Source organism: Coenobita brevimanus, chromosome 85 (genome assembly GCF_032717465.1).
Source record: "Coenobita brevimanus isolate Jiangsu-jjx chromosome 85, ASM3271746v2, whole genome shotgun sequence".
Lineage (NCBI taxonomy): Eukaryota > Metazoa > Arthropoda > Malacostraca > Decapoda > Coenobitidae > Coenobita > Coenobita brevimanus.
The window spans coordinates 4142927-4215015 of record NC_137038.1 but is presented as its reverse complement, the minus strand read 5'-3'; the positions used below and the strand labels follow the sequence as shown (position 1 = coordinate 4215015).

At 40.6% G+C, this 72089-nt stretch overlaps 3 protein-coding genes across 4 annotated transcripts; 1 reads left to right on the top strand and 2 right to left on the bottom strand.

The window, feature by feature from the left end:
* Positions 1–3953: 3953 nt before the first annotated feature.
* On the bottom strand, positions 3954–13405 carry LOC145410332 (uncharacterized). 2 transcript variants are annotated; one of them, XM_080280466.1, is made up of 6 exons: positions 13243–13405; positions 10813–10968; positions 8892–9127; positions 8049–8218; positions 6650–6789; positions 3954–6095 (listed from the first exon to the last, which is right to left on the bottom strand). In XM_080280466.1, exons 1-6 carry the CDS (start codon positions 13351–13353, stop codon positions 4857–4859), a joined length of 2052 nt encoding a protein of 683 aa, XP_080136592.1. In that variant the 5' UTR covers positions 13354–13405; the 3' UTR covers positions 3954–4856. The 2 variants fall into 2 exon arrangements, with proteins under 2 accessions (XP_080136592.1, XP_080136593.1); XM_080280467.1 differs by having other exon boundaries at positions 8058–8218.
* A 945-nt stretch (positions 13406–14350) lies between these two features.
* On the top strand, positions 14351–23382 carry Chchd2 (Coiled-coil-helix-coiled-coil-helix domain containing 2). Its single transcript, XM_080280504.1, has 5 exons — positions 14351–14556; positions 16345–16501; positions 20133–20264; positions 21474–21612; positions 22094–23382. The coding sequence occupies exons 1-5, from the start codon at positions 14519–14521 to the stop codon at positions 22105–22107; spliced, it is 480 nt and encodes a 159-aa protein (XP_080136630.1). The 5' UTR covers positions 14351–14518; the 3' UTR covers positions 22108–23382.
* Positions 23383–35754: 12372 nt separating this feature from the next.
* On the bottom strand, positions 35755–45499 carry LOC145410399 (putative cytochrome P450 6a14). Its single transcript, XM_080280552.1, has 9 exons — positions 45162–45499; positions 44162–44347; positions 41078–41177; positions 39681–39830; positions 39252–39405; positions 37659–37880; positions 37093–37213; positions 36363–36493; positions 35755–35921 (listed from the first exon to the last, which is right to left on the bottom strand). Exons 1-9 carry the CDS (start codon positions 45497–45499, stop codon positions 35755–35757), a joined length of 1569 nt encoding a protein of 522 aa, XP_080136678.1.
* Between the last annotated feature and the right edge of the window lie 26590 nt (positions 45500–72089).

Below are 72089 nucleotides of genomic sequence, written 5' to 3'. Positions count from 1 at the left end.
CTTAATAAGACAGAATTACTGAGTTGGCACTGTTGTCAAACCTGTGATAAGATCTTTCCCTCCCCTGACAATATGATGCATCCACAATCCAGTTTTTCATTTCTGTTTCACCATTAGATTAGCCTGAAGCAATATCCTTATTGTTCTGCATAATTTCTGGTGCATGTACTACATTCTTCTAGTTATTCATATCATTTCCTGCATACTTTAATAATCAGGCCCCTACAACACAGTCCATTTGCTTTAGCAGAAAATTAACTTTACAGTGTCACCAATCCACTCAGACATATACAGTACTGCTTGTGTATGGCTGTCCCATGCATATGTTAAAGTAAATAGTCATATCCATAGAATAGCAAGGTTCACACCAAACCATTCTGTGCTGTCTTTATCCAGAGATACTTACAACATAAAATTGGTTACAAACACAGTGCAAAATCAACACATCAACTGAAATACAGTAGTTAATACATAAACAGTGTATAATTGGCCTATGCTTTTGCAATCACAGGGGAGCGCGGTAGCTCAGTGGTAGGGTGTTGGGCTCGTAATCGTGAGGTTGCGAGTTCGCGCCCCGCCTGGTGGCTGCTGTGCTGGGATGGGTAGCGCTCTCCTGTAACCCTAGCAGCGCTATATGATCTGATGAGGTCTAGCTCAGGGATTAATCCCCTTTTGCAATCACAGTGTCAGGAGGAAGTTTGAACATCCCCCCACCCCTCCCCCAGGTCAAGCACTGTGCAGTAAACCTTCTGTTACGAATCAGTGGGGAGAACAGTGGCATTTGAGTCATTTTAATTTACAAACGCAGATTTGATGTATATACCTACCCTAGCTCATTAGGTATATTTTGGTATTTCAAGTGTCCATGTACAGTGCTGTGCTTTAGTTTTCTGTGGGCACATTGACTCAATATGGTGCAGATACAACTGGAGTCACACTGTCATGTGGTCAGTTGTTTGGTCTGCTGCACCCATCATATACTGTATAGTCTCTTTTCTGTACATTGAACGTATTTCAATATATAAGGAGACTGGCTTGAGGAATTTGCTGAAGGCTGAAATTTGGTAAACCAAGAGTTGTTAAAAAAAAAAAAAAAAATACTGTACATCATCCAGGTGGCTTGAATGTAGAGAACTTCAACATTCTCTAATACACCCTTTATAACAAAGCAGAATGAGTCCTAATGTTTTGACTGCTGTTCAGTTGTAGGCTGGGCTATGAAAAACAGAAAACATAAGTTACTGAGTGACAATTATGCCAATTGAGCCTTTATTGTATACAGTAAAGACCATCATATTTTGACATCCCTAGAATCAAGTACACGTACAATATTAAACTCTATTATTGTTTCTAGCTCTTCTACAATCATATAAATCTGGTATATAGTGCATCCAACTTCTGTAATTAAAAATTCTTCTCTGTATAAACATAACCTTAAATTTTTCCTACCAATGGTCACAAATAGGTAAATTACAGAAGACAACACTTGTACAGCTGTCTCTGGTAATTAAAATATTGTTTTACATTACTTCATCGTTCCACTTAATTTGGCCATACCATTATTTCACTGGTTACAAGAGGTATTACTGTATCACTGACATACTGCAATACAAGAGTTCACTTAAAATCCTAAATATTTTCAAGGATGAAAGAGTCCAGATACATGTTCATGGAATCTCTGTCTTGTTAAAGTATCTTTGGAGCAATACTGTATATGTCCGCAGATTAAATTTAGATGAACTCTTTTGCGATTATGTTTTAACTAGGTGTGTCCGTGAAGTCAGACTGAGTGTGAAAAGTTATGTAAATAACTAAACTGTGATGTGTGGTTGGATAGTCTGTCACTCTGATTACAGTACATTAAACTTACCTTTTTTAATCCCAACCTGTTTCACAGCTTTCCACCTTTAATTCTGTGTGGAAGATATTCACAGTTTACTATATTAGGATTTCTTCTGGGTTAATCAAAACTGCTTAAGAAAAAGTAGAAGAAAAAGTAAAGGATGACACCACCACTGTGATCTTATCTTTTACCAACTTTTTCAAATTTTATACTACTGCATTCTAGTTCTTTCTCCCCATTTTGTGACAACAAAACTGCTACATTCGGAACATTTGAAAAACCAGTGTTAGTCAATTTTGAACCTCTGGCTGGCATCAGGCACAAATCAAAACTATCATGTTCAGAATTATTCAGCCTCTTTCAGTCTGACTAAATTCAAGGTTAGAAAGTTTCAAATTCATATCTCCTGTTCAATATTGGTTGTAAACTTGTATACAAAAAGAAGCACAAACAGATACAGTCCATTCATTACAAGTGATGGATATGCTATAATGACATCACATAAAGAACATGCTGGTACAGTAACTGTTGTGCAGCAGTTATAACCTCCCAGTTAGGGTGATGGTCCTGTCAGTGCATGCAATAAAACTTGGAGGTTTGTCGATAATGTGAGTCAAGTTGGTCATTACTCTTAAAAGCAGCCTACCCTCGGATCCCTGCACCTCTTAGGTTTTATTAGATTGGCTGTATGTAATGATTTTTCTTTCTGTAGTTTTCGTTATAATCACAGTAAAGTATATAAAAATTTAATAAAAATGAACATATCACTGATCTTTGCTGCAGAACAAGAATGAACTAATGAAATCAGACATTCATAAAATTATTTCACAATTTTTTTTCTTCCCAAATGAATGTTAAGTATACTGTAGGCTGAAATTCAACTAGCTTGAATAAAGTACTGAGCCAAAATCTATAGGGCTGGTGTCACACACATGAAGCATTCTGCTACTGGTGCAAACTATGTACATTTCCATACTATTATATTCTTTTTATTAACCCCTCCAACCTGGCACTGTACTTTTTTATTTCATTCTTGCCACTACCACGTTATTAAATTTAGCTTAGCAGAGCCCCAAGTAGTAAATGAGTTAATGGTGGCTACAATCTAATCCCTCATTTTCAAAAACTCTTATCTAAGCTAAATGCCTCTGAAAGTAGCAAGAATAAAATAAGACCCATGTCGTCAGAGAGAAGGGATTAAACATTTTGCCGAGTTTTCCCAGTTATGGCCTACTTCGCTGTATCTTCCTGCAGTCTCGTCGCTGCCCATGATAAACTTCCTGGGTGTTGTGCAATCTTAAGTACTTAGTTTGTCCATGGTGTTGTTAGCCTTCCACTGTCAGAGCTACTGTTAACTTAAAACATTTTGCAGAAACTTGTTAAATAAATACATAAAAGTAGACAGATTTTCCTATACCACCTCTTAAACTAACTGTAATGTACTCCCATTTCTTGATAAAGTGAAGAGGGAAGTATGAATGGCTGACAAGAAAGAGACTATGTATGCAGTGACAGAAGGCTGAGAGAAAGCTAGGATAGATAAATAATTTGATACGAGGTCAAACACGAACAAAGCAGTGTGAAAATTAAATGTGGAAGATGCATGGATATAAAAGAACTGGGTGTCTTGTGGAAGGACAAAAAATGATGATGGTGATGAAGAAGAGGTATGTGGTTGGAGAAAGTATTACAAATATGGTTAATGAATCACTAGAGCAAGGAATACATTTTATTGCAAAAGCAAACGTCCATATCCCTCTTAACAGTAATATACAACTTCTTATTCAATGTTAAGGGAAGAGTCCCCCTGAGGCTCTAGAACTTTTTTATCAATCTGTCTGGTATATTAATGCATTATATAAACTATATATATCAAGAGACTTCTGCAAATCTGAAATGAAATTATTCCAATAATTTTTGTGACACTACATGCACAATTCTGTTCATTTTTCTTACATTTCTGTTTACTACAAGCATGGTTATTTTTATAGCAATAAAAACTGGTAAGGTTTCTGTCATAAAAGGAAGACACTATTTTTCAAATGGTTCACAGGTTTTTATGTAGAGCAACCTGTTGCGGAGAATGGAATTGGAATGATTGGTACTTTGAAACTTCACACACCAATTCTTTTTAGACAACTTTCTTCCTTGCTCAGATCTCTATTCAAACATACCTCTATAATTGAAATCTGATACAAAGGAGACAAAGGCTGAATAATTACATTTTAACAATATAAGCCGTGTGCAATTTACGATGTCAAGATTCCCCAGAAATATAACTACCGGTCTTCACTTTAGTCATGTTACACACAAAAATTAGCAGAAAACCTAACTTCTGCAGTGGGTGGGGGAAGTAAATCTATATACTGCACACTTCACTGAAAATGGGTCTCAGAGGGAGTCCACTCAAAACCCATACAGTATCAAAATGATGATCACCAACTAAACATACGTCATCTGAACTTCCCCGAGACACTGTCCGAACCTAGGATGCAACTATGGCTTCATTAACACAGAATATTAGATACAACTCCATTTACTTAGTTTCAGGGGCACAATTCCCTTAATACAACCATACAGAGTAAGTTCAAAGCAAGAACGGACTACATACAACGGCAAAATCGTTAACTAAAGGTCAGTCTACTGTCCAATGCATAATGAAAATAGTATAGTTATGTTACATCTACTTAATTGACTAGTATCTTACAAAGTCCAACTACATAAGCCTAGGCATGGATCTCCCTGAACAAGTAATGGTGGAGGGAATCTGTAATAAGCTTACATTACCTCTTACTGATTAAGCCTGAGAGGAGTTATATATTCAACAACTGTAACCTACATTCAACTACCATGCATGATTCAGTTCTTAATCATCCTGGTCCAGAGTACTGCTGGGAAATATGTTAATTCACTAAAGCTGATGGTCTAGAGGACAGGAGAGGAGACAGGAAGAAAGGAGAAAGAAGATATGAGGTGAGGAGAGAGAAGAAAAGGACATGGTAACTCTGACTAATCAACCTGAATGTCCACCTTTCTTTGGCTTTTCGGATAGGTGGTCTTTTTGACTATCATCTCTACCCTCATCCTCACTCTCCTCCTCCTCCTCTTCCTGATCAGATTCCTCCTCCTCCTCCTCCTCTTCTTCCTCAGAATCCCCTCTTCCTTCATCACTAGCCTGTCTTTCAGGTTCCTGTTTTGCTCCACTCCTCCCTAACTTACTTGTTTGTTCTACCTCCTCTTCCTCATCTTCATACTCATCCTCTTCATAGTCCATTTCTTCCTCAGAACTTTCTTCTCTCATACTTTTTACATCCATCAACTTCTGTGCACCTCCTACCGCTGCACCCTTAATGTAATCTACCTTCTCCTCTGCCTTCTTAATCAAATTCTTTGCTTCCTCCTGTACCTTGAAACCCACATTTGGTTCAACTTTTGCTAACACATCCTCCCTCTCTACATTTCCTGTTGGCAACCCTTTCTTTTCCTCTTTCTCTGCTGGCCCACGTGCACCTCCTACTGCTGCACCCTTAAAGTAATCTACCTTCTCCTCTGCCTTCTTAATCAAATTCTTTGCTTCCTCCTGTACCTTTAAACTTGGATTTGGTTCAACTTTTGCCAAAACATCTTCCCTCTTTACATTTCCTGTTGGCAACCCTTTTTTTTCCTCTTTTTCTGCTGGCCCATCCTCCTTTCTACCAACTGCCCCCTTAATTTCCTCCACCCTTGCCAACCCCTTATCCTTACTGCTTACCCCTTCTACCAATACCCTTCCAACTTCGGGTGCCAACTTCGTCTCCGCCTGAGTCATTCGTTCTTTTGCCAACATGGGTTCTATCTCCTTAGTTACCTCCTGTTGTCCTATTTCCTGCTTTGCTACATCCCTGGGTGTCACTTCCTTCCTCGCCTCTTCCTTGGGTGCCATTTCCTGTCGTGCTACCTCCCGATGCCTAACTACTTGGTCTGCTAATTCTTTGGGTGCTGTTTCCTGTTCCCCAACAGCATCACTTGCCACCTCCTTGGGTATTACTTTCTGGCACACTGCCTCCTGATGTCCTATTTCCTGGCTTTGTACACCTGTGCTGGTTTCCTCAGACTCACCCACCATCCTGAGTGACACCTGCCACAGTCTTGCAGCCACCTCTGGATCGCTGGCCTCTTCAGTTACCTTTGCAAGCTTGCAGTCTCGCACATAGGCCCATTCCACCCCATCCAGTTCCTCAGAGACAGCACAGTGGATGCTGGACTGGGCACCCTGGAAGGAATGGATTTCTAGATTTTTCATTTTTTTTCCCACCATCCCCTGAACTTCCCTTCCCACCCCAAGGTGGGATTGACAAATTCTTATCCCTAGTGATCATGGGAGTAGTACCTAGCACTAAAGTCAAGAGGCCTGTGTTTACACTGCATCACAAGAGATGGAGTTGCTGAGTGCTGGCAGGGAGGGCTGTCTTTTGTTTGCATTGTCATCTTTAGCAAGAGGGCCGTGGCAGTCATTGTTCCCCTTTCCCTCTGAATAATAGAGAAATACATAAAAAATCATGCCAAACTCCATTCTCACCTAAAAGATGAAGTTTTAAGTTATTATGGATAATTTTACCCTCACTGATTTAAATTAGTGCTTTCATTCTGACCCACGAGCTACAACAAAAACACAGGCTAATACATGGCAGCTCAGACACCATGCCAAATCGGATATGCTTTCCCCCAAATTAAGTCTAGTAAAAGTTTCCTATACCTTCCCACACTCGACAAAACTCTCCTTTTGAACATCAAATTTTCCCTCTGCTTCTCCCATTATCCCCTCACCTTGCGAGCACCCCTCATCATGAAGAACAGGACAGGAGCCATAAAGATGCGCTTGATCCAACCAAAACGATGGACAGAATACCGGAACAGATCAGTTGCCACAAACCCAGGACTCACAGCAAACACACCAGTGCTTGTTCCTGCAAAGTGCATCGAAATGGTAACAGCCAGTCCTATATTACTGTACACCTTTCTAGGTACAATATAAGCCCCAGGCAAGGTTACTACATTACAAGACATTCAGAGCCAGTTACTTCCACTTGGATGTACTGTACTCAAGTCTAATCTGATTGATTCATACCACTTAATGTCCAGTCTGACTCTTCCCATCCATTTTAGTTCAGCCAAATCAATTCAGAATTCACTTATAACCAATTAGGTCAATTTAGAACCATTCTAATATTTAACATCAATATCAGCCTTGTCAGACCGATTCAGTTATCCACGGCCCGTTACCATGAAGTAAATTCAGGTCCAACTGCAATAAGTTAGGCCCTTCACATCCACTTTGGCCTTGTCTAATCAATTTGTGTCAACATACAGCCATTCAAATCAGTTTAAAGATGAATTCTGAGCTTTTCTTTAGTCAAGTTCTCTTTACAGTATATTCACATCCATTTTCAACATCAATTCATATCCATCTCATGTCAGTACCTGTTTACATCCATTCATGTTACCTAATATCTTGTTTCATTTCAGTCATGGCAGACAGGTACACCCAGTGAGGATGGACATTATAGTCTGGATGGTATGGCTGTGGCATAGGTTTAATTTCGTCACTCTGAGGATATATTTTTGTAGTTTAGTCTTACTGGTATCACATAACTTTACTCAGCCTAGGAAAGCCACAAAATAGCAAGGGGTTAAGCGAAGGCTGTATCTATGCCAACAGTAGGAAGAAGTTTCTCCCCAACTAATTAAAATTGTCAAAGAAAATAATTAAATACATAAATAAACAAGATTTTCTCATTCAAATAAAACACCCATGATAAGAACAAAGTAAAAATCCATAAAACCGTCCACATTCCACCATACAGAATCAGTAATTCAGACTTACAGCCCTCCATTTCTGATGTGTATAAAACTGACAAAAACTATACACACCCACACCATCACATTAAAATCTCAGTTAGAGTGCTCCAACCAATACATTTATCTTTTTCAGTTAATTAACAAGCAATACAATAACTCATCCCAACAAAATATACAATTCACCTTCCACATATCACACATACAACCAATCATAATCCTAATCTCTTTTTCCCCACATAAGGATGGGGTGAGGCTGGGTTCAGGAAACAAGAAAAGAAAAAAATGGGAAGGAAACAAGAAAAGAGAAAGGGAAGAAAAGGAAAGGACAAGACAGGAAAAAGAATACTGTAATAATAAGTTCAACCACTTAATGAACCTTGAAGCCTTTTGGCAAGCTCCCGGGAATGAAGAATGTTGGCAAGCTTGGAAGTGCAGTAGAAGGAGTTCCTGCGTTTGGGATCCCACCCCTTCTCTCCATTCAGGTTCTCAAAATCCAGATGACCCTGTTTGTACAGTTCGGACGACACACTGACGATTCTGTGGATAAGAAAAAAGAAACGAATGGGAACAATGACACTTGGTATACATTATCTGGTCTGGTGGTGGACAGAGAAGGAATGTGGTGTTTGGGATGTTAGTGGCAGATGGCAAGAGGGCTGAGAAAGAGCTGATGGAAAGGCAGAAAGTACTGACGTGGTATGGGCAGAAATGATAAACGTGGTGGAATGTGCAATGAACACATCAGAAAGAAGAGAATTTTTGGAAACCCCTTCAATCCAATGACACTATACTTTTGTTCTTACCACCAGAATATTTTATTTACCTTTAGAAAGACTTCAGTTAGAAGGTGCTTGGTAAAACCTTTATTAACCCCATTATAAAAGGGAGTCTGTTCTTAACTGAAAAAAATAATCTGAATGTACGGTACTAAAAAGAAAATCAAGTCACCAGACACAGGAGTAATAATAAGCGACAGGAAGGAATGGGAAAAACAGGAAGACAGGAGGGCAGACACAAACGCAGAATGATAAATGTGGAGGAAGAAGTAAGCAGCACTGCATCAAGCGAGTGGATGACAGCACCACCTACCATCATACCGTATCTCATAATCACTACTTCCAGCTTATCTCTATATTATGCTCTTTAGCTTTTTCCTCCCACATGTTTTTTGGTTTTCCTCTACCAAGTTTTCTATCCACATGAAACTTACCTAGAATTTGCAGTATTCTTGATGTGAGAGAACAGCAGGTGGGTCAACAGGAAATGTCCAAGGTGATTGACACCAAAATGTATTTCAAAGCCATCTTTGGTGCGCTGACCCACATCTGGTGGAACATACAAGCCTGCGTTGTTTACTAGCACATCCAGCTTCTCAAATTTTTTGCAGAAGTTGGTAGTAAAGGTTCGGATGGAGGCAAGGTCAGCGAGGTCCAAGCTCATGATGATCTATGAGAAAGTTATGATCATAACATACAATATACTTTACCTAACATCATATAATATACTGTAACTATACTGTAAAAGCATTTACAGGACCATTACTTACCACAGTAACACAGCTACTCTAAGTATTGTACTGCAGCCAAAATCTATCTTCCCAAACGAATACTGGGCAGGTACTGAATGCACAGTTTAAAAAGCTTTGCAGCCTTCTGTGTGATCTGCCTACACCCAGATGACTTAATAAACGTAGTTAAGCAAAATCTGAATAGTCTCACAGATCTGTAATTTATACTTGCTGGATTCTCAACTTTAAGGTATATATATACTATACATTTGGCTGTTATCACACATTACAAAGTATGGGTTCACTATAGGCTGCCAAGTTTAACTACAAGTCAGAGGTGAATGGACAGTAAATAGAAGTGTTGCACCTAATGACAATGAATGAACACTCCTTACATATGAAAAGAAACTGTATATTTCATACATGAGACAGGTGATGGTTGATGGTAGTGAAAAGCAGATACTGTATCAAGGATAAAGATAAAAGCAAAGTTTAATGACAATCGTGAGATAATAAAGACTGCCAAAATGATGGACAGAACATGTGCAGATGAAAAGGATGCTTAGACACTGCAAGTGTTAGTGATGTCATGAGTACACGTAGGCTACGGTGATTTGAACATGTGAAGAATGATGGGGAGTAAAGCCATGGTCACATGAGGACACTTTTGGACAAAATCTTGCTTGTCAATGCAGGAGGACAACCCACTGAGGCATGGAATTCTTCCAAACACAGTCAAATGAACCCTTCTGCTCAGGCAAAATAAACAATTGTCACCATGCAAGTGAATGAGAGAACAACCATTTTCTTTCCTACTAAGCCCAGCTGACAAGACACATGACTACAGTACATAATTATAACCAATATAAGCAGATAGTACAAAACTGGTATTGTGTATACACTGCAAGGATACAGCTACCTAAGGTGCAGTTTGGTAATGGTCCCAAGTCTTTACCTCATCAGTAAAACCAGAATATATCAAGCGAGTTCATAAGATAACGCCTTTGCATGGGCACCTCTTGCTGGTGGATGGTCATGTATGGTGCAGAGTTTCTGTAAGTTTTCTCTTTTTCTCCAAAGTTTATGTAGAATAAAGCCTATTAAGTGATTATTAAGTTGGCCACTGCAGCACCTTGCTAAATCAACCTTTTGCTCAGCTTATGATAAAGTTTCTTCAGTAGGGTCAAGGTAGTCAATACATAACCTATCCAAAAAAAAAATAATAATAATAATAATAATAAAAAAAACTAATTAATTATATCCTAAGTAGCATCTGATCCCAAAATATTACCTAGAATCTTACCTAAGATGATGAATACGATAATTTTTATATATCATTGTAAAATTTGCCTGAAAACTTAGGAATACTTTCTTGGAGAATGGAAAAGCTATCCATAAAAGTTCCTCAAAAATGTCCTCGTGTGATCACAACTGAACACGGACGAGGAAAACACAAGTATGATTTTCTATACAAGTTACCTTAAACCCTCTTTTGAGTGGGAATTAATGTTGTGATAATGAAACAGAAGACCACAAACATGCTAAAAGAGCTACACAATTTAATATGTTCTACTACCAACTTATTTCTCCGTTTGTACACAAGAAAACAACAGGCGTGGCTCACCAAATCTCCATCTGTGGTATCAACACGGATAGCGTCGACAGCACTGCGAGCCTTGACCTGATCTCTACATGCCAGCACTACAATGGCCCCGCGCCGTGCCAGCTCACGTGCCGTCTCCCATCCTATCCCACTGTTGGCCCCAGTCACCACTACCACCTGTTAACAAAATGGTATATAAAGGTATTGTTTAAGTTCCACTGCTGAGTGTAATAAACAATGAAGTAACTAATTTTACACTTCGTACATTATTTATTAATCTTTAATTATGGTTTTCACTAGTCTACCCACCAAAATACGGACAAAATGAAGTGATATATTATCCTTTTTTACCTTCTTTACTCGGTATTTACTCCAAATCTTCACCACAGAAGAGTGAAACCCAGAAACAACCTTTCCAATAATGTAGAAGATAAATGTAACTGGAAAGTGGCACCTATAGCAAGAATGGTGTGTGTCAGAGTACAGTACTGTAAAGGCTATGTTTGTGTGCATCACTGGTACGAGCCAATACTTGCAAACATTCACTGGCAAATGAAAGGTTATATTACTGGTAGGTACTATAGCCTACCATACCTATCTATCTATAGCCAGATGCCATACTCTACTGTAGTATGATAAAATTTTCAGCTCAAGCCCAAGACAGCATGGAACACAAAGCAAATGTGATACTCTTTCAGACACTATGTCTCTTTATTGTAATAATAAACACAGCTTTGCTTAGTGATATTAAGAAGTCAATACAGTACACTACAAAACTTTAGTGTGACATCAAAATTCAAGATTTATCAAACTGCACAGACTTGGGAAGAACATATCAGCTTGTGCAAATACTCTTTCTTTTCACAGTAGACATTTCCTCTCCCTCGCAAAAACAGTTTGAACACAATAATGTAAACTCTGCTCCTAGTTTTGAGGGGAAAAAAAAAAAAAAAAAGGAGGGGGGGGACAGACAACCCATATGACTTACAGTACCAGTACATTACGAGAGGATGACTGTGTGTGTGTGTGTGTGTGTGTGTGTGTGTGTGTGTGTGTGAGAGAGAGAGAGAAACTCCCCAAGTGAATAACTATGCTTAATAGCGAAATGATCATCTCAACAAATAACCAGAGGTACTAGTAAGAGTGGATGTGGTTGAGAAGATTACGAGAAATACACTGAGGTGGTTTGGACATGTGTAGAGAATGGAGAATGAATGACTGACTAAGAGGGTGTATGTAGGTGAGGTGGAGGGAGGGAGAGGGAGGGGTAGACCGAGGATGAGGTGGAGGGATGGAGTTGAGAGGTATATGAGGGAGGGGGGGGTGAGTTGGGGGGAGGGTAGTCAAATGGTGGGTGACAGAGCGACTTGGAGGCGTTTTGTCTGCGGCCACCCTTTGTGGGATTAAGGTGTCGGGCTATAGACAGATAGATAGACAATATTTATCCACTCAAAAAACCATTCCATTATTACTTTTTTCTTTTTTTAAGTACAATATATCTTTTTTTTTTTTTCCCTCAAGCACAATCAAATGACCAAGATTTCTCTTTGCACATTCATTGTTCTGAATAATGTTTCACAGCCTAAGGTGTAATAAGAATGAAGGAGGCCACTTTATATCTGCCCAAAATAACTCTTCCTATGGCAATTGCACTTAAAATTGCTAGACCTACAACAACTTACCATGAAGTGCAAATGGCATACACTAACGTATTTCAGGTCATCCCAGCAAAAGTGGGTATTATTTTACAAGTTGCCAATATGCAGTTCAGGGATATTACCACCATAAATGCACAGTATGAACCCTAACTCTTAGGTATGCATTCCACAGCAGCAGGTTAGGTTGGGTTAGGTTAGGTAGGATAGGACAGGTCCAGAAAAATATATATACAGTATTGCACAACCCTGGGGGTGTATTGGCAACTTGTAAAAATTTACCCAAAAGAGAATAAAAAAATTAGATAATTCCATTTTCACTGCTAGGAATTTATTGGCACAGAAAATAATGAATATAAGAGTATGAAACCTTGACAAGAGGCTGACAAAGTGGAAATACAGGTAGGAAAGTGGAAATACTGGTACACACACACCTGATAAGGCTGCATCACATAAGCAATCCCCAAAATTATTTTAGTGAACAAAATGCCACACATACAGTACCCACAAATACCTGGCAACAAAAATATAGGGTGCTTAATCCATGACAACGACAAATAGTGCATAACTTGTGTGCTATAAGTAAGGGAAATCAAATCTGGCAGTCACTAGAAACCAATGACATAGTAAAGGTAGATTAACAAATACGTTGCATATAAAACAACAATAATCTTAATCACCTAATTACCAAATGCTACTCGATGACAATTCCAATTAACACAGATAAACTATTACAAACCTGAAAATGCAGACAACCAGGAAGCGAAGCCAGCCTAAACAAACAGCCTTAATTTACCTTGCCTTCCATACGCCGGGTGCTCTTGCAGTTGGGCCATCTTCTCTCCCTAAGTTTCCTCAGCATGTAGAGGCCCGCCACGACCCCTATTATAAGGCCCCAGCTCGCCATGACTCCTAAAAGGATGGGAGCCCACAGCCGTGAGTCGTGCGGTGTACCCCAGGGGAAGAGCCACTTCATCTGTGCAGACGCTTGGGTCAAGACTGGGCTTCGGCTTCATACTGTCAACACATTGCTTTCGTTTCGGCATTATTCTAAATTCCGTCTTATGTACTTGTAAATCTATTGTAACATTATTTTTTTCAAACATTTCATATATTCTTCTAATAATAACAAAGACTCATCAAGAATGCAATCTAACAATTATTTACATGGGAATCGGACGGAAGAATCTGGCAGATAACTGACCCGGTAACATCAACCATTATTAATAAGTCAGCGCACATAATTACTTCCTGCCGATATATGCATTATTATGAATTTTCTGGATAAGCGAGGTCGACTTATTAATAAGTGAGTGTAAAATACCAAGGTTGGCGCAGTTACTTGATATGAAAAAAAAAAAATAATAATAATAATTTCCAAAGCAAAGTGGCATAAAATATTGTTTTATTTCATTAATGGTGAATTTAAAAATTTCGAATGAGAAAGACGACGATTGAAATGTCTGTGCTTTTTAATGGTGTATCGGAACATTACTACTGCACAGTGTTATTCAACCCCGAGATACAAGATATGAATGTTATGTAACAGCAGTCACGTAGAGCATTATTATGCTAGTTAAAAATCATTATTAAATGTCCCAAATAGTATTTAAGGGCTCATACTTTCTATATGAACTGACATAGTGCATCAAGTCTATACAATCTGCCCCAAAAGAAATCATGGCTGGTATTTTCAAATTTCCCGGTGAACTGAAATGTTCGTCTGCTAAAGTATGACGAGCACCGAGTTAAATATATACTATTCTCATAACATGATTAAAGAAATATATGCCAAAATAATTGTATTAGTTGTAATTACATATCTGAAGCTTAAATTTAGCTCTAGTTATCTGATAAGTGATGACTTTTTATCATGCATGCGTTGCATATCTGAAAACATCTGATCGCAATAACATTGCCGGAAGATTGCTGTAGTTGGTTTTATTACTGTAAACTTAAATTTGATACTTCTACGGTGTTGTCTGTGTAACAGTTGTGAGAGTGAGAGTATATTTAGCTTTCAGACGGCCGCGGAGGACAACAGAAGCTAGCTGTAAGAAAAAACTAGAATAATGCCTCGACGTGGAGCAGCAGCACCTCGAGCACCACCGTGAGTTGCTTCAGAAGTTGTGACAGTTCTCTTATCATAGTGCGGTTTATGAAAAAATATATGTAGTAATCTTATTGACGTCTTTCTTCCTTCGTGATAGTTTTGTAGTTACTGTATATCGGTTTGGATGTTACGATTGTCTGGTTATTGTTTCCCCAATGTTTTTTTCATTAGTTCCTCAGTTTCCACTTCTGTGAGACCTGTGTGTGTGTGTGTTTAATAGACCAGCAGATAACTTTTAAACGCAGTCAAACCAAACCTAATATGATCTAACCTCTGCATACTTCAGCAGAGGTAATTGGTTTTTGGATCCCAGACCATTACCATACTTGTTTTTAAACAGCGCACAAGAGACCAAGTCAGGCAGTTAATGTTGCCCATATTAGGCTCTGGATTGGACATGTTGATCAAGCCACCCATGTCTCACCTTCAGTTAGCCTCTGATAGGTAAGGTAGCTACAGAGTGAAAGATTGAAAGTGGAGAATCTTTTAAAGAAAATGTTGGCCAATTAACATAAGGTCAGTGAATGGGAGCAGAGTACTGTACCATCTTTGATCCCTTACTCTTGCCTGGATGCTCTGAGATGGGATGACCATGATCAGTTTCATTAACCAATTTTAATCTTAACCCTTTGGGGTCAGGCATTTTTGATAAAATTGACCATCAGGAGCGGACATTTTTCACAAAAACGTGATTTTTCAAAAACTGCTTCTGTGAAAACTATTAAACCTAATTTAAAAATCTTTATTCCCAGCAAAGTACAACTCATTAGCTTCAAAATGAGTGGTGTTCCAATGTCATATGATTATTTATTGTAGAATAGTGGCTGAGAACATAAGAGTGTCTAAATGTTGTGGAATGGGGACTGACGTCCCCATGACACACATTCCAGAATGGGACCGACCTTTAGGGGTCAATAGCCTGGGACAGCAACAGTACTGGGTAGTAGTAATATTAGAAAAAAGTTACAGAAACCCTGTGGGTACGTAATACACACTGTGCATTTCACTGTGGCTGGCATGAAGACAACTAAATTCAGGTCAGAAAGAAATGCAGCAGCAAATGAGTTAACCCTTACATGTTCTCTGTGTGTCAACAAATGGGTTGGCAGAGGGTTAATGTCCCTTCCTGTAAAACAACTAACTCAAAAGTCAAATGGCCATCTCTTGCAGGATTATATCATCAGGCTATAGATAGATGATGGATAAAAGTGAGATAAGAAGTTGGAGTCACAGTAAATCTGTTACTAAGAACTTTGTTCCAATTGGTGTCAGATTGATTTATTCAACTCAGAGAAACCTAGTGCAGCCAAAGCGTCAGTAAAAACTCATCACTGTAACAGTGTATGATTATCAGTCATGTTTTTCTTAATAAAACTGTGTTACTTTACTCTTATAATTGTTTATTATTTATAAAAAAAAAAATGTAACAGAGTCACACTTTTTCAGTTGAGTCAGTGCAAGTTACTGTATCTTTTATTTTCACGTCACCCATTTCCCTGTGTACCCTACAGAAGTAAAAAGGAGTCATTGTGTGGGAGTGAGTAAGTCTGTCTGTTTGCATTTTTACTTATAGATTCTTAGGAGGCAGATATGGAAAAAGAAAATACTGTATTGAGAAAAGCCTTTGTGATGGGGAAGTGGCTTTTATGATTTAACCACCCTGTGTATGTTCACACCTAGTGTAGGTTTGTTTGTATTAAAACTATATGTGGTACCAACAGAATTAAATTAACTTGTTTGGTAAAGTGCCTTAATTGTTCACTAACTATTTACGTATATTTTCAGGCGTGCAGCTCCCCCTCCTCCTCCTCCCCGTGTGGCCCCACCCCCTCCTCCTCCAGTAGCTGCCCCCCCACCAGCTGCTGGAGCTGCGCCCAAGCAGCCAGGCCTCTTTGCACAGATGGCAGCTACTGCAGGTGGTGTGGCAGTTGGATCAGCTGTGGTGAGTCTTGGAGGTGGAGTGTTCAGTAAATCATCATCATCATCATCATCATTACAGATATGACTTGGGTGGGCTCAGAAACTTGAAGAGGAAAGCACAGAAATACTGGAATGAGAAAGTACCGTAAGACTGTAAAACAAAACTGAGTGTAGTTCTTCCAGGTCAATGTACTTCTTCATTTCCCTAGCCCTTACTATTTCTTAGCTTCACTCCATGACCAAAAAGCATCCAGTCTGATGTGATTATCTTCATTAACCCCTACACCGCGGGCTTGTTTACCAATAACTTGCGTGTGCCGCGGGGTTATTTGGGCTCCGACAGACTCTCAAAAAATATTTGCCAAAAATCAGTTATTAGTCCTAGAATAATAAAATTATATATGCTTATGGCACATACCTTCAGCTTTCTCCTGGAATGATTGTTGAGCCTTGGTCAGTTACCGTAGGACTTGTGGAGACCTTTGAAGTAGGGTAACGAAGTCTCCACTTTACACTTCCCGACAACCCGTAATATGATTACCACAGCCAGATACAAACACTATAAACACTATTCTACAATTTTCAAGTAGTTTGGGATCCATACTAAAAAAAAAAAACACTGTGAAAGCAATGGAAATTACGAGCGCATCTGATCGTCGCACTGGCACTAGTTCGCTCTTGGTAGTCTGTCATTTATTATTCATAAAACCCCTCACACTTTATATTTCTATTACTATATAACACTTATATATATCTATAGTCTTTATCCATAAGTTTCCTTCAGTAGTATTAGTTTATTGTCACTGTAGGGATTCAATTTCTTTCAGTAAAATACGTAGCATTCACTTTCTCGTCCTGTATACTGGCATTGAGAGTGAATGTCACTTTCATCTTCACTCTCATAACTCATAGCATTCAGACATGCTAGAGTGAAACTTTCACTTTCATTACTCCTAGGGTATATACTCGTATTCTTATAATACTACTCATTTACATTTCTATTTACGTTCTCTATTTTATTTATGTTATTTACATTTCTATTTTATTTACACTGTGTTGTGCACTGTCACTTGAAATAACTTATAAAACTATTTTCCATTGTTCACGTATATTTACATTCATTACCGGTACTTTCACTTGCTGTTTACACATTATTTACAATTCCACTTGCACTGTTTTACTCAATAGAAAGATCGTAGTCACTCTTTTATCAATTGTCAGCCCTTTACCTCTTTCCACACGAGGTTTAGTAGGGGGTAAAGGTCACAGGGCCATTTGCATGGGGGTGAAAAAAGGCCTTGAAGTCAGCAAGAAGAAACATACGTACTCTCGCTTCGGAAGTTGAGAGAGAACTGAGTGATAACGGAGGACCACCAGCGTAGAGGCCTGCTAGGGGTTATTCAGAGTTACCAATATTACTTCTTGAAACAGCTAAGTCTAGCACTGATATGATTGGCAGGAAATCTAGACAATACATTATAAATTTGGTAGTTCCAGGTGAATGTAAATATCACTTAGGTTGCTCCCTTCCCTCCTTACATGTATATTTATTACGAAAATAGATTAGAGGCCTACTTAGGAGATATATATATTCAGAGCTACCAATGTTATATCTTGAAACAGCTTTGTCTAGCACTGATATGATTGGCAGGAAATCTAGACAATACATTATAAATTAGGTAGTTCCAGGTGAATGTAAATATCACTTAGGGTTCTCTCTTCCCTCCTTACATGTATATTTATTACGAAAATAGATTATAGGGCATATTTCAAGGGGAAAAAAACAGCGAAAATTAGCGAACGAGTGCACGTGAGGTGTTGTCAGGTGATAATTAGCCAATTCCAGGTGTATGGCACTCTCACTTACCTTATTTCTTTCTTGTATATATTATTTGGTATAAGAATAGGACATAGGGCTTATTTCAATGGATGAAATCAGTGAAAAATTCCAGGGAAGATTTACTTAGCGTAGCACGGCCGGGCAGGCGAGAGGATAGGGTAATGGAGGGGGGGTAGGGAGGGGAGTCAAGAACGGGGAGAAATGGCTAAATTGTCAACAATGGATGGGAGTACAGATGAGATTAGGAGTGCTGACTAGTGTTGGACATTGGCAGTACCGATAGATGATACAAGCCCCAACTTGGAAGCCCGGGTGAATTCAAAATAACACAGAATCACAAAAGCGACGCCCCGCGGTATGATCCCTTGCTCCCAAGCGTCACGAAAGTGACGCCCCGCGGTTAAGGGGTTAAGACCCTCTCACAACACCTGTGGAGTAATGTCTTGGTCATCCAGCAAGTTAAGATATGAATGCAGTCATTATCTGATACATTACCTTACATACCGTACTCATTCATCCAGTATCTTCTTTTGCCTTTTTTTTTTTTTTTTCCCCCAACCATTCATACCTTGCTTTCTACTAAATTAACTTCCTATATCAAGCTCTTTTCTTGGATTTCCATTCTCTCTGCCTTAAAATGGATTCACTTTCCTTATCCACATCAGTTGTATTCATTCTGATGCTGTGACCATACCACCAGATCACTTGCAGTTCTTCCCTTTGGTCTTACAAACCTGTGTCCTAGTTAGTCTTCATAACACATGTATGGTATGTTCCAGTTCAATCCAATTTCATTAATTCTCACTTGACTTTCAATTCATGCCATACAAATGTCTTGCACCCATACACAATTGTGGATACTAACACTTGTGCTGTCATCTTGTAACCTTTTTACACGGGATCCCCAGTTAACAGAAGGGTCCAATATGTGAAGGCAGTGTGTTAATTGAGTATTTAAAAAAAGGAAAATCATTGTCATCATTGCCATCCCGGTCCATGATTTCACCTGAAGGTGGGGTGAGGTAGAATTCAGAAACAAAGAAATGGAGAACTTTGAAGAGCCTGCCCAGTGTAATGGACTCCACAATAATTGACACACCATTCAGCCCCCCAGAATCATGGCTTCAGCTCACAAGCTTGATCACCTGGCTTATATATACTGTACAGTACTTCATTTTCATTATAAGATTTTCCCTGTACACATATCAGATAAGGTTGTTCTGTTGACTCTTACATAAAAAAGAGGTGTGCTAAACCCTTGTCATGTGGAGTGAGTAAGGCAATGGAGAGAACAGAAAAAAATCTTAAATCTACAAAGATGTTCAAAATGATCAATAAAATTAAAGGTTTTTGTTGAAAAGGAATGCACAGCCACTGGTCATTTAGGAGACCAACTGAGTACTTTGTAAGTTATTAGAATTTATAACACAGATTCAGATGGGAGCAAAGTTACATTACTCTAATTATTTGGTATATAACTTAGCTAAAATCAGTAATAGAGATTTGAGTAGGACCCCAGCACTGCTCAGACAGGCTCTTTAATACCGTATAAGTTAATGATATGCTGGATGTTGACAGTAGAAGCAGAAAAAGTGTGAGAAAGACAAGATAGGGTTGAAGGGTGGGGTAAGGTGGATAGTTTACCATATTCAGATGAACGTAATGTGATGGGCTGGATGAGCATGGTGAAAGTCTATCGGCATATTTTCATAGCAGAGCAACAACTGTATACCTACTCGGCTTCTAGCTGCAGTCTGCCCCCTCTCTCCTCTGTGTCACCTTGTCAAGTGTATATTCTTTTCCCATTCTCCAGGGTCATGTGGTGGGTCATGCATTGACCAGTCCAAGCAGCAGCTCTGATCAGCCCCAGCAGGCTGCTCCTGCCCCTGCTCCTGCCCAGCCCCAGGCCTACCCTCAGTACCAGGGATATGGTCAGCCCATGCAGGTCAGTACTCTCATGCTGCCCGTGTGACACTATGCTGTTCTGCTGTACTTGTTGTTTGTGTATAACCAAACAGAATGTCATAATTATGGACTTTCTTTCATGCTGGAAAGTCCACCTAGTAAGTTCCAGAAAATTTGCTTATAAATATTCCATTGCCACCTATAATGCTGAATTGACAGTTTCCCCAATGTACCGTATCAATTGTATGGAAAAAGCTGTGGTATTATTGACCACATCACCAGTATACCAAGAGGACATACTGTACTAACTGTTTCTAGTTCAGTACTCATTGTAGGAGGCTTTTCAATATTAGACAACATAAATCTGGCATTGTTAAGCTATCAGACATTATCTTTTTGTATCATACTTGGTCCAGCATGACTGAAAATAGTGTGTAGCAACTAATGGTAATCGATATTCTTCCTTGATTTCACAGCAGAGTGAAGGGGATCGTTATTTTTAAAGTTGAGAGAAATGTATGTAAGAGGTTTGTGTACAAGGAATGCATGGAAGTTAGGCTGTAGGATTTAAAAAAAAAAAAGAAAAAAAAATGGGTTAATGGGAACAGGAAGACCAAGAAAATATGAAAATAATGAAGTGGAAAAGTGCATGAGCAAAAGCAATTTAGAATGCTGCAAGGAGGTGGAGTTGAGAAGTAATACTGGCACTTAACCCGTGGATTGCTCAATTACTTTTTTTTTTTTTTTTATCCCACCCTGTGGTGTGCAAAAAATGAGGGGAAAAAGTTTTTTTTTTTTTTTTAGTTTTTATTATAAACTTGAAGATCAACATCCAGGGCATCATCTGCTGAAGAGAAAAAAATCTCTCTGTCTGTCTTTGCATAGGGCCACGCATAAGTTTATATATGGGAGTAGTGAAAAAATGAAAAAAGAATCTTTTTTTTTTTATAATAACTTGAAGATAAACATCCAGGGCATCATCTGATGAAAAGAAAACCATGTTTCTCTGTCTTTGCCTAGTGCCATGCATAAGTTTGCGTAGGGGTCGAGTTGTTTATGGTGATGCACGGCCAGCACAGCCTGAGCTGTGATTCGCAGTGCGACGTTATCCGGCCTGAGCTGTGGCTTGCAATTCATGGGTTAAGAATCATTTTTATTATTGCCACCCTGGATGAATTCTGGGATTAGGCATCTGACAGTGAGTTGATGGATATTAATATCCTGTCATTTTTGCACATTTGTCTTACAGTCCTCCGGGCCAGCAGAACCACAGGGTCCATGTGCTTGGGAGATTAAACAGTTCCTGCAGTGTGCACAAACACAGTCTGATGTCTCTGTGTGCGAGGGCTTCAACGAGGCATTGCGACAGTGCAAGGCCCAACATAATCGTGAGTACAGTACAGAATGGAGAAAATTGGGAGCACAATCTCAGCATTCAGTTTAATTTGCTTTTCCTTTCCCCCATTGGATAGTGTTAGCATGTAGGAAAGAGTAAGTTTTACTGCACTTAAAACTGTCACCAACTATTATTATCCATTTTGCTTCCTTGTCAGTTCCTTTAGCATACTACATTTCAGTGCTGTGCTGTCTCACTCCTTAACCTTATTCATCAGCCTTTTTAATAGATGCTGTCGGTGGCTTGTGTGTGTAAAAGTGTTGCTTTGAATGCAGACAAAAATTCATGTATCCATTAAATGGATATTTAACAATTATTGTGTATATAATTTTTTCTTTGAAATGTCATCATTTAGAGGTGGGGGTATATTAGACTCTGCTGTATATTTTATTTACTTTTTCCATTAGAAATGCTAATTCCTTAAAAACTTTCATTGCACTTCGTTAAATAATATACATTTTCTTTCCTTTCAGAAATGACTGTGTAGCTTCACTCCATACTGGTACTTTATTAGGTTTGTCTTGAAATATTTGTTAGTGAGAGACTGTGCATTAGTCCTGGGATCAGTCATCTAATTCATTATTGTATAAATTTTTGAAATATATACCCAGTGTGTTGGACAGAGATACCAGGTTACAAGTGTTGCCAGCCACCAAGTTACTTATGAGTTATATTTTATGTTTGTTATAATAATGTACAGTTAATTAACTTTGCAATAAAATATTTTAAGAAATAAGCTTCATACATTTACCATAAGGTAGGAAGGGATATGTAACACAGATAGTACTGGGTATCTGTAAAACATTTGCAGTGTCCAGTAACCTGATCTTTTAAAACATGATGGCCAGGTGGTAGTAGAGTTATCATGGGGATGGGAACTGAAAAAGAAAAAAGAAAGAAATTAAAGCAAGATTGAGCATTTGGCTGGGGAACATACTTTAACACTGAAATGGCTACTCTTCGTACAAACCTGTATTCAGTGGCAGATCCAGCTAAGGCTGAGTTGGGGGAGGTCCCATAAAAGGGTGTCATATCTCCATCATTCGGTAATACGTTTGGGTACATAATTATGCTGTTAACTCTTTCAACCTGATGATGTATTTTAGCTTTATTCGTGCTGTCATCAGCCAGTTTTATTTAGGTAATTGGAAACGTTGGAGAGGTTTTACTGGAGTTTATTTTCTAATCCCGTCACTGCCAGACATCGCTCTTAATTTGAAGAAATAGCAAAATTAAATGCAAAATAATTTGGATGGACGGGATTAAAGAATGTAATAATGTTGAATTATGTTTAAGAATTATGTATGAGACATTCTGTGAATGAATTAGGTTAGCACTACTGACACAAATGCACGAAGTTTGATATCACAGTTCATATCCAGCATAGTTTTATACATATCCTTTGTGGTAAGAGGACAGAAAGCATGATCCACCAAATCAGAGAAAGTTTGAACATGGAGAACGTGAGTCTGATATAAACTCTAGGGTCAAAATTCATATGTTTGTGTCATGGTGCCTGATATTTCCATAGCATATTTACCCTCTCAGGCACTGGTGGTTTGAGTCGTTAGATTGTTTAACAACCTGTAAAGAGCACCATGACACGAATACCAGAATATGACACACATTGGCGGGAAACTTGTGTCCTCCTTTGTTTGACACGATGTGCATCATGGTGCGTTGTACATGATGATATTTAATGACTCAGTTGGAGTCCGTGCATGAAAGGGTTTACTTGATACAGCTGAAAGAATTAAAGCATTGAGATGGCATGAATTTTAGCATGAATGTTTGAATCCTCCATCCTTCTTTCCTTCCATCCTCTTCTGTCTTTCTTTCCTTCATTCTTTCATCTTTCTGCCTACGGGTGACTTCACACTCCCTCGTCTGTCTTTCTTTTCTTCATTCTTTCCTCTGCCTTCTGGCTGTGGGTGACTCTACACTACTGAGTGACAAGCCAAATGGTTTCCTGTACACCAGGAAACCATTTACTGCGCTTGATGGTAACCATATAACCAAATTTTTGTGCCTGGTAGTTAAATGGATAATTACGGCGCTACAGTCGGATTGAGCCGGTGAAGGTTTATATCCAAGGGGTGGTTGGGGTTATTACTCACATAATGCCACACACGGATGAGCGAGGCTTGTCACTCTCATCTTAATTGTCAAGACCAACTTGCCTAGCCCCGGGCTCCTATGCTCCTCATGGGGCAACGTAGGATTGGATGGTGGATGGATAGATGGATATTTGAATACATTTTGTGTTATTCATTACAGACTTCAGTAACCTGAGTACTGCAGCTTATACTTGATGCTTAGTAGGCAGCTGCAACATATATCACACGTCCAACTAGAATTTTGTCCTTTTATCGTGTTCTTGTGCAAATAGGTGAGTGATTTGAAATAGGTCGTGTAGGGACATATGGAGCTTTTTTTCACCAACTCTGCTAGTCATCTCTTCCCCCTACTCATGTATCTTTTCATTCAAGACCTCCCAAAATTTGCACTTAAAACACTTGCCCTGTCTATGCCATGGTACCTGTTGATCTAAAACTTGGCATACCCATATTTGTAAATACTATATGCTCCCTCATTTCATCATGCTAAAAGTTTCTTATTTTTTCCCCCACATTAGACAAAATTCTGGAATTTATCATTAGGCTATGATTAAACTTTGCGAGATTGATGTAGACGTATCCATAAAGTGGTTTTGGCAAACTCAGAAAACTTGCTTGTTTCACGTGCACCACGGGAAGGGTGGGAAATACTATTACCACAGGAGATTGGGAAATGCCACAGTGGCAGATCCAGCCTTAGAAGCATACAGCAGGGTGAATCTGATAATAGGGTATTATATAGCACGGTACTTGTATTAAGTACTGTATTTATTTGCAAAAGTATCCATAACTTGAAAGTAAACTGGAAGTAATGTAACAGGTAGAGAGACTCAGTTCATTGCTATCAGAATACTCCTTGGAAACTTATTAAAATATTTGTCCAAATTTAGTTGCACCAGGTATGCTGTCAGTTTATGCAAAACTATTCTTAACAAATATGTGATTTTTTTTACATCACTGTATTGTACAGTCATATCCTCCCTTCTGGATGCACCATTGCCTGTTACATAACCATCCATCATCCAATCCTACATTGCCCCATGAGGAGCATAGGAGCCCGGGGCTAGTCAATTTGGTCCTGACATTGAAGATGCAAGTGACCAGCCTCACTCATCCCTGAATGGCATTAGTGAGCAATAAACCCCGACCACTCCTTGGATATAAACCTTCACCGGCTCAATCCAATTGGAGCGCAATAATTACCCACTAAACCACCAGGCGCTAAAATTTGATTATGTTGGTACCACTCAGCGTAATAAATGGTTTCCTGGTGTACAGGAAACCATTTGGCTTGTCACTTAGTGCAGAGTCACCCACAGGCAGAAGGAAGAGGAAAGAATGAAGGAAAGAAAGACAGAAGAGGATGGAAGGAAAGAAAGATAGAGGAGAGGGAAGGGCAGAAACCTGAAATCAGCACTACATCGCATGGACTGAATTTGCAGTTTTGTTAATTAGTCTGGGTTCCTTTTGCCAAAGATACTTTAAAGGAAAATTAGACATAAAACACCAAATATCTGTGCAGTTTTAATAATGAATCCATAAACAATGGACATGCATCATGCTTTAACATTTGTCTTAAACATACTACAGAACTGACCTGGGTATGAAATTCAGGTAAATATATGAAACTGAAGAAGTTATGCACTTAATAATATGCATGTATGCGGCCTTGCAGTTTTGAAATCTGTAGACAAAACTGCAAAAACCTGCCAAAATCACCCTGGATAAATACCTGGAACAGGACATAATGCAACTTTATCTATCCTTTTCACTCTAACTTGGCCCTTTTGCTGCTTTATGTAGCTCGTTGACAGATACAGGCAATGCTATAGTTCTAAATCTTTTTCATAGCACAGCTTCATGACTAGCATCATAGTCTTGTGTACATTATTGTTACAACTCAGCATTACAGATGGAGACATGTTATTTACAGGCTCAAGTTATTGTAAAAGGAGTACTGGTATAATTACGGCTGGAGGTGGTGACATACCACAACCAGTAAAGTGAAATAGGAATTTATTGTAATCTGTGTGTCAATTTACAGGATGTTTCTAAAGTTGCTAAACTAATGACTGCAGTATATCAGCTGCTCCAGCACAGGTATGGACTGCTACAGTTTATGAAGAGCTGCCAGTTAGTCAGAGACAGCTGACACATTGTACATCTCGTACTTAGTCTAATGCATATACAGTACTGTATATGAATTCTAGACAAAGATTAATACTGTAAATGAATGAAATACATTGCATGAGAATGGTTAAGAAAAAAAATACCATAGTGGACATTGAATTTAAAGAGCAGAATAATTTTTTCCTCCCCACTTCAAACCGAGCACTTAAATGTCATTAGACAACTTCCTAAAGGTTTCTCTATCTGGAAGACCATATTGACAAATATTCTCACTACTGTACATTATAGACATAATACAATAACACCTTCACCAACACAGACCATTATCTGGAATTATTTAGTAGCCTTACACAGTAACCAACAGACTTCGTTTTAAGTAAAATTAATTTAGGTTTGAAACTAGACTTACCACTGTAGTTAGATATGTGGAAATTCACTTAAGAGCACAGTAAAATTGTATCACGTATTGAATATTTACAGTAATCATAATACAGTACATAAAAGGAAGGTGAAAACCATATTAATATAATAATGCCCATAAACATATTTCCTGTTTAACTCTCTGGCATATCAACCTATACTTTTGGCGCTAAATTTACACATGGAATACACCTTCTGGCATATACACTTAAGAACTTTTTTTGACATCCAAGAATGACACCATTGTCTGTGAATGACCAGTTTAAAAAATCTTTTATGTAAAATAATTAGCAGAGAAGCAACACAGTGAAAACTGTACATATTGATACTCCAATTTTTTGACTGAGATTGATACAATTTTCTGGCATCAAAAGATGAAGGATTTAATATGCTTTTCAATCATGGTTTCAGATTTTTTAAACATCTTGCACTTTCTGAGTTACTGGCACAACAAAGAAGAAAAGATCACCTGCATAATGATGTCAGACAGAAGAAAATCTGAATATTTAAGTGTTTGTTCTGAACTTCAACTGCTACTAGGAGATGTCTATCTCTTACCACAAACACTGATAGCCCATGAACATACATTAGATAAAAAAGTACCATGTGATATACAATAGGTAAAAAAAAAAAAAAAAATTTAATTAATAATTTCAACTGTTTTTCAAGTCCCAGATGCTGCACTAAATTTAGTATCTGACAGCTTCTGGGAGATATAACTTCCAGATGTGGGTGTCACACTTAGGTATCCCAAAGAGTTAATTTATATAATCATCATCATCCTAGTTTGGGGAAACCATAAATTTCAACAACAGAAAGTCTACAACAATAACAATCACAGTTTACAACACAAAGTCTAATTACTTTAAAATATCCAGACATTTAACATTAATATATCTACAGAAAAGTGCTTTTAAATTTAGTACCAATAGAGAACAGTGCACAACAATTGTGCTTCCAAAACACTGACATGAGCTTGACACTTGACTATTCTTTGGCCTGCTAAAACTCGGAAACCTTAATAATAAGGTTATCTGCTCATAATCAATCTCTTACAGGTACTCGTACGTGACAAAAGCTAGCTCCGATAAACAAGCACATGCATGAAGGCTGCTCAAAATTGACGAGTTGTTCAGCTAAACTAACTTATTCTTACTTATTGCTACAATTGTGGCCAATCAGACTCGCAACCCCTTAACCTGTACCTCAGTAGGTGTGGCATTCACCGACGATAATATTGCATAGACTTTGAGAGACTGGAAAACCAATATGACTTCTTGCATAGGTTTTTTATATTAAGCCCATGAATGTTATGAGAATCACATATTTCATAAATTCTGCTAATTGTGTATATAGACGAGATGAATGTGAAACATTTTATGTTTCACAACAATTTGCTTGAAACACCACTGGAATACAGATGTAGCTTGATGATCAGTTTTCAAGACACATCACGGCACTTTTGTTTACTGTGTTCTACTTACTACGGTGATTTTTCACATTGATTAAAGCAATTTATTTTTGAAATACTGTACACGTATATATTACAATACTTAAACAGTTAGTGGTATTTTAATTCCTGGTGGTATTTCAACATTGTACATTTGACTGTGATTCCTTCAGAAAAATTCCACTGCAAGGATATCCTCCTATACATATAAAAGTGCAACTACACAAATTTTAACTATATTTTCTGACTACAGTTACTGTAATTGTGCTGCCTTCTCTATAGAAATAATTTGGCAGTAAACTATAAATATACTGTATATATATTCTATACATAATGTAGTACCTTATTATGACTATAAGCACACCAGTAAGTAATACTATCCTGCCGTCTAATATATGTTAACTTGTGGTTCAGACATAACTGTGCATTCTGGAAAAAAAGATCATGTGAACATACAAACACATACACACCACAAGACACACTATACCCATAAGGACCATTCAAGGAATATAACCCTTTCATTGGAAGAGATTTCATAAAGAATTTAACCATCATTTGTTGGCCAGAATAAAATTTCCTAAGAAAGGACGTGAGCAAGAGCACAGATTGGCTGCATGCGATGTCAATCAGAATGTTTTAGACAGGGAAAAAGACATAACCAAGAAGAAGAGGTTGTTTGATGATGCACCAGGCAGAGCAGAAAGTTTTCTAGCACAGATGTGTAAAGGGGTGTCACCATGTGGTACCATGACTGGTAGTGTTCATGAGCAACTTGCTGCTCTAAAGCAGTAGCAACTTTATGCTCTACAGCAGGATCTCATGAAAACTACTGGTTTAACCTGTGACTGAAACCCTTAAGTTACCCTGTGGTTGGAAAAAGTATCTACAAAGGAATGGTCTTAGTGATGCAATGAGGAGGTAGATGCAGCAGTAAGAGGGGAAAGACTTTAGGCAATGGAAGAGCTGTGGTTAGAAGGAGATTACTTTGCAGCTGAACATGAGTGAAAAAATAAGTGTAAATGACTGAGATGCTGTCTCAGGAACCCTTGTTAAGCAAGCCTAATAGTGCAGGATGTAGAGATGAGGTATTCAGAGTAGCCGAGCAGATGACTGGAGAAACTGGTGATGCTGTACTGCTGAAAAGTGTAAAAAATTATGGCAGTAGGGTACAATATCATCTTTAGTGAAGATCAAGGCTGACATCCTTACGTTTACACATATGTGATGAGGGTGGCAAGATGGATGTGCTGTGCTTCACGAAAGAGATAGCTACAAAAGGGAGAAGTGTGAATAAGCTCAGAGATCAGCTAGGTACTGAAAGCACTGGTGCTATGGTAAGCAGAGACAGACTCACAAGGTTTGGACATGTAGTAAGAATGGAGGATGAAAACCACATGAAAAGTCCAAAAAAGTGGAGGACAGAACACCAAAATATCCAAGAAAGCCTGGGAACAGGTCCTTCATAATGACCTCAGGATTAGTTTCGAAAAGAGGTACTACCTGGGATGGGGCAACATGAAGGGCAGCTCTCTGGTGGTAAGACTGACACGTGCATGCATGTCAAAACTCTTAAGACATATGAAGCCTTCAACACTAAAAGGGATATTACAGAAATATGGAATCTTCCCCAATCATCCTGGCACTGGTTAGATGTAAGGGTAATATTTACCAGTACATAATGAGGCACCTACAGTTTTACAGTCATGAATGGTGAATTGCTACACAGTGAATGGAGAACTCACTCTATCTATGCCATGGCTACAACACACATGATGAGGGTAAACGCTTAAATGACAGCATTAGTTATCCCACAACAACACCTGTAATCTGAAACTTTACCAACCGTTATAGAGTCATTATGTACTATGGTGCATCTACACACACTGCATTAACAAAGTCACCTTCACAAACAACCACCACAAAGGCACTAAAGCAAATTAACAGTTTCAAGTAAAGTAACTAGCAATACTGGCTACTACATAATCTTCTAATGCACTAAATACTGTCACTTGTGCCACATCATTTTAAAATCATATTTATCAGACAGGTTACAAATCACTATTCTTTGAACTTCTACTAGTTCATATTATGTCCAAACATTATTTGTTACATAACATTTTTAACAAAGCAGAAACAATTCTTGGATATAATTAATACAGTATTCAACACAGCTATTCATTAATTATGCTTGTTGACATTTCTCTGTGACTGTTTACTTGTACATTCAAATATGTTCTTAAGTTTTCTAATACAGTACTGTACTCCTGCCTAATTAATTAAAAAGGCACAGAGTATGATATATATATCCAGCAAAATGAAATGATGAACTGGCCTGAGGAAAAGACAATTCATCTGACAGGTGTGAAGTGTTAACCTGTTCATCTGCTTTGTTAATTTTAATCATGTTAGTGAAATCATATTTATTCATACTAAACTAATCCTGAAAGCCTCCTTTCTAAGACCTCTTGCTAGTTACCAGTAATGGAATGCCACTACTATTCTCTTATTTCCTATATCTTGGAGCACTGGACTGGAGAATCTATTAGATAAGGATACTAATCTCTTGCACAGTCAAACTGCACTCGTCTATGTTAGTTGTGACACTAAAACACGGTTAATGCCCAGAAGCTCTTGCAATCTTTTGTCCACCCAGTTAAAGGTCATAATGCAGGAGACACCTAAAGTCTTAATTCACTCTAGCAGAAGATGTAATTTACATTTTAATTTTGGCTACTATATGATTTTATTCAACTTAGGAAAGCCCTCTAACAATGTAGGAGTAAACTATGGTTATATCTAAAGTCTCCGGCTCTCTTAAGCTAAATGAACTCATGTTGTGATAGCTCAAAGAAAAATTGTATCCTCAGGCAGAAAGAGTTTAACTGTCATTATGAGCTTAATGTGACAAATAGTTTCTGCATTTTCTATTACACCCAAAACTGAAATTATGCTTCCCTCTGGCCCTTGTACTGAATCTTTATCAACATGCCTCATATGACCTTTATCGGCAACAAAACAGCTTGGAATGGTTATCAACAGGAATGTAATTATTCTTAGCAACACTGAACGTAATTAAATATGAAACTAGCTACAGAGAGCCAGACCTCTTAAAAACTAGCAAGAAGTTGATAACCTGAATACATACAACCCCATGGACAATATTCTTCCAATACAAAGATAATCCTACTCTTAATATCTTACAAAGTTTATCAGACTTGAAAACCTACAAACAGTCGCGATAACCAACTGTATTAACTTCATAGTTTCATGCACTAAACAAGTATTATGATGTCAGACTCGTGCACAATAAACATGTCACCTTTATTATGCCTATCGAGAACGTGATGCTGATACAAATACACACTATCATTCAGTGTTCATCAGCTACAATAATCACGTGTTATACTTTACTACAGAAATGTCTCTTACTTTTAAATTACCTGCATCTCTAATAGTAACTAATACCAGCATATGTATATAATAGTCATCTATGATAGTTATTATTAATCCTATGCTTGGATTCCTTTGCAAACTTGTGCAAAATTTGGTCCAGTATCCAATATGTATACAAATGGATCTAAATGTCTACATGATAGGCTATTTATTGTTGCTAGCTTTTCTAAATTAACCAATATATACCAATAAGCACTGGGTTATGCATGGATCAGTTCTTAAGTGAAGGAATCCAACTGTTCTATAAATTAATGCATATAGAGCATATGAACTACAAACAAATTCTTACCCATCAAAATGTACTTAATACATCAAAATATGAGCCTATGCATCTCAAAATACAATGCTGTAGGCTACAAGACCAACCTACACGTGCATGTCTTTATGGTGGATCCTGATTCCAAGATTGTACTGTAAGAATGTTTCAATTTGTGAGTTGGGGCAATTCACAGGTCTAGTAACAGAATCACAGACAGTAACTGACTAATACGAAAGCTTTGTAAGAGGCCTTCAGTGTCTCTTTTAAATCCTTTCCTTTATGGAAGTAAGTCCAAGGTAAATTATTGAAAGATTGTTCATTCAAGTTCCACTGTTACCTATGAAGTTGATTTGCTACTTCTGATTTACAGTACCAATTGTGCATAAGAAGTTGCGATACTTTAAAGCATATTTCCGACTTGTAACCAGAAATGCCTGTATATCACGAAAGGAAAGAATTCAGTCTAATCTGATTTTCTGATTATAATTTTCACGCCCTTGTTATCCCTTGATGTGATGGCTGAGGCAGATGGCTTTTGAGAGGAAGAAGAGTGTCACAAGATGAGATACCGTAACAATAAATCCTTAATTATTCCAGTAAATACTGGCAGTTTTCATTATAGACTGGGAATGAGTTCTTGATATCACAATATCCACCTTACAGCTGGTACTCTAAAATAGGGGAAACTGACAAACCTGGTTTAAAAGTAACACCTGAACTTTAATACACAATTTTTCTGTAATCTACTGAGGATTTACTAACAAAAAGAAATGGCAAAAGTGTGATTTGTCACAAGGCTTTACTGTACTGTATACTCAAAACAGTGGAGCTTTGTGGTCTGCATTTACAAAATTTCCTTCTAGTCCTGTGAACAACAACTGTCAACATTTGCTGATTTATCTCTGCACATCGTGATATTCTAGACATTCTTCTTACTCAGAAATGTACAGTATAGTATAATGCTGAACTTTCTGTGTAAAACAGTGTATGGAACACTCCCAGTTTCTCTTACAAGTAGCTAAATAAATAATCAGATCTATGTATTCTGAGGAAGATGGGAACAAACATTCATCCACTATTCCACTGCATTTCTTTCACACTTACGGCAGGTCAATCACTTTCCTCTCCGAAGTGTCATACTGTAACACAAAAATCGTCTTTGGGCAGAGGAACAAACCAAGCCTCTTGCAGCTTAAAAATATTAGCCAGCACAGAAAAGTGAGAAGCAATGGATGTGAAATAGGAGGCAAACTTTTGTCCCCACTTGAACCATACACTGTACCAGCAATGGCCTTACACCCTGTTAGGCCCTGGGCAGGTGAGTCACAAGAGACCCTCCAGCATGACTTGTGATTTATTATCTTGACATTAAAATACCAGTAACTTTTCTACAGAACAGTCCAGTTCTGAAATATTTTTAATTAACTGAGATGTTCAGTGAATGGATAAAAGCTTAAAATTGTAATTAAATAACTTTCAATATGATATCAGCCAAATTGGGAGGTCCCCTTTGTGAGGGGGTCCATGTAGTTGCCCAATTTGCCAAGCCCTAAAGCCACTACTGCACTGTACACAGGCTACTGGTATTTTAACGGCACAAAGTACAGTAAGATCTCACTATAACAGACTAATTGGGGCCCAAGCCATTCCAAAAAAGGAGAAATTCCGATAAAAGCGACATTTGGATTTCCCCTGCTAACCCGGACCTTTTCCAATACATCAGACATTAGCTTGGATCACACAAACTGTTTTCAAACTGTCTTGACTACCACTGCAGTACTATACTGTTATAACTTCACTAAATTAATCAAGTGGTATAATATAAACAGAATAATAATACTGTACTGTACACTGATAAACATGTCTTTTATTTACCTTATTGTGGTGAACATAGCTGAAGTGGTCAGGCAGTCCAGACTGCATCTGGCTTTATCAGACTTTTTCCAATATATAGGAATTTAGTCCGGTAGTTCCTCGATTAACTCAAAGTCAAATGGCCACCCCTTACAGGATTATGGTGTCTGGCAATTGATAGATAGATAGATAGTTCCTTGATTCCAATAAAGTGAATTCCGGTCTACTGAAGTCCATTATATTGAGGTTTTACTGTACTGTTAATAGAGTACTGATATCTAAGTAATAACATTTTCTGATACTTGTGGTACCACAAATCAAATTACAACTTTTCAATGTAAAGTGTGGTGCTTAGGTACTCTGAAGGGAATTTCCTATTCTGCTGATGGCGGCAGGCTTTAATATACACACAAACCAACAGCCTTTCTTATGCACGTATATTCTGTGAAACCTTTCACTAAAATGACCACTTGTACTTTATTCTTGCTAGCTCCAGTGGTTTTATTCAGCCTGGGAAAAACGTCATCATGGTAAAAGACTTTTAAAAATATCCTCCACTAACCTCTTCACTAAGATAATGACAGTTTTATCTTATTCTTGCTATCAACATTTTATTCTAATCAGCTGAAGACTTCCCTGTGGTGAAGAGGTTAAGTAAGTCACATAATTCATTCAGTAACATGATGACTTTTTTTTTTTTTTTTTTTTTTGCTACTCCAACACAGTTTTATTCAGTGTTGGGGAGATCACTTGTAGTGAAGAGGTTAGTGAAGTCTTATTACTCTTTTCACAATAAAACTGCTTCCCAAAGCTTAATAAAACTGTCAGATGTTCGCATAAATAAAATGAAAGACATAATCAATGTTCAGTGATTAAACCCTTCAGTCCAATAAAGCAATTTATCTTTTCATTCTCCTTGCCACCTGTAGATTTCATTTAGCCTTAAGGAGAATTTTCAAATTGATGGGGTTAGGTGGTCTATGCTGTACTATTCATTAACATCTTCACTATAACAGGTCTCCTCCAAACTGTATAAAACCATATGAAGGTAATAAGAACAAACAGATGTCATATACCTGTAATTGTGAAACGTGGCTTAGAGAGCAAGTGACTACTTATGACCTACAAAATAGTTTGACCCTTGACCCGGCCTTGTGCTGTGTGAGTGAGGCATTGGGTATGGGGAGGCAGTTAAACAGAGAATGTGTACTTGCTTTGTATATATGTTACTAGAGTTACTGTCATGTACATCTTACTTTCTCCTTCACTATTCTTATATTTTTCCCCTTCTCATTCTAACACTGCACCTTCTCCCTCACTGTTTCTAGAAGCTTTTCTTCATCCCAGTTTCACACCTTATTCTCACCCCCACTATTCTTTTCCTGTGCCCTTCCTGTCTAGTCTTCGAAACCTATTTGTTAAGATTAATATCTTCATGAGATTCATACATTCAATCTACAAGAGCTATGTTTTGCCTTAATATGTTACTGGACTTTGTTAAGGAGTACAATACAATACCTGCAGGGAAATACACAATAACCATTCTATCATGTAAGGTAATCAGTATTCACCAATGAACAAATTTTCACCAAACCTGATCAGCAAATTCTTTAAAACCCCCAATTAACTGGTTACCAAAATTATTTAAAACCCCAGATTTACTGGTTATCACCCAAATAACACATCCATACTCTTGCTTGGCTGTCCTTCAGTCTTACCTAACAGTCTTACCTAACTTCTTTGGAATTAAAAAAAAAACTTACTGCCAAAGCACTGACAAAAAATCTGAGTTTCATTACTTTCTTGAAGCCTGCTACCAGTGTTTCATTACTAAAACTGCATACTTCTTAATGTGACTAATTACTCCACAAAATGCTACAGGTTTCCACAAAGGTAGCGATTACTCCCGTTTTTACAAAGCTCAAGCTTACAGCATCTCTATTACTTCTCTCCAGCTTCACAAATTTTGACAATGCAGTAGAAATTACCCAAATACAGTACAGCTGGTCCAAAGGTCAGTCTTTTCTTCCATTCGGGACAACTATATTCTAAACCATCATATTTGCCTCTAGATAAGCCAGAGACCACAACAAAAACAACAACTGTGAGTGAAAAAAAATATAAGTTGTTTCATTTAAAAGTGGACAGGTACATTCTGTAAGTGAGCAGACAGAGAGGAAAGGAAACAGAATAAGATAACACAGGTGTGAATGAGGGTAATGTACTTAATGTGGACAAAAGGAATGCAATGGAAAATGAAAGACTCGCAAAAAGAGCAGATAAATGAACCAGACATGACTGAGACAAGATGGTCAAGAACAACATGGAGAGATGAGTGGGGAAGTAACTGTGTGGTGAATGGCAACATCTTCAATTTTTTGTGAGGAGTTACTGTATCTGGATTGTCACATTTCCACTGCATCTGATCAGTTACCATGCAGAATATGTGGTTTATGTTCTCTTTGCAAGTCTCACCCAGACCCCATCCTCTGCCTTGAGGAGTCCACTGCGCTTCTCAATGACAATAGGAACTTGCGTCTTCTTGCTGGGGATGAATGCAAATTCCTGCAGGAGATAAACGATTGCAACCTTGGCTTCCATCAGTGCAAACCTCATGCCTGAAAGACAGGACAGAAGGTTATGTCATGAGAAAGTACCATCACCTGTGTCATTAAATGTGGACAGCTATGTTTTCACCATTTTATGTCAGTACTGTACATAAGATTACAATAAATCCACTGGCTATATGATTACAATGAAAACAATTTTAGGGAACATGGTGAAAAATAAGATTACAATAACACAATTTAAGGGAATATGACAAAAATATTGATGTGTTCACAATGACCTAAGGATTTAAATGCACAGAGCTGTACTTAACAGTCTGTACAATGCTCCAGTGCAGAACCACTTAAGTGTGGTGAAAATAAATGCTCTCATGAATACCCTCCTAGTTTATAAAAGAAACTGGGTAATGTACATAATTAAGGAAGAAAAAAAAAATCAAGAAGAAAGTTGAGAAAGATGTGACAAACCATCGTCGGGTAAAGTGTCCTTACCAATACAGTTGCGTGGCCCATTGCCAAAGGGGAGGTAGACACTTTGGGGGCGGGCAGCTTTATTCTCTGGGGTGAAGCGCTCAGGGTCAAACTTGCCGGGGTCAGGGTAATGGCTCGGGTCTCGATGAATGCTGGCACAAGGATACGATTTGTGAATTAGGCCCTGTGAAGCCTTTGATGTATTATTCTTGTTTATTCTTGCTATATACAGATAGTCTAGTTTATTCTTGCTGTCTACAATTATTCTAGTTTATTCTCGGTATCTCCAGATGAATTTAATTTATTCAACTTTAGGACAGATGTTCTGAATTGGAAATATTAGCTAGACCCCTTCACTGTCCAGGCATCTCAAAATGAATGGATCTTGGATTTAGTTCTCTTTTGTATTGTTTTTGTTTTTTTTCTTGGAAGGAATGGTTTGTGGGCTCCTGACCTTTGGTTCCTTCTTTCTTGCATTAAAAAAAAAAAATGTGCACAACTTTTTCCTAATTTGCAAAAAATCACCTGAAAACAGCAAGAATAGACTATAACAGTCATCAGATTAAAGGGGTTAATATGCAATAGAGAGTTATAGATATTATTTTTCAATGTTGTTTTTAATGCTGATAACTATCTATGTAAGTGATAAGCTATATTTCCCATGGTCGCTCAATACCAGCACAGTTTTCTTAGTGTGCAGCGAGAAACATTAACTATAAAACAGAACTGTGGGTGTTGGTGTGCATCTAACCTGTATATGGGTATGGTGACCTTCATGCCCTTGTCTAGCGTGATGTTTGTGCCGGGGAGAGTGAAGGGCTTGGTCACGGTGCGGTCAACTCGTGGAGCTGGTGGAAACAGTCGCAAGGTCTCTGTAGTGAAAGAATGGACTGATTCAAGTAAAGAAAAGTAACTATGAAACAGTAAATACAGTAGGTGAGGGTAATGAGAGGTGAACCTGCATCCTTGTCAATGGAGCTTTTAAAAGAGTGTGTTCTGAAGTTCTAACTGATTACTGCATAGTACTACCAGTGACTACATCCACAAAACCTTATTAATGATGTACCAGATATACAGTGACATTATTTATTTTCTGAAAAACTGTCCACCTAGTTTTCTGGGAAATAAGGTAACTGTTTAGTCATATATATGGGAGAAATAATACTGTCAGAAAAAGATCATCCACCACACACCAAGTAAATCATTGCAGCCATAGCCATTCAAGTCTGGAGGTGTTTATGCTGTGGCCATCCTGGATGAAGAACGGATTCAGGCATCTGGCAATAAATACATAATACAGATTACAGAAATACCTACCAGCAAAGACCATATCCAAGTAGGTCATCTCTGCCAAAGCCTCATATGTGATCTCGCCCCCGTATTTAGCCAAGACCTCCTCTACCTCATTCATACAGCGCTCCTGCACAGCTGGGTGAAGTGCAAGGCAGTATGACACAAAGCTGAGAGTTGTTGCTGTTGTGTCATAGCCAGCGATGTAGAACAACACACACTGTGCTGTGATCACCAGCTCTGTCAGCACTGGAAATGAACATAACATCTATCAGCAATACATTATCTCAAACTTGTACAGAGTTCCTACAGAAATGTGTACACTTTTTTTTTCATCCTCAATATGATCTATGTATTTAATGTACACATACTAGTGCCTGATATGCTTTAGAAATACAACAGACAGTTGTTTTTGATCAACCCCAGTCTGTCTGGGTGAACAGACCCATCAACCATAGGCAAAACAACTGCCCCTGCAGGGCTATCCTGTGCAGTGAATCGATGTTATCTTGTGGCTGAGAGTGTCTCACCATAACAAGGAACAGAGAATAGCATGGAGGTTTGGTTCCAGGATGGATGCCGCATTTGCATCTCTCCACCCAGTTAACAGGGGCATCATAGTAGGCTCCACCTCACCACTTGATCTGGGTAAATAGTTACCACCTAGCATTGTAAATGGTTTCCTAGGTTACACAACACCATTAGGCTTGTCATTCAGTGTTGAGCCATCTGATGTAGAATGGAGCAATTAAAAGTGACAGGAAGGGAAGAGTGAAGTATGAAAGAAGGGGGGATGGGCAGACACAGAAATAGAATGATAAAGGTGAAGGAAGAAGTAAGCAGCACTGCATCAAGTGAGTGGATGATGGTTGCCACCACCCACCACTACAACAGACAGTAATCTAAATTTACCTGGAGTTTCAGGAAAATGCAGGCAACAGAGGTGCTCTGTGGTCAGCAATTTATCAAATGTAAGTAACTGTTCAGTTATAAAATGCTGGCATACCAGCCCAATCAGGAACAAAATAATGTAGTATATAATACTGTATTTGCTCTACTGTATATCACAAACAGAAGGAAAACAAGGCTGTTAATATGGAAGTCTATACCGAATTTATATTGCACAGTACTCTAACCCAGTATGCCATTTGCACTTCTATTTGAGAGCACCAAAGATTGCTGAGGGATCCTGTGAATATGAGACTGTTACAAATTTAAGTCAGCATCAATATTTCGCTATGAAAGCTCCTGTCATGCAGCTAAATATGAAACTGACATCCTGGTTTTGGTCATATTTATCTGCCATTATTAGACATTTTCTAAATTGTGACTACAATGGAGAGTTATACTTTTCACTCATTCTCCTTTTGAAGACACCCAAGAAAGTGGCACTGCGTCATGCACAACACCTCTACAACAGGTGATCCAAATCTTTTTTTCTGTCATACTATTTTTGCTGATTAAGAGCCTCTGGTTCTTAACAGTCTCCACAGTTAAGATATTTAACTGTACACCAACAGTGTCATGTACTGTCCTAACATATGATGGACTTAATTATACTATTTTATTTTATATCAACTGTTTTACAAGTGTACAAGGATTGTTGTGCCAATTTATTACCTTGTTCTGGGACCTTTTTAGATGGTGATGTGTCAGAAGGGAGTTTGCTGTTGTTGTTGGTGGCCTCCATCTGCTGTGCATCCAACAGCAGCTGTAGGAAGTCACTCCGACGCAGTTTGTTTGCCTGCCGAAACCTCATGGTGTCCACCACTACCTGAGAGTTCAACAGAGGGCCATATTTGAAAAAAGAAATGTACTGTATGGAGAAAAACAACGGCATACCAATGCAGAAAAATACATCACACGCTCATCATACAAACAAGAAAGTGAAATCATCATCATCCAAACAGCCACATGCATGGTTGTACTTTTACCTATATTTATAGTACCATACTTTCAAAGCATGCCACTCACAGACATCTGAAATAAGAATTATAAGGTTGCCACCTAATGTAGCACATGGTTAGTAAACTACGAAAAAAAAATCACCTTTGAGAAGAAGTGTATAGGGGCCCGGTCAAGTACATTGAGGTGGAGTCGTTTGGCGATGTGCGGCCACAGGAACTGAAGGAACAATAATGGTCGTTTCCATTTTGGCACTGGTGTGAAAAACTTGGCGGCAGCTGCAGAGAATTCATTCTGTGAAATATTCATTTATTCAATGTCTCAGTAATGGTAAGGGTGAATGTGTTATAAAACTGGAGGACATTATGTTCCTCATTACTATCTGATAACTCAACTCCGTTCAGTCAGGGAAATACCACGACCTCAAAGGATTGAAATCTACCTAAATTAGCTCCTTAAGGAGAGTTGAGACACATCAAGCTTTTATTCTGGCCACTGTCTTATGATTCTGCTCAGGTGAGGTAAACTATGGAACTGTCTTCTTCAATCTGTCCTTTCTACTAAGCATGACCTCCAGTCTTATGAACAAGTGTCCAGTATTATCATAATAAAATTACAATATCTTGATTCTGGCTTTCTCAAGTTCAACTTTAGTTGGAAGGGACAATTTCTCCAAGTGTTCCATCTTTAGTGTTTTTCTTACAGGAAAAAAAAAAAAAAAAAAAAAAAAAAACTGCAGGAGCATTTTGTTACTCACAGCAACTGAGGTGAAACAATAATACTGTACTACACCTACGTATCACTGTATGTCCAAGGCAATTATAAGAAATGGTATTGGAAACTACATACCCCTTCTGTTTTACTAATGTTAGGATGTAACAACTCCACACCCAGTGTTTTCGTGCTGCAGGCAACCTACTTTACATGAAATACCAAGACAGACAGCAATTAATTTACAAAAACAGTACAGTAATGCAATCTTTGAGGTCCAGACTTCTCTGAACACTGCATATAACTTAAAACAGAATTCAGTTCATGCTAACTCACAACATTTGCAATGTTTTACAAATGTATTCTTCACATAAAGAGATGACTTACTGTACATTCCAGCATTAGTTTCAAGACAAGCTTTCCACAAAATATTCATTACTGTACTGTGTTTTGGGATGTTTGTCAATCAATCATAGCTACTATACCCTTAACAAAAAGCCTGGAGTTTTTCTATCCCCATCTTGTTCCATTATAAAGTAAGGATACTGTATATGTAATGAACCCTTCTCCCACTTTCATATACTGTACAGTACTGTAGTAATTACAAAGCTGTTTGCAACACAAATGCTGAGTAGTGGTGTTCCTCATCCTGTGTCAATAAAAAGATAAGAGATTTCAAGCTACCCACTCCCACACCTTTGAGTCATTTTATATAATACAGTATACAGGCAAAGCACAGACGACATTCTTTTCCTCTTAGCCCACTTCACCCCTTCAGCCTGAGGACTTCTCCCTCCCCCCTAATCTCCATGTATCATATTAATTGGTACCTGAGTGTTATTGAGGGAGTCACTGCTGACGCCAAAAGCAATGCTGGCAATGGCATCCATGGTAAACTTCCCATACACTTCCTTCATCTCAAATGTTGACCTGAGTGAGGTGACAGAAAATCAAAGAATTAATTGTGATGAAACACTATACCTCACTAGACCTTTACGCTGCCCTCTACTTTATGTACTAGCTAATATATATGAGTTTACAATATATAATATGTGCAGACTGGCCTGGGAGGAAGGTAGAGTCCCGGAGGATTGGAAGTCAGGCATTATTATTCCCTTGGCACTCACCATCCACTCACTTGACGTAGTGCTGTTCTCGGGTGTTTGTCCTTCCCTCTCCTCCATCCTTCTTTTCTTCCATCCTCTTCTGTCTTTCTTTCCTTCATTCTTTCCTCGTCCTTCTGCCTACGGATGACTACACTCCCCCTTCTGTCTTTCTTTCCTTCATTCTTTCCTCTTTCTTCTGCCTGTGGGTGACTCTACACTGAGTGACATGCCAAATGGTTTCCTGTACACCAGAAAACCATTTACTATGCTGGGTGGTAACCATATAACCAAATTTTGGCACCTGGTGGTTTACGAGAGTGGGTAATTATTGCATTCCAATCGGATTGAGCTGGTGAAGGTTTATATCCAAGGAGTGGTTGGGGTTTATTGCTCACGTACTGGCACTCAGGGATGAGTGAGGCTGGTCACTCTCACCTTAAATGTCAGGACCATCTTGCCTAGCCCCGGGTTCCTACGCTCCTCGTGGGGCAATGTGGGATTGGATGATGATGATGATGTTGATGTAAAATGGAAAAGAGGAAAAGGAAGTAAGTGGTAATCATCATCATCATCATCATCATTGCCAGACGCCATGTATCCCAGACAGGGTGGCCAATGGCTTAGAGTTAATTGTTTTTACAGGGAGGGGCACTAATCCTCCACCAACCCCACTTGACACGTAGGGATGCCAACAGCATCTGGTGTTCCCAGGCGGTCACCCATCCAAGTACTAACCAGACCCAACGTTCCCACTTGACACGTAGGGATGCCAACAGCATCTGGTGTTCCCAGGCGGTCACCCATCCAAGTACTAACCAGACCCAACGTTGCTTAAGTCATTAGGGGCATTTGTCTTCTTAGTGTAACAGGAAAAGTATATGATAGGATACTTACTGACAGAGTTAGGGAAATAACAGAGGAATTAGTTGGAGAAGTACAGGGAGTATTTAGGAAGGGAAAAGGCTGTGTAGATCAGATATTCATTCTTAGGTCTTTAGTGGAAAAGTTTCTAGAGAAGGGAAAGAAATTGTATGCTGCCTTCATGGAACTGGAGAAAGCATATGACAGGGTAGACAGACAAGAAATGTGGAATGTATTAAAAATAAATTATGGAGTAAATGGGAATTTGTTGAATGCTGTGAAGAGTATGTATGAGGCGGCTAAAGCTGCAGTGCATGTGGATAGTGAAATGAGTGAATTTTTCTATTTGAATGTTGGATTGAAACAGGGATGTGTCATGTCTCCATGGTTGTTCAGTTGGTATACGGATGGGGTAATGAAAGAGGTACAAGGAAGGGCAGTGGATGCTGGAGTGACCCTAAAGAGAGAGGGCAGTATTTGGAAACTCCCTGTATTGTTCTTTGCAGATGATACTGTGTTGTTATGTGACAATGAAGGGAAACTGCAAGGCTTGGTGAATGAGTCTGGGAAAGTGTGTAAGAAACAGAATCTAAAGGTGATTGTAGGGAAGTGTAAAGTTATGGTCTTTCAGAGAAATGATGCCACCGATTGTACAGTGAGGCTGGATGAGGAGGAACTAGAAAATGTGAGTGTTTCAGTGCCTGGGTGATGAGTGATGGAAGTTTAGAGGGTGAAGTGCTTGAAAGGGTACAACAGGGAAGAAAAATTGCTGGTTCTTTGAAAGCAGTGATAAGGAACAGGGAAGTAAGCACGGAAATTAAAAAGTTGCTGCATGACTATTGCGATACAAAATGTCTGGATGTGAATCTTGGACGTTGTTGGAAGGACACAAGTCGAGAGTGACAGCAGTGGAAATGAGCTATTTAAGAGGAGCATGTTGAGTTACATGGAGAGACAGACTGACAAATAAGGAAGTGAAGAAGCGTTGAGGTGTGGATGCGGATGTGATAGACAGCGTTAGGAGAAATACATTGAGGTGGTTTGGCCATATGGGAAGGATGGAGAGCGAGAGACTAATGAGGAGTGTATTCGAGTGAGCTGGAGAGGGGGAGAGGGAGGAGGAGGCCGAGGATGAGATGGAGGGATGGAGTGGAGAGGTATATGAAAGAGGGTGGTGTGAGCTGGGAGCAGGGCAGTAAAATGGTGTTGGACAGTGCAACATGGAGTCAATTTGTTTGTGGCCACCCCTTATGGGACTGAGGTGTTTGGCAACAGATAGATAGATGGACAATATATAACCCACAAAAACCATGTACTGTGTTAAGTAACTGGCATATAACTAACTACAGCATGGATCTGGTTCCAGAAAGGTTGCATATTTTCCATAAATCCAGTCCACTTCCACTTTACAGTTACTAAAGGCTAACTATGGCAAATTTCATGTAGTAAAGATGATCTGACAGGTAATTAATAAAGAAATTCTTACATTCTGACAATAAAACCTAGAAAGGGAGGCAGATACCAGCACTACTCCACATTTTTCTCTGTGTAAAATGCACATTTCCTCCATAAATATAAGTAAAAAAATTCCCATGTCTTCTAAGAAGTAACAAGACAAGGTGAGGGTTGGCTTTAACTCAGTTTAATACACTAGTGTTGAAACAATTACAATGACATGCAAAGTTTCCTTTACTCCAGCGTACAAGTCCTTTTTCTTGTCACTAAATACATTGTTAAATAAAATGGGCCATACTTCCATTCATGCATCATTTTACCCTGTGAAACTAAGTTTCACCCCATGGATAATACTATTCACATGTAATATCACTGTGCCATGTTCATGACAACTGTGAAGTAGAGCTATTCAGCAAATAAAGATCTCTGCTAAGGACCTCATGATGTGGTAATGTTGGAACTGTAATGACTGTCAGTTAGACCATGACCCACCTTTTCTCCAGTTCCTGGTTGAAGTATTTGACGAGATTGCTGGCACAGTCCTTGACCAACTGGAGGGTCTGTTTAATCTTGCCAGAGCTGAAGGTTGGTGTCATGACGGATCGTACTGCTTTCCATACACCACCCTTCAATCCCAGTAGCATGTGGTCCATCACAGGCTCATTGAAGGTTACAATGCTGCAGAGGGAAGGAGGGAAAATGGGGGAGGGCTAAAATATGAAACAAAGATCATCCTCATCCTGCTTCATATCACAAAGGTTGTGAGTGAGTGTAGCAGGGTGTGTGTGTGGAAAGGATCTATAAATAAGAAAACAAAAGCAAAGCAATAAAACACATCCTATTAACAGAGAGTACCATAAACTCATCTTCATCCTAATGCTATTTCCAACATTAACAAAGGATAAGAGTATTCTGCACATAGTATCTTATCTTACTGGGGAAATGAGTTTGAGAAGAAAGGAAGCCTAAGACACAATCTCCTCATTCTTCTGTATTACAAGAGGTATAAAGTTGCTTAAAACAAAGGTACTGCATTGTGGGGTTGTCAAACCTTTTTATGGACCTACAACTCTTAAAAGGAGGAGGGAATATCAGCTGCTTTTAGATGTCTGTTATGATCTGTAGGGAATGCAAGAAGAGTACTTGCTCTCCTCTTCCCAAGAATACTCACCTGTATTAAATGAAGATAACATGCTAGACTCAATTCTTTCGGTATGTTAATGTTTCATTTATTTTAACTTTGTCACCCTCAGCTGATTATACTGTCCATATTAAGAGATCCCACATTCATTCATTTTAGTAATTCATCAGTTCTTTAGATTCCTTAACTTCCTTACCTCACCGTCTCACACATTCACTTACCGGTACCAAATCATGTCATATTCTTGGCCTTACATGCCTTCTCCTTTCCTCAAGCTCACTCATCCTTTTTCAACTGAATCTAACATACATGTAGAACTCATGTTCAATCTTCACCATCTGAGTCACTTACCTCCTGTCTGTGAAGTGATCAAAGTCCTTGACCATGACGTGCTTCAGCAGGTCTGGGTGTCCAACCATGAGGCAGGGTTTCGTAAACTCATAGTACCCGCAGTAGTTTTTTCCACCGTAGGATTTGTACAGCATCTGGTCATATTCTGCCATGGAATGAGTGGGCCGGATTCTGGCATACATGTTGCCGATGAACCATACTGGCTTGGGCCCATTCACACCTCTAGACTCCCAGTAGCTGTACACTTTCCTCATGTACAGAACCACAAGGGTGATGACTGCAGATAAGATGAGCACCAAGGGGAATGCACACAAGCAGGACATAGCTTGAGCAATCATTATCAATGAGAGGCAGTAAGTATACCTCTTTACAGACAAAAACTCCAAGGAAAGAAACACAAGTACACAACACTGTAGCTACCTCAAAATTCTGACAACTCTGCAAAGCAGACTTTATCAACAACTTGAACTTGAAACATGAACACAGTACCAATTATAACTGGCTCGATACAACCAGCCCCATTAAGTGTACCTCTTTACAGACAAAAACTCCAAGGAAAGAAACACATGACACACAACACTGTATCTTAAATTCTGACAACTCTGCAGAGCAGCCTTTATCAACAACTTGAACTTGAAACATGAACACAATACCAATTATAACTGGCTCATTACAACCAGACCCATTGTAACTGACAAAGCAGGCATCTAATACATCTAAACTCCTGGACAAAGAATGGCACCCATAACTTCTCCAAACAAACCCTTTATCAGGAAGTCAAACTCAAAATTCTGAAATGGTTCCCTAACCTGAACAATTATTGTAGTATCAAAAACTTATTCAGTTTCGCTATATTTCTTCAACATTAAGAATATATCAACATGACTCTATATATACAATATATTCACAATAATGGATAGTGTTACATCAAACCTATCCAACATTTATCACTGAATTTACAAATAGTCATACACAGTCTGAGTATTACCAGGTCTTAGGAAGATAAGTCATTTGATCAAAGTTGGCAGCAGATCAGATTTTTGACTGACCTAAGCTGAAAACAATATTATGAGATTCCTTAAGACTGCTTCAACAGACAAAATTCACAAATTCTTTTTTTAGTATTAGGTACAGATAACATAAAAACTAGGAGCTCACTTGAGACTGATCACACACAGTACAAATATTCTGAGTTTTTTTGAGATTACAGATACAAGACAAATATTTAGAGCTTCTCTGAGAGTAACCGGATAAAAGACAAATGTTTCAAGCTTCTGAGAGACTGACTAGAGCTCTGACAAGCAATAGTGAGATTCCTTGGTATTGATGTGAACAGAGACAGATGGAGATGATACTGTAGGTACAATTCCACACAGCTTCTATACAGCATTAAGAGATGACAACTGCACTCCCTGAAATCTTGGTTATAAACACTTCTGAGAGCAACTGGGTCCCTACAATAAACCACAGATTATTTACATCGACGAGTATGAGGGCACTGGGTTACTGTGATCTGTAGGCACAATTTCAGCTTGACAGAGTGAGAATCCAGAGTTGGTAGGGAGGAAAGGTAAGGCAAAGTGGACCGTAAAAGGATCGGGTGCAGTGATGGATTCTGGGCTGGCATGGGGTCTGCCTGCCTCAGCGTATCCTGGTGTTGCGTGTCCGGTGATGAAGGGAGAGTTCACAGCCTTGACTATGCTTGATAAGTGGAAGGTGCATAGTACTGTACTGGAAGAGAAAATAACATGATGGTGTAGCTGTGGAGACATCAAATTAACATATTAACTCCACTAATCTCAAGCTGATAAAATAAAACTACAATATCATAATCAAAACAGCTATCACTGGATTTTATAAGTACCATACAAAATTTCAAGACAGACTACATCAGAAAGAAGAAGGATTTTAACGTCAACTTAAATACAAAGGACAAAATTCAGGTTTTGAACTTGGTAAATATACTGTACCGGTACTTTCACATGTACAGATCAGAAACCTATACATGGTGGTCTTGTGCACCCTGGGTGGAGCAGGCAGGGGATCTACCCTGGTGCCAAACCTCCTCACATTTTCCTGTACCTCACTATGGGAAGGACCATGGTGAGGTACCATCTACCACAAGGGGGACTTGGTTCCTTACATGGTGTGTGTACTATCCTGTACTTTTTTTTTTTTTTTTTAATGTGTCCGACTCTGGGCAAAGGCTTCATAGCCTGCTCTCAAGGCCCAGTAGTCCTTCTACATATCATACACCTCTACATGTCACCACTTCAGCATTAACACCCACCGTCCATATTGAATACATGCTAGGACTGTCTCATACAGGACTGGTGTATTGGTATTGGCAGGGGTATTTTTACGACGTCGGCAGGTCTTCTGGTAGATCAGTAAAGTCTGATTTTAAGAAATTCAAATCCTTAAACTGTTCCCTGCCCCAGCCGGGATTTGAACCTGGCTCCGTTAGGACTGCAGGCCACCTCTCTACCGATTGAGCCACCACCTCCCCACCTTGTATGACACTCCCATAAAAGCAGATGCTTATCTGTGGTTGACAGGTCTGCTTATTCAGACAGACCAGGATGAAGAAACATCCGTGCTTTCACAAATAAACTGAGCTTCATGTTGGCTAGCTCATAATCACAATATATCACACTGCAAACCTTACCTTTAATGCATCATGAAGATCTTATGCTACATGTCAAAATGCCTGAAAATGTCTAATAAGCTTGGGATGTGTACTGCCAAATAATAACTACTTGGTATCACCAAACTTTAAAGTTGCCCCCCCTCCCCAAGACAGATAGTGTCTTTAAGTAGAAGGACCTTTGGATTGCTACCCTGGTCACCTGATGTCCTGACAGTAATGCTGTTCTAGGCAGAGTGCCTTGATCACTCCCCATCACCAGGACTCCCTTCATGTTACGACCACCTTATGTTCAATGCCAAAATAACCTTAATCTTAACTACACGAACATCTAAGCCTATCCCCACTTCACATGAATTTCCAGTTACCCTTGTTTTACTATTCCTGGTGCATTTTGAAGAACGGATAGAAATTAACTGCTGTAAAGTATTTCATAAGTTGCCCGACCATAAAATAGAAGTAGGAAACTCGCAAATTATTCACATCCTGTCATGGAGGAAGTTGTGTGTTAGCTGTTTCATATCAAAGGGCATGCAGGTGCTTTATTATCATCAAGACTGACCGGCAGGGGAGGTGACAGACATATAAGTGGTGAGACAGATAGGTGGTGAGACATTAAAGGCTGTGAGGGAGTGTTAGTAGTGCGAGCACCAAAATGTCAGCCGGCCATTGTTGTTGTTATGAAGGAACCCTAAGGGACAATCTTCACTTAATTTTAGGTCGAGGATGCATATCCTCAAAGCTAAAGTAGTGGAGTTTACTGTATTCAAATTTGATATATCAAATTGAATGCTTAGTTGCTGCATAATAAATAGACAATTATAGTAAATTATAGATGACAGGGTACTTTTCTTATATCTCAAATTTGGAAGGTCTAGGCCAGGGTTTCCAACTTAGCGACTTTATTGTCGCTAGATCTAATTTGTTTTCATTTGGGAGAGCTGGACATGTCGCAAATCTAGAGATTTGCACGGACATCTAGCGACTTCTCTAGAGATCTTTGAGCTATTCTTTAAATTCATTGTTCATAGTACATCGAACTATAATTATATATATGTATATTTATCTGATGACAAAGGAATTCAAAATAACGGGGAAATAGATCTGACGCGACATCAGCCCGCGGTACAGACTGCTTGGACATGTTCGTTTGGTGCCCGTCCCCTGATCCTCTCTCCCTCTTAGCGGTTTACCCAGACCAAGCCACAGGTTATGCTGATATTTCTAGGTACTAAAATACATGTATGAGCTACAAGCTCCTTTACTCAGCTTGATTTCCATTGGAGGAAACTACAACACACAGTCTGGACGGGAATATCTATCTATCTATCTATTACCAGTCTCCTTAATCCCATACGGGGTGGCCACAAACAGATCGCCTCCACGTCACCCTGTCCCCCGCCATATCACTGCCCTTCTCCCAGTGCACACCCCTCTCTCTCATATACCTTTCCACTCCATCCCTCCATCTCATCCTTGGCCCCTTCTCCCCCTCCACCTCACTCATACACTCTCCTCGTCAGTCTCTCACTCTCCATCCTCTCCACATGGCCAAACCACCTCAGTGTATTCCTCCTAACGCTTCCTATCACATCCACATCCATTCCACAACGCTCCTTCACATCCTCATTAGTCAATCTGTCTCTCCATGTGACTCTACAGGCTCCTCTCAAATAGCTCATTTCTACAACTTTTGGCACTCAGAAGTGGCGAACTACAGAGATGCGGCAGGTGAAATCCTTACTTGAATCTAGCTGATATGGCACTCTATGCTTTATCCCTGCCGCATTCTAATGCAGATGTAGAGCGTACTGTACATCTACAGTAGTAGTATGAACTTAGTGAAATCAAAATTGCACAACAAAATGAAGCTATCTATATTATAGGCCATTCTTACAATCAAATATGGTCTGAAAAGACATATTACCCGTTGTGCAAATTATGAGCTGCCTATATAATGCTTTACGAAAGATTGGCACTCTGGATACCTACAGCTACAAGACGCCTGCACAAGCAACTGAAGCAAACAGTTCTCAAGCTTCCTGCTGCACACCTGCTCACACAAGTGACTCCCGTGAGGAGGACTGGGATGAAATTTACATTGAATAATTGGTAAGTACCCGCATAATAATCTGAACATCTTTTTAAGGTTCTAAGATAATCCATTTCATTCACAGGTTTTCTCCTATTTGCTCAACATTGTGTAGAAAACGCTGCTATAACTTCATTACTTTTGTGGGAGGGGAAGAGTAATATTGACGACTTTTGATGGAATGATGAGCTACATTTTAGCGACTTCTAGGCATGGGCATAGCGACTATTGAAAATGTGGGTTGGCAACCCTGGTCTCGGCAGCCAACAGTGCTGATTCAAATGAAACACCTCGATGAACCGACGATGACTAGATTCTTTCAAGAAGGAAATCTCCCAGATTTAACACTGTTCCATGTAACAGCAGATCAGACAAGGAGTTTATTGAGTTGCAGTTTGCATCTTCAAATCCTTCAGAAGTGCGAAAAACGGTGAGTGCCCACTTTCTTGTTATTGTTTCTGTCTCATGTTACTGATATCCCGGACCATTGTTATAAAGGTATACACAGTACTTATAAAAAAAAGTGGTGGGTCTTGCCGCACACCAGCAAATAGTTATATAGGTTATAAATTCGTGGGTGGAGATGGGTTGATGATTGAATATTTATTGTTTTGAAGGCATGTAGAGTACACCTTCAGCAAATACTTCTACTGTCACTGGTTATAAATTCGTGGATGTAGCCACACGCCCCCTTAACAAATAATAGCTGTAGTTTATTTTTATGTTTGCTGACGACACGAAAATAATCAATGTACAGTAATCAGTTCTCAAGAAGACTGTCATTGGTTACAGGAAGATTTGAAGACATTAGAGGAAGAGTAACGTTAAGAGACGACTGTTGAAGATTCACTCAGAAAAAATGTTAGCACATGCACATGGGGACATAGGAGAGAAAGCAAATTAAATGGAGGTATGAAATGCAGGATGTCGAAGTGCAGCGTACGTCTGAAAAGGATATTGAGGTTCAAATAGACAGTGACCTAAAATTTGTAGAACATGTACTGGAAAAGGTGTGGGAAGCTAATGCTGTCATGGGAGTGAGTTGAAGTTTTCAGCTTTTAGATACCAGTACTTCTCTTCCACTTTGCAAGTCAGTGGTCTGAATATGTTTTGGTTTTGCTGTCACAATATGAGTCTTGCAGAGGAAATGGAAACGGTTCAACGAAGTGCCACAAAAGAACTACAGTAGCCTACCTGGCATGAAAGAGCATTCTTACCGTGAAAGATTAAGAAAAGTGGGTTTACTTGCTCAGATATACATATTGGATGATCAGGGCAGATGTAGTAGAAATATACAAAATGCTGCATGGCTATTACGATCGATGCCTATGACATCATACCCCTGAGGAAAGGCACTACACAACATATTGGAACTTTGGGTCATAATCTGAAACTACTTGAAACCAGACTGTACTGCAAGGAGTACAAGGTGGTAAAAATTTGGAATAGTCTACCGGAAGAAGTCGTAACAGGTGAAATTTTAAATATTTTCAAAAATAAATTGGATAAATACTGAGAAAATCTGGAAATCAAATGTGATGACTCGAAGGCCGAATTCAGCAACGCCACAATAATACCAGGGGTTCATGCACCGGAAATCAAAGTCAGCAAGCAAGTACCTGTACCTCAACGTGACCCAGGTTTGTGTTCTTCTGCTGCATATTTCATGTAGCTTAGTGGCAAAATAGGACGATGCTGCAGCCCTTCATTCTTTTCATAGCACTTCTTCACGACTAATATTTTCTAGTGCTAATATATTTTTACAAGTCTGCATTGAAGATGGAGAGATGGCAGTTTTGGGCCGACTTAGAGTAGAAAGGATGTAGTAATATAATTGTGTATTATGATGCATGATGGCAGTCAATGGTCTGCTTTCCTGTCGTGTAAGGAATCTCTCTAACACCGTTTCATAGGCGATTTATTTTGCTCACTACGCCTACTGTCCTCCACCGTTACGTAAATTCATCTAATATCGCCACACCCTGTATAAATAACGTACAAATGGATGGCATACAAAAGATGACTTACAAAATAGTGTTAGCCAGCCATATCCAAGATAAATCGGTAAGCAAGATGTGTTAGGGAGCTTCCTTAACCGCCGAGAATACGAGTCAGTGGGTAACAGGAAAAAGTTTAGGACCCCTTTGAGTGAGATTGCTTTCATTAAAATGGGTTAAAAATACGCTTCATTAATCCTTTTACTTGTAGGGCTCTCTGTTAAGTTAAATAAAATTGTTTGGTGTAACAAGAACGAAATAAAAGCGGCTTCATGGTGTTAAAAGGGTTAATCCTGATCGTGTCAGTCCATAATGAGCCAACCCACTCAACCCTCAGCACGGACCTCTTGTATTATAGATTATATAGTCTGTTTTGTTGCTATACCAGGTTTGCCTCACTTATTTTGGTTTGCAGGAACAACTAGAGACATGGAAAGATATTACACTGTCTTATCCATTTCCATCCTTTAAAGACAAGATGCTGCACAGTGGGCACACATTAAATGACATGAAATTTCAAATGGGAAGGGATCTGACTGGGGGGCTCGCCCCTCCCCCCTTCCTATGGATGCGCTTTGCCCCACGTGTGGCGTACTTCATCCCATTTTTCCTAAAGCAAAAGAACAATGAAAGATTGCGTACAAGTAAAATTTTATTAAATATTTTCCTTGCACAGTGATATTTAAATAAAACAACGAATACCCAAAGGGAAATTGAGACAAACTGACAATAAACTATTCACTTCACACATATACTTAGACAAACACACACACACGGGAGTATTGTCACATGAGGAGAACTGTGGGTAAAGAAATGCACTGTTGGAACCTCAGCCGTAGAGAATGTGGTGGTGAAATCTATGGTAACATTACCTTAGCACCTCCCTCCACCAAATATAATACCTCATAGTCTGAAAAATAAGCAAAATTTGCCATTCTGGGGGTCGGGCAAACCGAAGACTTAAAAAAAAAGAAAAGAAAAAAAACTACAACTGAACAAGTGCGAGCTAGACCTGGCTAAGAACTTCAGATCCATGCTAGCCTCTCACTGCAATCTTATAGACACGACGTTGGCCATGTCTGCCATTTTGGATTTGCGTACATAAACTAATGGTGTCAAGGAACTACGTATATATGACGTATAATTTAAACAGGATAACAAACATAGCCTACCGTAACAAAATCATGTTACCTAAGCACTACACTTTACTGCATAAGCCTCGTCAGACCAGCCTACACCAAATTAGAAACCAATTTGTCTGTTGCATTACAGGTGGTCCAGATAAGGTAGATTTATTATTATTATTATTATTATTATTATTATTATTATTATTATTATTATTATTAAACTAGGGGACGTGCTCTATAATTTGCACTACATTATTGCCTCCAAATTCACCCCATCTGCCAGACACACCTGTAGCCAGTTCAGGTGTGGAGAATAATGCCATTTGATGAGCATATGTTTTTGTTCTTGTTGATCCATTCAGACCGAGGACTTCTTCATTTTCTTTTAACTAACGGTAGACTATTTTATTCAGCTTCAGAGCCTCTCGTAGTGAAGGGGTTAATGAAAGTTATCTGACTCATGTTGGAAATATCGGTCTAAAGGTGAATAAATTGGAGATAGCAAAAATATACAAGCCATCCTGGTAGTGAAAAGGTTAATTGTGGTTGTGGTGGGTGTTATAACGATGGTGGTAGTTGTGGTTAGTGATGCTAGTTGTGACAGTACTTAGTGATGGTTGTTAATGAAGATGCTAACTATGGTGGTAGTTGTGGACAGTGTTAATGGTAGTTATCCTTTTAATGTTATATAATGCGTACATCATCTTTTTATGGTAGTTTCAGTGTTAGTCCTTCTATCATCTTGTCATGGTACTTGAAGAATTAGTATACACTATTGTTTTCAGTTGTGGTCATTGTTCTCGTCATGGTAGTTGTTATCGTAATTGTACTTCGTTGTCATGGTAGCAGTTCTGGTTGTTGCTATTGTTACCACTTTCCGTCGTCATGGTACTGTGGTTGTTGTCATGGTTACCGCTTTTGTCATGGTGCCGGGGTCGTTGCTATGGTTACCGTTGTTGTCATGGTGCTAGGGTCGTTGCTATGGTTACAGCTGTCCTGTGTTATGGTACTGTTTTCGTTGCTATGGTTACTGCTTTGGGTTGCTATGGTATTGGTGGGTTACTGTGGTGGTGATGGTTGTGGTAACTGGGGTGGCAGTGGTTGTGGTCGTTATGTCGGTGGGTTGCAGCGGTGGTTGTAGTTGTGGTGGAAGGAGGGGGTGATGTTTGTCGGGTGGGGTGGGGATAACAATAAATACTGAGTGTATGAGAGATGGGCTCCCGGCTGAGGCATACACACATACACACACAAATACACACGCATTTACATGCACACAAGGCACCTTAGCGCCAATAAATAACAAGGTGTGGGATTAACTGGTGTGGGGAATTGAGGATTTAAATGCAATCGAACTAATATTTGCTGGCTAGGAGTCATGTGGGGTTGAATACTCTTGGGAAATGTTATGGGAGGGTTGATGAGCATGGGAGGACCTTTGAGGTTGAAGGGTTAAATGCAATTGAACTTGTATTTCTTGGTTTGGGGTCTTTTGGGGTTTAGCGGTTTGGGAAATATTAAGGGGAAGTGTAGGGAGAGAGGATGGGGTTAAATGCAATTGGCCCTCTGGTGGATTTTAATGGTAGTTTGTTGATTTGTAGTCTTTGTGGGCCTGGGAAATGTTGAGGGATGGAGTTGAGGGGGCTTGAGCTTTCTTGTGGCGTTTTACAGTAATATGTTGGTCTGGTTGAGTGGTTTGGGAAAATGAAGGGGAACTTGAGAGGGAAATGTGGTGATGGATGCCCTTGGTGAGCACACAGTACTGGCCACTACCCCACCATGGGGGCGGGGCGGGTGAGCTACGAAGAGGAGCTGACGGATACCGACGCAGAAACCTTGGCCTCACTGACGTCAACTTTGGTGTCAGTCTGTTTACGGTCTTGGGTTAGGGCAGTGCTGGTGGGGGTTGCAACGGAGGCCTTGTTGGTGGTCTTGGTGGCGGAATTTGTGCTGGTAACTGGGTTGCGTGGGTCGACACTGAGTGAGGCGTCACTGTAGGCTGCATACCCTAGAGCCGGTGCCCAGTCGCTGACACTGTCCACCTTCTTTGCCGCATACGATGATGTCTCCTGGGGGGCGACAGCCTTAGGAGCAGAAGCCTTAGGGGCCTTGGGAGCGGCCACTATAGTAGGGGCAGCTACACTACCAGCAGAATAGGAGTCACCCGACCCACCACCACCCTTGATGATGTCCTCACCCTTGGGAGCACCGTAAGCAGACTTAGGTGGTGGAGGGGCGCCATATCCCGAGCTTGGTGCCTTTGGGACGTTGTGTGTGCTGGGCTGCTGGTACACGTGCACAGGTGGCCGCACACCTTGATAGATGATGATGGGGGGCTTGTGGAATGCCTTCGGTGCTGGCAAGTATGTGGGCTCTGGCTTTGCTGCAGCCTTGGGAGGTCCATAGCTTGGCCGGGGTGGCTTAGGAGCTTTGATTGGTGGGCCATATGAGATTGAGGGAGCCTTAGGTGGTGGTCCATAGCTTGGTTTGGGAGGCTTAGGAGGACCGTATGTGGGTGTAGGAGCTTTTGGGGGACCATAGCTAGGTCTTGGGGCTTTAGGTGGTGGACCATAACTTGGTCTGGGGGCTTTGGGTGGAGCCTTAGGAGGTCCATAGGTTGGTGTTGGGGCCTTGGGTGGAGGGCCGTAACTTGGGGCAGGGGCCTTAGGTGGAGGTCCATAACTAGGTCTTGGGGCCTTAGGTGGAGGTCCATAACTAGGTCTTGGGGCCTTAGGAGGTGGACCATAGGAGGGAGCAGGTGCCTTTGGAGGTGGACCATAGCTTGGTCTGGGAGCTTTAGCCTTGGGAGGACCATAGGTGGGGACAGGAGCCTTTGGTGGTGGGCCATAGCTTGGTGCTGGAGCCTTAGGTGGGGGTCCATAGGTAGGTGGAGGTGCCTTTGGGGGTGGACCATAACTGGGTGCTGGAGCCTTAGGGGGTGGACCATAGCTGGGTCTGGGTGCCTTGATGGGTGCCTTGGGTGGGGCCTTAGGAGGGGGTCCATACGATGGCTTGGGTGCAGCGGGGGCGGCGTACTGAGCCTTGGGGGCCTTGGTGACCTGGTACACTGGTGGCTGCTGGTACACGTGGATGGGGGGATGACCGGCGTAGATGATGTGAGGCGCAGAGGTGGCCTTGGGAGGAGCTGCCTTAGGGGGACCATAGGTTGGAGGTGGGGGAGCATATGAGGGGGCCTTGGAGGGAGCCTTGGGAGGGAGGCCATAGCTGGGTTTTGGGGCTTTGGGTGGGGGAGGTGGGGGTGCTTTTGGTGGGGGGCCGTATGTTGGAGGTGGGGCCTTAGGTGGGGGGCCATAGGTGGGAGGTGGAGCCTTGGGTGGTGGGCCATATGAGGGCTTAGGGGCCTTGGGGCGGGGTGGGGGAGCCTTAGGAGGGCCATAGGTGGGTTTAGGTGCCTTCGGAGGTGGACCATAGCTGGGTTTAGGAGCCTTGGGTGGGGGTCCATATGAGGGTGCTGGTGCCTTAGGTGGGGGCCCATATGAAGGCTTGGGGGCGGCCGGGGCAGCATACTGGGGCTGCGGGGCCGCCACCAGCACGGGGCCAGGTGGGGGTGGAGCGTTGATATAAATTGGTCCTGTGTTGGCCGGGGCCCCATATTGGGGTGATGGGGCCTTGGGTGGGGCAGGTTTTGGAGGTCCATAGGTAGGGAGGGGAGCCTTAGGGGCGCCGTACGTAGGAGCTGGGGCCTTTGGGGGGGCTTTGGCGATGGAGGAAGCCTTTGGTGGGCCATAGGATGGGGAAGGAGCCTTTGGACGAGGACCATATGAGGGAGCTGGGGCCTTGGGAGGTGGACCATATGAGGGAGCTGGAGCCTTAGGTGGCGGGCCATAGCTTATAGTGGGTGCCTTGGGAGCCTTAGGTGGTGGTCCATACCCGCCTTTGGGCGCCTTGGGAGGGGGCCTGTAACTGGGGCGTGGAGGAGGCCCATAGGTTGGCTTTGGCTTGGGGGGCGGTCCATAAGACGGCTTTGGTGGAGGGCCATAGGACGGCTTTGGTGGAGGGCCATAGGACGGCTTTGGAGGTGCCTTGATGGGGGCCTTGATGGCGGGTGCAGGTGTGTGGACCACATGGACGGGCGGGGAGCTGTCCGACTGGTAGATAAGTACAGGCAATTCGTGGTGGGGCAGGGGCACGTACTTCACCGGCTGGGACTTCACGCTGCCTTTGCTACCATACCCGCCAGCCTGCACGGGAACGAAACATGTCAGTAAAGATAATGTGGTTCTTGTTCTTGTTGTCCCATGCTCACCTGGACGTTCAAAGTGTGGTTAAAACATACAATTAAAAGTAGTGTGGCCTTAATGCACATAATTTATCGCTGTCACTCTAATCCTCAGACAACAAATAAACACATACGATAAGCGGACAAAATGCAACCGTCGTGAGGGTGTGTTGACCAGTGGCATACCTTGGGCAGTGGTGGCCTTGGGAAGTGTATGATGGGCGGCTTCTCGTCTGAATACACTATGGGCCCGGCATACTCCACGGCGGGTTTGTATGCCTTGGTGGCGGGAGGAGGGTAGGAGGGGGCGGGGTAGTCGGCTGAGGCTCCCGGCACTAGATTGCACAAAACGCCTAACACCACCACCACACACAGCAACGCCTGGAGAAGCAAGAAGGATTAGACTTATACTTACTGATTACACGAAGGTCATTCAAGCAGGTGATTAGTTTTTTCCAAGTCCTATCTTCTGGACCACGACTCACGACAGTTTATTAATTTAGTTGTCGCTGGTACCCAAGGCTCATCTGTTTGCGAAGCTAATGGACTTCAGGAAACAGGTCACTTCAACTGTGCGCTCCAAGATATCTTTTGATGAGTTTTTGTTGAGGGATTTTCTGTGTTGTGATACTGGGGTTTATGAAGTGAATTAGTTAGTTAAACAGCCATGCCTGTTGATTGAAGGTTTAGTACGGCAGACAACCACTATGAGTTTAAAATATGAGGAAGGGAGGTTTTGTGACTTTCACCCCCCTTCCTGCTCACGGTGTTGATGTTACAGCCAGGTCCTCAATTGTGCTGCTGGGTGAAAAGAAACGAGGAGGAACTGAACTCAATATCACTATCTATAAAGAAATATTTCCATTACTGCTTTCACCATAGCCAGTATACTCAGACAAATACTTTTCCTTTTACACTAGAGAAGCAGCTGCGTCTATTTACACCTTGGCCCAGATTTTCGTCCTTTTGCTGCTTATTTTGCGTAGCTCAGTGGCGGAAAAAGACAATGCCTCCGCTCGACATACCTTTCCGTAGCACTTCATTTTGACTAGCATCATATTCAGGTGTTAAACTCTTGCTACAACACAGCATTCAAGATGGGGAGGTGGCAGTTTTAGACCAAGTTAGTGTAGAAAAGAATACAGTACTGCATGCTTCCCACATTTTCTCCACTCATCCTTAATCTAATAAAGTAGTTTTTTTTTTTTTAATTATTTTTTTTTTTTACATCTTCCTTCCAGTTTTCCACCACTATCTCTTGCTTCTGGGTCCATTCTGTTGCTTCCTCTGTACCACACAGTGACATTTCTCTGCCCTGTTGCGACTTTCTGCCTTCAGCTTGTACAATATCGAACATACTTCCTCGTGGCTGGTTTCTCTCTCTGCTCTCACTCTTCCTACCACTAGTCTACCTGTCGACTAACGTAAAATCACGGCATTCTTTTCCATCTGTATTCTCTCTCTCTCTCTCTCTCTTTATCTTTCTTACACACACACACACACACACACACACACACACACACACACACACACACACACACACACACAGTAGAATGGAGGGAAGCCGGGAGAAAAACATAAGCCAGTCTGGGATGAAGGATAAGGAAGGGAGGGACAGGTAGAGAAGGAGAGAGTGGTAGGAAAGCAGGATCTATTGGAGGGAAAGGGAGAGGGAGGGGAGAGGGAGGTTTAGAGGGAGAGGTAACTGGTGTAGAGATGAAAGGGAGGAGGGGAGAATGGAGGGAGGGGGGAGAAGAAGGTAAAGGAGGAATGGAGAGGGGGGATATAGGTAGAGGACGGGAGGGGTAGGGAGGGAGGGAGGTGGTGGACAGGTAAAGGGGGAGGGGGAGAGGAGTAGAGTGGAGAATATGAAGGGATGAGAGGCGAGAGAAGGAGGTAAGATAGGGGCAGGTAGGGAGGGGAGGTGAGGATGGATAGAGGAGGGGGAGGAGAGGAGGGAGGGATGAGGGGAAATACAAAGAGGAATATAAAGAATGGCAAGGGAACTTAGGGAAGGAAAAGAGGGGAAAGAGGGAGGTATATGCAGAGCGAAATATTAGATGATGGGAAGTATGGAGAGTAAAGGGAGGGAAGAAGAAGGAGGAAGAGGAAGAGGAGGAGGAACGAGAGAGTGAAGAGGGACAAGAGGCAAGCAAATTTTGTCCAAGAGGCTGGTCGGCTTAAGAATCGCTGTGGAAGAGAGGAAAGGGGAAGACGTGTGTGTGTGTGTGTGTGTGTGTGTGTGTGTGTGTGTGTGTGTAACTTTCACCGTGACCTACATAACACAGCCCCCACCTAGGGCGCCCATACACCCTGCACCATATAGGCCTACACACACACACACACACACACACACACACACACACACACACACACACACACACACACACACACACACACACACAAACGCTGCCTCAAACAACTAAGTGCCTCCAGCTTATAATGCAGAAGTAAAGCAAATAAATAAATAGATAAACAAAGACACAAAAAGACGATAGACAGACAGACAGACATAGATAGATAGATAGATAGACAGACAGATAGATAGATACAATAATTCCCATGTATACAAAAATTTTCAAGGAGACAACAAAACTACAGTGGTAAAAAAATACTCAAAATTGCCTAAAGTACTGTATATTGAAGTCCATTGCCTGAAGCAGCGTCTTATTAGGGCTGCTATGGACAAAAGGTTCTCCAGGCGGTATTGTCCCTACTCAGTGACGACCCTTCTACGTGATTCGTATCTCTCTTTTTTTTTCTTTTTTTTCCACATTCTTCACCACCCTACCTTAACTGATCCCTTAAACCCTGTCCTCTCTCTCTCTCTCTCTCTCTCTCTCTCTCTCTCTCTCTCTCTCTCTCTCTCTCTCTCTCAGTATCATGACGTGGTGAAAACATGTGTGTGTGTGTGTGTGTGTGTGTGTGTGTGTGTGTGTGTGGGTGTGGGTGTGGGTGTGTGGGTGTGTCCTTTGCATTTGCTGTACATGTGTGGGTAATAATTTGACACGATTTTAAAAGTGCTGATAGTCTACATTTTCGTCTCGCCAAATTTTAAAGACTAAAGAGTGGCATATGGACTTCCTGTTGAATTTATTTAGTGTGGTGGCTTTTTATTTATTTATTTATTTATTTATTTTAGATACGGGAACATCTCTTGTAGCGGCCCTGTCCATCTGTCCCTTACTAACAATTTTCGGACGTGGGTTTTCACTTCCATATACTTATGCGACTCTTGCGAACACACCATCATACTATGCAGCACACCATGCCATACCACCCCCTCACACATCACACAAATTCTCTCACATCACACTATACCACACCATAGCCTACCACCCCCTCACACATCACACAAACTCTCTCACACCACACCTCACCACACCACACCACACTACACCCACACCACACCACACCACACGACATCACACCCTGAAGTTCAGCATCTAGGATTATTATATTTGTTTCTGCTAGCCCCAGACGATTATAATTAGCTTAAGAGACGCCCTTGTTGTGAAGGGGTTAACGTGTAAGGGCGATTTAGAGATAGATAGATAGATAGAGAGAGAGGGAGAGAGAGAGAGAGAGAGAGAGAGAGAAAGAGAGAAGGTGCAAAAATATAAAACGAAGATGGAGACAAGAAGAGAGGGAGGGAGGGAGAGAGGGAGACGCAGGAAGGATAAAAGAGCGATGGAGGGAGGAAGAAGGGAGGAGGGAGGGAGGGAGGAAGGGAGGAGAAAGCTATAAGAGGCGTGGGAACATGAGGGAGGGGAGTGGGGGAGGGAGGGAGGAAGGGAGAGAAGAATGGAGGGAAGGCAGGTAGGTTGTTAGAGGGGGCGAGGAAAGAATGGGAGAGAGAGGGAGGGAAATATCATATGAAAGGTAAGTGGGAAGGAAAGGAAGAATGAGATGGAAGAGATATATATATATATATATATATATATATATATATATATATATATATAGAGAGAGAGAGAGAGAGAGAGAGAGAGAGAGAGAGAGAGAGAGAGGTGAAAATAGTTGAAGATGTAGTTATGTGTGCGTGTATGTGTATAATTTTATTGTAGGTAGGTAGGTTAGCAGGTAGGTAGGCAGGGGAACAGGTAAGTACGTATGTAGGTTTGTAGTTAGGTAGGTAGGTAAGTGGGTATGTAATTGGGTAGATAAGTATATATTTAATCAGATAGATGGATAGATAGATAAACATCGATAGGTAGACACGTGATTAGGTATATAAACAGTTAAGTAGGTAAGTAGGTTAGTAAGTAGATAGGCAGACTCGTAGGTAGATAAATAGGTAAGTAGGTAAGAGAGAGATTAAGGTAAGGTGAGGGTGTGACGGGACAAAGGTATGCAGGTAGAAAAGTAGGTAGGTAGGCAGGCTTGAAGTGGGTAAGTAGGTAGGCATGGAGTAGATAGGAATGTAGAGATAAGTGGAATGGTAGGTAGGTTAGTAGACAGGTAAGTAAGCAGAATGAAGAATGTGTTGGTAGGTAGGTAGATACGGTAGTCTGGTAGCTACGTAAGTAAGTTAGTTGATAATGCAGATAAGGGGAAGTTGGTGTAAGTAGGCCTATGTGGGTAAAGAAGTAGGTAGGTAGGTAGGACAGGTATTCTGACGAAAAGGATTGAACTAGGTAGGTAGGTAGGTAGAGAGAGAGAGAGAGAGCAGGGACAGCTGGAGGGAAGAAAGGGAGGGAGAGAATGCGGGAAGGAGGATGGGAGATAGGGAGGTAGGGAGTCACATATATGGGTCAAACTGATGGGTAAGCTTTCCCTGCCTTGTCCTGACACACACACACACACACACACACACACACACACACACACACACACACACACCACTTAAAATACTTTACACAAATTTCAGTAAACTTTATTTGTCTTCATTTAATCTTGTAAAGTTTCCTATGCAAGAAACTATATCCACATAATGGAATCGCGTTTTTGGAACATTTTCGGCCCGACTTGCACCCTAAGGACCGCAGTCTCCATTTTCAGATACCTTCAAAACCATTCTGAGGGGAAGATTCTGTTTTATACGGATATTCGAACTTGGTATGCACGAAAACTGAAAAATTAATAAAAGAATAAAACGATCGAGAAAGAATATAAATAAATAAATGAATGAAATAAACAATTGAGAAATAAAGAATGTAAATAAATAAATAAATACATAAATAAACGACAGAGAACTAAAAAATATAAACAGAACAGGGAGGAAACTTTCTTAAACACAACCTGTGGGGGGAAACTTGGTGACGTCAGGTGATGTTTATGGCATACTTCCCGCCACGGCCGCCAGGTGGACGCGGCCCTGCTCACCTTGACCACGGTCAGGGACGGGTTTTTCCGCCAGCACCACACACCTTTCTTTTTCCTTTCCTTTTTTTTTTTTTTTTCCCCTCTGTGCCCCTCGCCATAAAAACTGAGATGTGCCAAGAGGAATGAAAGTGAAAGAGAAGAAGGAACAAGGAAAAATTAAATGTAAACTCGAATCAAACAAAAATAAGATGTTAACTCGAATCAGACCGGCCTAATATGGCACATACCCTTATGGTTTTGCATTTATTATCTACCATTATTGTAAAGGAAGACATGAATATATAGAGGGATTGAAAGTAAACCTGTACACGAACACCAGGCCGTGCATAAACGTACGTAACAATATCGGTCACGGACATGAGGTGAAGCGGCATTCAAATCTGGCGCGTCAGGGTGACAAGCGTAAAACTAAAAATTACGAGAAGGCACAAAAAAAATAATAAAAAATAAAAACACGTCGAGGAAGCTCACATCCTGACGTAACGTGGATGACTCGTCGAGGTAGGCTAGGGCGGTCCCAGCCACATTCCGCACTTCAGGTTAGAAGGGCAGGAGGAGAAAGTTGGACGCTGTTACCTCCTGCTTCACCGCCTCCGCCATGTTGCCACTCCTACTAACATGTACCGCCCACTCATTCAACTTTAAACACACACACACTTGATATGATTAAAGACAGAGGAAAAAATAAACATTCGTGGTGAGTATGATGTTAAAAAAAAACCTCGCGATTATCAAAAAGAGCGCATTTTTGGCTATCGAGTGTGCTTTGGCAACTTCATCGTGAGAGGGATGTGCAGGAAATTGGCGGGAAAGTCATTAGTTGGCTCATCCTTTATTTACCTGTACACGAAGATGGTGCCTCAAGGGGCTGTATGAACCTGAGAGGCAGGTGATAATGGAGCGTAATTGAAACGGGAAGTATGGAAAAAAAGATAGTGATGCTAAGGTTGGAGAGTTGATGCTTGAGAAATGGTTGGTTTTATGTCGACAGCCGCGATGTGGCGATGAATTAACACTGGCAATTTAATAACAGGAAATGATGTCGCTATTACGTTATTCGTCGTAAATCTACTATACTCTTTTTACTCCGGCTTGACCTAAAATTACCATCTCTCCATCTTGAATGCTTAGTTGTAGTAAGGGATGAACACTAGAATATGATGCTAACCACGAAGAAATTCTGTGAAAAGGATGTAGAGCCGTAGTATCCATTTCCTGTGTCATTAAACTGCGTGAAAGAAGCTGCAAAAAGAAAAAAATCTAGGCTAAGTTTAGGTAAAAGGACTGTAGTGATAGGTTATTGGGACGTATGCAAATCGGTGAATGCTGATATATGGGTAGCATGACTCCACCCTGTATATGTTAGCTATAGGGAGGCCAGACAATGGAAGTTGACGTCGAAAATGATTGGGCGTCTGTCTAGGCACAGAATATATTAACTTGTTTGGGACTCTCATGTTGGGGCGTTCGCACGTATGTCAGTAAATGATCTGTGTGTACAGAAGACCTAGAAAACAGTAATTTGAAGCAGTAAATCCACTTTCTCAAAATTTCGTGGAGCATATTAGGCTGTGTATAGTTTATTTTGACATATAATGAATAATTTGCTGGGTATTTTTAAGTTACCAATTATATATATATATATATATATATATATATATATATATATATATATATACACACATATATTTATATATATAAATGATGTGTAATATACAAGAAAACGCACTTTCAGAATGTATATCTGTGGGACCCCTACGGCGGGAAAGTAATACAGGCTAGGACCAGTTAAAAAAAAACTCGGAGCGTAATGATTTCTACCATCAGGCAAGCCAAATCAGCAGAGAAGACGTTCAGCAAGAAACTAAAGTGTAACATAAGCTTCCCAGTGTGCGTTTTTTAGGTCATAACTTCTAAGATCCGGGTAAAACACACTGAAGAGACGTACTTGCTTCCGCGCCGTGTTCTTCAGTTGTGTTTACCTGTGCACGGTCCAGCTGGCATGGCGGTGACCTGGTAACTCACCGTCGGTTCCGTCACATTACTGTGGTTTGCGGCGTCCGCAACACATGTTTACCCTCCACAGCTGCACCAGTTCCCTTTTTTGAAGTTCTTTTCGGTGAGGTCTCTGCACTGACCAACTGTTATGGTCATGTTGTTGAGGTACAGTATGTTGTTGCTGCAAGTGTTTGGCTGGTGCTCACTGTTGGAGTCAGGCTTTTAACATTGAGTATTTAACCTACTTTAGGATTATATTAATATTTTCCTGACCCTATTTTACATATAAACACCTGCAAATGCCAGAACAATCATCATCTCACCGCAGTTTTCCACATTCACAATGGATGTAGATATTAAACTTAAGAGCAAGAGTTCAACTATCGTGCTGTAATCCGATGAGAGGAAATTTGGGTTACTGTATCCTTCCTCCTTCTTCGCCGTGGCAGGAACGAGACTCATTATAATATGAATGCTTGCCACTGGGTTGCTAGTTTCCTATTCCAGTAATCCAGTAGAATGGACTTAGCCTACATTATTTAAGCTGTTGATTTAGAAATTGTAAGATGCATTTCAGACGCAACCGGTAGAAATTTGTTACAGAAGAAATCACACACACACACACACATATATATATATATATATATATATATATATATATAGTGAGTTTTACGCCAGGTACCCCTTTTTTGGATAAGGGCTAAGGCGTTGCCCCTGGGTAGAGGACTTTGGTTTGGAGCGTGTAGCATTTTATGACCGGATGCCCTTCCTAATGTCTGCCAATGACCCTTGGGTGGATTCGATCCTTCGACCCTTCGTTCAGAGCGGAGCGCTCTAACCCACTGAGCCATGGCTACTAATATATATATATATATATATATATATATATATATATATATATATATGATACTGGGGAGGAAAGCAGAACAGTAATGGAAATATAAACATACAGTATTACAGTATAAATTATAATAGCTGTAACAGTTTACATTATCAAGCTCTGTTATGCATTCCATTTACGACTGCTGATTTGATTTCAATTTTTACGAGTCATTCATGGCTGTTTTCATTAGCGCACGGTTTATAAATTTTTAATTGATCACATGTCCTCCTGTAGGATTAAAACGATCTTGTAACTTTACGGATTTTTTTTTTTTTTTTTTTTTTTTTTTACGTGTCCGACTCTGGGCAAAGGCTCAGGGCCTATTTCTTGGGGGCAGTCACCTATCCCAAGGCCCAGTAGTCCTCCTACACCTCCACATGTCACCACTTCGGCGCTAACACCCACCGTCCATATTGAATACATATTTGCACAAAGCAGGCTCACGGTTTACTGAAGAGACAGATTTCATGACTTAATACCAACGGATTAGCCTCTTAACTACGGTGACGTCCATTTTATTACCGTTTCCAGACGATAATATTCACTTCTGGACATAGTTTTTGAGTTGGAGAGGTTAGACAGCCTTCCCTTACTCGTACAACAAAAACCTTCCATCGCGCTAAATAAAATCGGCATAAGGTTCCATTGTCACCAGATCTGGGGGGTTTAAGCAGTTCCTGATTTCCGTGAATAAAATTTGGGTACGATAGTTGGTTTTAAAGTGGCTTCTCGTGAGGCTTTCCACTGGCTTTCCATGCGCTGGCTTTACACTTTTTTTTTTAGGGTGGCTTTACAGTGACCTGCAGTTGTTTTCTTCATGGTGATATACACTGGCTTTCTATGATGCAGTTTGACACGGGGTTTTAGTGGCCTTATACTCTTCCTTGTATGTGGTATTATTCTGAATTTTCACTGGCTTTTTAAACTTTTTTCACTGCCACATTGTATTGCTTTTCTTCACTGCATCTGTGCAATGTCTGTTATCACTGCAGCTTCACACAGGCTTTATTCACTAGTTATGCACTGGGTTTTATCGTCGCTGTCTCGAGTTACTTTTCTCCACTGCGACTTTCTATTAGCGTGAGTGCAGTTTTACATTTCCATAACTGCATAATGAAACACATACTATTTATTTATTTATTTATTTATTTATTTATTTTCATTTTCTATTTATTTTACTAATTTGTTGACTTTTTTTCGCCTCATATCTGCCTTGGAGCTGTTTAGGGTCAGTATTAATTTGTACCATATAGTTCAGGTCTGTTCCATTCTGTACCATACCACTTTGTTCTGTTTCGTAGCTTTCCATTTTGTTCTGGTCCACCCCACGACGTTCCGTTCTGTTCCACCCTGTACTGTTCCGTGTCTACCATTCCATTCAATACCGTACCGCTTTGTTCCGTTCTGTTCCGCTCAGTCCCATCCTATAACGTTCCGTTCCATACCGTTCTGTTCACTCCTGTCCCACACTGTTCCGTACCATTCCATACCACTGTGTTCCATCCTGTACCGTTGTTCCACCCTGTACCGTTCCGTTCCATTCCCAATCGTTCCGTTTCATTCAGTCCTTATTGTTCATTTCCATACGTGCCATCCCGCTCCGTTCAGATCCTCAGGCCAATAACGGAACCGGAACTTGAGGCGGAACACACACACACACACACACACACACACACACACACACACACACACACACGGCAGTACTTTGGATAATGGTGGGAGGTTTGCACGGTGGAGAGAGAGAGAGAGAGAGAGAGAGAGAGAGAGAGAGAGAGAGAGAGAGCAATGAGAATACATTAAAAAATTAAACTAGAAGGCGCGCAGAGACAGCAGATTTCCGCTAATGTCTATCTATCTATCTGTCTATTGCCAGACGCCATAATCCCGTAAGGGATGGCCATTTGACTGAGTTATTTGTTTTACGGGGAGGGGCACTAACCATCCACCAACCCACTTGTTGACACGTAGGGAGCACGTATGGTTTGGTTATATGGTTACCACCCAGCGATGTAACTGGTTTCCTGGCTTACAGGAAACCGTTTGGCTTTTCACGCAGTGTAAAGGCACCTGTAAAGGAAAGAAAAGCAATAAGAAGTGACAGGAAAGATGGGAGAAATAGGAAGAGAGGAGGGCAGGCAAAGAAAAAGAATGATAAAGGCTAAAGAAGAAGTAGGCAGCACGACATCAAGTGAGTGGATGATGGTCGCCACCACCTACCACTAATGTCATTGCCAATAAAAAGGATCCGGATCCGGTCCACAAAATTTCATCAATATCCGTTCATAGCTTTTTAAGTAATCCCGGATCCGGATCCGTGGATATAGGATCCGGATCCGCCCCCAAATTTCATCAGTTCTTTCTTGATCCATGGCCCACCTTTCCACAAAATCTCCTTGAAATTCATTAAGAACTTTTGGAGATATTGTGCGGGATACTCCGGATTCGGATCCGGATTCGTCCCAAAATTTAATAATTTCTTCCTTGGCCCATGGACCACCCTTCCACATAATTTCATCAAAATCCGTTCATAACTTTTTGAGTAATCCTGATACCAGACAGACAGACAGACAAACAAACAAACAAACAAACATGAGGTAAAACATAACCTCCTTGGTGGAGGTAATGAGGAAACAGAGTACACAGGTGAAACTCATGAGCATGTGTTAAGAATCCTGGAAAAAGAGCATTGATAGGTAGGGGAGAGTATGGCTTCAGGGGTAACGCACCACAAGCCAGTACAATAACGCACCTCTAGCCAGCGAGCACAAAAACGCACCACAAGCCAGCACAATAACACACCACAAACAGAACGCACCACAAGCCAGCACAATAACGCACCACAAACCAGAACGCACCATAAGCCAGCACAATAACGCACCACAAACCAGAACGCACCATAAGCCAGCACAATAACGCACCACAAACAGAACGCACCACGAGGCACCACAATAACTCACCACAAACAGACCGCACCACAAGTCATGCAGCGAACACAATAACGCGCCACAAATCAGAAGGTACCACAAGCCAAGACTCTAACCAACTACAAGCCAGCACAATAATGTACCACAAACCAGCACAATACCGCACCACAAACCAGCACAGTACCGCACTACAAGCCAGCACAGTAACACACCACAAACCCTCACAGTAACACCACAAACCAGCACAATAACGCACCACAAACCAGCACAATAACGCACCACAAACCAGCACAATAACACACCACAAACCAGCACCGTAACACCACAAACCAGCACAGTATCACACCACAAACCAGCACAGTATCACACCACAAACCAGCACAATAACACCACAAACCAGCACAATAACGCACCACAAACCAGTTCCAACCATGGCACTATTTTTAAACTACCCTACCATTGGCCACATCAGTCTGAAATGCAGAGTAGAAACGGGAGGTCTTTGCTCTGCCTGTCTTTTACCCCTGTGTAGGTTGATTCTTGACCCTTACGTTCAGCTTATCCTTTATCCCTATTTAGGCTGAATGAAAGTCTGTAAGTAGCTTTTCACACTTGAGAATTCCTGTTAAGCCTTTCTAGACTACATTAAATAAAAGATCCACATACCCGTCGGTTAGGTTCCCCAGCGCCTCCTTACTTATTTATCCCAGTGTATGGCACGGAATATACTGTAGTTTATGTATGTAGTCTTTATGGATATTATGGAGACGTAGATAGCGTAACAGAAAAGTAAATTGTAATATGTAAAGAGAATCGCTAAAGAAAAGGTGCTAGGGAGCTTCCTCTGCGACCAGAATACGAGCAAAAGTGTCATCGTGAACTGGTCTTTGATTTGTGTGATACCCTGGCAACTACCCTGACCCACTACATTCGCGTCCACACACAATTGACAGGTGGTTGAGGAAAGCTGGATTATGTACACCCAGACCGCCAGACGGCCCCTTTTCTCTGTGGCGCGGGTGTGGACGTGAAAGTAGCGGTGATGGGGGACGTGACGTGTGGGGGGAGACAGTCATGCCCTCACACTGCAAACGGAACACACTCTTTTTTTTTTTTTTTTTTTTTTTATATATATATAATAGCATGCAAATTCATCATCATCATCATCATCATTTTTTTTCAATTCTTAGTATAACTTCTGTCCCCCGGGAATATAACCGTATTTACCACAATTTGATGCTTTGCATGTTCTATCGGAAACCTAGTTCAGAACGTGCAGGACATCCGTTGACAACGTTTCATAAATCTCAGTACAGAACGTTTGTCAGATCTCGGTACACAACGGTTTATATCAGTACCTGGGTGTCTAGGCCTTTCCCTTATTAGTACCGATACTGTACCTACCTCAGTACAGCAGAGTTTATCATTGTCAGTACGTTAGTAATTGGAGTAATATTAACAGTAGTATCAGAAGCGCAAAATTACCCTTGACAGAGTAGTAGATTCCATGCGCAGTATTTTTGAAGTTGCTTAGAAGACAGTGGGATAAAATTATAGAATATTCCTATTATATTTATGCTGAATTAGAATGCAGTGATATTTGGCTGTGTAATTAGTGTGTAGCTACGGGAAACTATGAAACTGGAAATTCATTGGTGTTAATTTGAGAGACGTGGCAGTTTCTTTTCCTCCTATCACGGCTATGTAAAAAATATCTAATGATTGGGCTCTCTTGGTGTGTGTGTGTGTGTGTGTGTGTGTGTGTGTGTGTGTGTGTGTGTGTGTGTGTGTGTGTGTGTGTGTGTTTAACGTGGAGGTGAAGTGACATTATAATTTTGCACAGTAACCGTGAAGATATGGAATCGTTGGACGTGAGAGAGAGAGAGAGAGAGAGAGAGAGAGAGAGAGAGAGAGAGAGAGAGAGAGAGAGGACCACTTCTCAGTAGTAATACAGCTCACTCATCTTGTCATTCTCGCCCTTGATAAATAGCATGGAGGAAAGTGGGTGAGGAGAGGGGGATGTGTTGGGGGTGGGGGAGAGGCTGTGGGTTGGAGAGTTGAGGAGGTTGGGATTGGGGTAGGGAGGATGTGGGTGGGGTGGGGAGGTTGTGGGTGGGGTGGGGAGATCGTGAATGAGATGGTGAGTTTGTGAGTGGGGTGATGTTGTGAGTGGGATAGGGAGGTTGTGGGTGGAGTGATGTGTTTGAGGGTGGGGTAGGGAGGTTGTGAACGGGGTGGTGAGTGCGAGTGAGGTGGGGAGGTTGTTAGTGGGATGGGGAGGATGTACGAGGGATAAAATACTTCCATTTATGCATCTAAAGAAAGAAAATCGCTTATACAAAAACAGTGCACATGCAAATTCCTAGTAAAATGGAATAATTGTTAGGAATAGTAAAATTAATAAGAAGTTGTTATCATCATCATCATCGTCATCATCATCATCATCATCATCATCGTCGTCGTCTTAATCACCATCGTCATCTTAATCACCATCATCATCACACCTTTTTCCCAGCTAAGGATGGGGTCAGGTAAACGATAGAGCCTCAAAAAAGTTTACAAAATAAGGAAATAAAAGGCATGAAATAAAAATCAATAAAGAAAATAAAGAACTGACACAAATACCTGGTACAATCCCGTATTTCACCTGGCCTTATTTACCTGTCACTAGTAAATGGCTTCAAGAAATTGGCCATTGACTCCTGGGGCCCTTAGCTCGACCCCCTGGCTTTCTTAAGGGGTGGGTAGGGGGTGGAAAGGTGAAAGGGCAGGAGATAGGCCTATGTGGTGGAGAGGTGAAAGGGCAGGAGATATGTGGTGAAGAGGTGAAGGGGGAGGAGATAATTATGTGGTGGAGAGGTGAGGGGAGGAGATATGTGGTGGAGAGGTGAAAGGGCAGGAGAGATGTGGTGGAGAGGTGAAAGGGCAGGAGATATGTGGTGGAGAGGTGAAAGGGCAGGAGATATGTGGAGGAGAGGTGAAAGGGGATGAGATATGTGATGGAGAGAGGGCAGAAAATATGTAGTGGAGAGGTGAAAGGAGGAGATATGTGGTGGAGAGGTGAAGGGGAAGGAGGTATGTGGTGGAGAGGTGAAAGGAGAGAGGATTTATGTCAAAGATTACGATAAAAGACGTCATAGTACTGAAGAGGTTAAGATGAAGGGTTGGAGAAGTGGAGAAACAGATTTTGAAAAGTAATTGATGTAAGGTTATTAAGTTTGTCGGGAGTAAGATACAAAAATTGTGAAGGATAAGGTAGATGCGGAGAAACTAACTAGAGATACTGAAAAGAGAGAGAGAGAGAGAGAGAGAGAGAGAGAGAGAGAGAGAGAGAATGTTAAACCCAGGTGACTTTGGTTCGTGGGAAAAGAATAGCGTCAGTTGCTCTCTCTCTCTCTCTCTCTCTCTCTCTCTCTCTCTCTCTCACACACACACACACACACACACACACACACACAACAGTCAAAGCAAAGAAATAAACACTCACACAAACGACACACATACACACGTACAAAGGGTACCCCACAATCATAAAACAAGGTGAAACTCTCTAATTACCCCCATAGACACACACACACACACACACACACACACACACACATACACACACTACTTCATTATGGTGACGTCCTTTTTTACTTTCCTTCGTGCCTTCATTTTTTTTATTTATCCAAGGAAAGGAATCTCATTATTATTAT

Bases quoted from the DNA above. Each gene is read 5' to 3' on its own strand.
- Chchd2 (XM_080280504.1), top strand. From the start codon at position 14,519: ATGCCTCGACGTGGAGCAGCAGCACCTCGAGCACCACC. The intron at 14,557-16,344 runs GTGAGTTGCTTC...GTATATTTTCAG, and splicing joins GCAGCACCTCGAGCACCACC to GCGTGCAGCTCCCCCTCCTC. The intron at 20,265-21,473 runs GTCAGTACTCTC...TTTGTCTTACAG, and splicing joins GATATGGTCAGCCCATGCAG to TCCTCCGGGCCAGCAGAACC.
- LOC145410332 (XM_080280466.1), bottom strand. From the start codon at position 13,353: ATGGCGAGCTGGGGCCTTATAATAGGGGTCGTGGCGGGCCTCTACATG. The intron at 8,219-8,891 runs GTAAGTTTCATG...TCTTATCCACAG, and splicing joins AAGAATACTGCAAATTCTAG to AATCGTCAGTGTGTCGTCCG. The intron at 6,096-6,649 runs GTGAGGGGATAA...CATTCCTTCCAG, and splicing joins TGATGAGGGGTGCTCGCAAG to GGTGCCCAGTCCAGCATCCA.
- LOC145410399 (XM_080280552.1), bottom strand. From the start codon at position 45,499: ATGATTGCTCAAGCTATGTCCTGCTTGTGTGCATTCCCCTTGGTGCTC. The intron at 44,348-45,161 runs GTAAGTGACTCA...TTCCCTCTGCAG, and splicing joins GATCACTTCACAGACAGGAG to CATTGTAACCTTCAATGAGC. The intron at 39,406-39,680 runs GTGATTTTTTTT...TTGAACTCTCAG, and splicing joins CTATACACTTCTTCTCAAAG to GTAGTGGTGGACACCATGAG.